Consider the following 72,089-nt stretch of genomic DNA (forward strand, 5'->3'; position numbering starts at 1 on the left):
ATGTGTTTAAAAACTCCATCAGCGCTGCTGTGTCTTATCCACTCATACCAGCACAACACACACTAACACACCACCACCATGTCACTGTCACTGCAGTGCTGAGAATGAAACACCACCCAAATGATACCTACTCTGTGGTGGTGGTCCTGACCATTGAAGAACAGCATGAAAGCAGGCTAAAACGTATGTAGAGAAACAGATGGACTACAGTCAGTAATTGTAGAACTACAAAGTGCTTCTATATGGTGAAGCTAAGTGGAGCCGATAAAATGGACAGTGAGTGTAGAAACAAGGAGGTGGTTTTAATGTTATGGCTGATCGGTGTATATCTATATAAAAAGTCTGTGAATGTAAACTTTGAATGTATTGTTGCTGTTTTCAATTGAATACACATTTTTGTATTTGAAAGAGTGGTTAGAAATACTCCCTATTTATTTGATTTGCTCAGTGACAAAGTGTTCCCTTTCTAGTTCTTATAAAACCTTAATGATCTGAGCCAGTGTTATCTGCCTCTGTGGAACCAACTATGACAATATAAAATGCTTATTTATTAATTTATTACCAAAACAAATTGCCACTAAATAAATGACTACAATAAAAATACAACAAGGCCAAAATATTAAATGGAAAAGAAATGTCAGGTCAGAAGATGCTGCTAATTAGTAAAAAATAATTAAATTTTATTAGCAGACAAGGCTTTTATCAATTGGATTTTACAGTGTTTGTTTTAGAGCTAGCTGGGTACACCTGAACAGCTAAACCATACTCTTTCATTTTGACAAACTCTTTCTGCAGTAGTGTGCTCTTTAATGCAGCATAGCATACATATATAAATATTCTGAGAGATGTGGCTAGTATAATATTGATAAATTGAAAATGATTATATAAACTGAGAGATTATAAAAAAAAAAAAAATCACATGTTTGGGAACCTGTGTAAGGGGTATCATCACATTACATGACTTTACAGTAGGAAATAGATGTAGATGTATTTGATGTCTATTGTATAATTCTATCTTTCAGAGGTTGACAATGTAAGAACTCTTTGTAACCAAGATCTCTTTCACTCTTTTTTTTCTAACCCTCCTCTCTCATAAACTCATCCAGATGTTGCCTGACTTTACACCCACAGGATGGGTTAAGGTGGGGGGTTGGAATGAGACTGAAAGGAGTGAGGTGGCGTTAAGCAGCGTGGTTGGGGGGTTGTAGGCAGCATATTAAATTGTGTGGTGTGTGTGGTGGTGGTGGCCAAAAGGAGGGAGGGATGGTTTGTAGGTGGTTGGAGGGCATTTTGCTAAGCAGAAGGAGGTTATGAGTTTGAATGTAAGGAAGTTAAGTGGCGGGTGGATATTGGCTAGAGGTGGATATTCTCGGTTGTTTTACTTAGACCCTGATAAGTAAAGTGAGTTTGTATGGAAGGCAGAATCAGTGCTGTAAATTGGGAAATGAGATAGGTGAGACAGCAAACTGGATTGAAGAAGATGTGGGGAATAATTTGTGGTTGTGTAGGGAAGGCTTTGTGAATTTGTCTGCCCTGTTTTGGTAAAAGACACTAATCGTGTAATCATCTAACATGTCTGCAGCATAATTGTACCTCTGACACACACTAGTGCAATCCTTTCCTAGTTTTCTGTCTTTCTTTGGCCCTTTTTATACACTAAAACATGATTCATTTTGCTGTCTGAGAACATAAATAGAATGAGTGTTTTGTACCAAGAGACAGATTTTCTTCTCAATCTCATCATGACACATTGACAATCTCCACAGAATGTTTTCTCATGCGATCTTTTGGCATATACACAAAACCCTCAGAAAGAAACAAATCTAACATCCCATACAATTAAAAAGCTTATCAAAACAAGCAACATGCTTTTTTCAGAGCCAGTTCCTACATTTAAAAATATGTGCTCTGGTATAATGGCTTCATCTTTGAAATTATTATTTTATTTTTTTTATTTTTTTATTTTTTTAGAAATAATGGACGTTGTGTTCTCCAGGCCAAAAAGGAAAATGACCTTCCTGATTGTACTGATTGTTAGGAATGCAAAGTTAAATCGCAGTCTGTAATGAAAGGGGGATTGTTAAGTGCCAATCTTTTGTACATCTGTAAATGCACTATAAATGCTGAGGAGTACATATGAAATTTGGAGCAAGATATGTTGCCATCAAGGTGATGTATTTTGCAAGTACATCTAATTTATTTCAGAAAAAAACAAAGCTAAGCCATTTTCAGCCCATGTTACAACAGTATAGCTTCATAGTAAGATAGTACATGTGCTAAACTGGCCTGCCAGCATTTGGACCACCTAGTGTTCAAGCAAGTAGCATGTCAAATTTGCAACACTTACTTGTAAGTTACAAAATACCTGTAGAAGATGTGGCAGCACACACACTGGTGATCAGAAGCTTCATGGCTAAGCAACAGCACACAACCCCAAAATTTACAATGCTTACTGATGGCTGTGGAAGTTACTACTCTTTGGACTCTGGAGCAGTGGAGGAAAGTTTTTTATTTTTTAATTAATAAACCATGCTTTACCATGTTTAACAGATTTGTAATGCACTACACAGCCTAAAGTCGGTGGACACTCCGTTGAGTTGTTTCCCTTAAGTATATAAGATCAAATATATTAAACACATCATATTTTTCCAGCTTTGTGACACAGTTTGGGAAAGCTCTTTTTTGTTCTTGCCCCCTTGCATCTTCTGGTATATTATACCAGGCTTTATTTGACAGAGTTCTTTTTTAGATTTAGGATGTCTTTCTTTCTCTGTCTAGGTGATCCCATACTGTCTCTATAATATTCAGATCTGGACTCTGTGAAAGCCAGTACATGACTGTCAGTGTTTTATCAGATGTTTTTTTCTCCAGATATAATTTCACTTCATTAGCAGTGTGCTTGGGGATGCTGAAAAATAAAACCATTCCCAATATCGCAAACACCGCTGGCAGAAATGCAGCCCTAAACCAGGACAGACCTTAAACTATGTTTTAGTGAATACTGCAAGCACTCATTTCTCCTCGTCTTCCAACTCTTACTTTTACATATTGTCCATGACTGAACCCAAAGATTTAATACTTGGATTAATCACTCCATAATACTAATAAATAAATAATAAATAAATAAATAATAAAGTCAAAGAGTATTTAATCATGAAGGGTGGGTGTTTTGCCTAAATACTCTTTGACTTAAATTTGCTTAAATACTCTTTCATATTACCTTTTTGCTTAAAACTTATACATATTACAGAAATAAGAGCAGCTATTTTCCATACAGCACTTCATACAGTGAAACAGCTTTTTATCCCAATAACTTTATATTTGTCTGACAGTTAGTAACTTTTAAATGTTATCTATTTTTAATATGTTTTGTGCCAAGTTATGGTCTGTGGTTTAATTATTCTTATCGCCCTCTTAAAAAAATGATAATATGTTCATTTCAAACAATGCCTCTTGCTGCCAAAAGCACACCACTTCAGTTATAAGTTAATGAGAAAATCACATGGATATTTTTATGTTGCATGCATTTATTTATTTATTTATTTTTTTTATTTTTATTTTTATTTTTTTTTTTAATTTATTTATTTATTTCATCAACCACATAATCTAATCAGGGTCATAGCAAGTTCTACCTGTTAACACTGAGCACAAGGCAGGAATGCCATGGATAGGGCACCAATCCATCACAGGGCTTTGGCCATTCCCCAAACATAGCCAAGTTGTTTTTTTCTCCATTCTTGCTTGAGACTTCATCTGCTAAACTGTCCGTCCTGTGGTCATTGTTGTCTGCTTCTCCACTTCATGATGCATGATAAATTTTCAGTAGGAGACAGATATGGACAGCAGACTGGCCAGTCAAGCACACACACACACACACACACACACACACACACACACACACACACACACACACACACACACACACACTGTGTCTTGTTGTCTTGTTGAAATAACCATGAACTTCCCAGGAAATCATTTTGAAAGCAGCACATCTCTTTAAAATTGAAATATATTTATTTGCATCAATGGTACCTTCACACATCTGCAAGTCACCCATGCCTAATGCACCTCCATACCATGACAGTTGTTGGCTTTTACTGATAAGAATCTGGCTGGTCCTTTTTGTCTTTGTCACAGAGAACTCAATGTCCTTTTTTTCAGAAAACAATCTGAAACATGGACTTCAGAAATTAGTGATTCACAGACAATTATGAAGTTGATCAGTGAAAAACAATGGATATCTTGTCCTGGATGGATATCTAGTTAAAAAAAAAATTAAGAGAATTAACAAATCACAAATTCTTCTTTTTACTGCATTTTACACAATGTCCCAAGATTTCTGGAAATGGGGTTTGTGTATAATAACTTATTATTAATTATTATTTATACTATATTTTTTTTCAGAAATTCATTTAAGGTGTTGAGTAAGGTGTTTAAGGTGTTGGGTGTTAAGTATTCTATAACATTTTATTTTTAATTGTAATGGTGTTTAATGGTATACATTTTAGAATGGGCTTTTCAACATTTAGCCTATTCAACTAAATTTGTCTACTTTTACAAAACACAAATTCACAAACTTTATAACATTAAGTAAATTTTTTATTTATTATTTATAAAATGTGCTCTGACATGGTTAAGTTTGCAACTATTCTCAAAGAATGCCCCCTAAGAGGCAGCAACTGGGTACAAGTGATGGTAGTAACCGAATTCTTAGACGCACGCACACACATGCAGCCTTGACTGATTAACAGGTTCTGTATGTCAGAGAGAATCATGTCCTGCTGCCTCTCCAGGGTTTTAGGAGCGGTAACCTGAAACCCCTGCCATGAAAAATCAAACTTGAGTTGGGCACGGATGCTGCAATAGCCTCAGGTTTTTTATGAGTTTATTTTAGGTCATAGCAATGCTAGGTTTGGTTATAGACTGGTCCGCATATTTTTACAGTTTTACCTACTTGTGATGTCGAGGGAGTTATGAGAGCTCTTTGCCCCCTTTGCACAATAATTGTCATAATGAATATAATAAAAATGCACTTAGGTCTGCAGTGAAACATCTGATGGGTTTGGATGGGTTTGTGGGCTGTTAGTGTCACTCTGCACTTTGGCACCGATTTGGTTTATTTATTTTTGAGGTCATGTCTGTGCATTGATTTAATATATAAACAGTGATTCCAATAGGCCAACTAGGGTATTGTAAATCACATCCGTGAATGCATTTATGAGGACATTAGTCTAATTATTCATTTAGTTTTTTTGCAATTTTTTTTCACAAAATAATAAGTCATAGAATATTGTAAGTGTATTGGTTTAATTTAAAATGTTGTGTGTGTTTACTTGAGTTCGAAATCTGTAAATGCAGCCTTCAAATTACTTTGTTATCAAAGACAAATTGAACAACTTACATATAGTCTGCTTAAAGCAAATTTGACATGTTATTAATAAAACTACTTAAGAAAAAAAAAACCTTTTTGTTTAAGTTTGTTCTTTATCTAAAGGTTGCACATAAATGTTCCTTCAAGCTGTAATTACAAATTGTTACTCACCTGGTGAGTATGGGGGTTTCATTGGTAGATTGTTTCATTTTTTTTTTTTTTTTTTTTTTTTTTTTTTTTTTTTTTTTCAAAATTTAGCTGTCAGGTATCAAGTCATAGATACGGACTAACAACGATGTGTTTCTTTCTAAAAATATTAAAAAAAACTGTTACTGGTACTTTGGTTTTCTCCCAAAAGTGCATATTTTATTTATTTATTTATTTTTATTTTCCCCCCAATTTTCTCCCCTAATCTAGTCGTGTCCAATTACCCTGAATGCATCCTCTACATTCGACCCTTCACCGCCGACCGAGGACGCCTCTCAACTGACATACACCCCCTCCGGCACGTATAGTCAGTACAGACCTGCACATGTTGAGTTCATACACCAACGGGCACCGTGCACAGAGGGCCACACCCCCATCAGCATTATTCCCCAGCCCTGTGCAGGCGCCACCAGTCAGCCAGCAGGGGCCGCAGTTGCACCAGTTATGAGGACCCACGATCCGACTCCTTACCCTCTAACACTGAACAACAGCCAATCGTTGTTCATGCTGCTGCCCAGCCTAGTCAGAAAGGGAGAGCTGAGATTCGATGCGATGTATTTGAAACCCCAACTCTGGTGCGCTAGCGTACTTTACCGCTGCACCACCTGAGCGGCCAAAAGTGCATAGTTGATACTAAATTGCCCTTAGATGTGAATGAATAAGTGAACAGGGAAGTGTAGTCATTTTATATCATATGATGCAACACAATAAAAAAAAAGTTGGTAAAGGGGGGCAACCATTTTAACAACGTTCTGGTAATACTTAGAAAAACTCAAAAAGTCACCAACTGTTGCTGTAAAAAAAACTTCAGCTGGTCCAGAGTCCAGGATCTCCATTGTTGAATATTGTGTTTATATTATAATGTGCATTATAAGGCATGACATGTTTTAATAAGAAACAGGTCTGGTATGCTGGCAGGCCGGTTTATATTTAAGTGGTTTCTCCATATTCACCACAAAATGTCACTTTAAATGACTACTGCAGTCTCAGAATTATTCAACCCCTTTTAAGCCCCGCCACCACCAAGTTGCCACTGTTGGGTCCCTGAGCAAGGCCCTTAACCCTTAATTGCTCATCGTGTTCAGCTCATTGTGTAAGTCGCTTTGGATAAAAGCGTCTGCTAAATGCTGAAAATGTAAATGTAAATGTAAATGTATGTCAAGCGTCTTTAGTACTTAACGAGCCTGTTCTTTATGCACAAAGACCTGTAGTTCCCTGTGTTTGCGTGCTGCAAACGCTTTCTTTAAATCCCACCAAAGTTTTGTATGAGGTTCAAGTCAGCCGACTGTAACGTCTACTTTAGAATCTTTCAGGACTTCATCTGAAACCAAGTTTTTGTAGACTTTAAGGTATGCTTGGGATCATTGTCCTGTTGGAAAATCCAATGACGCCCAAACTTAAGCTTCCTCATTTTTTTCTACAATTTCCTGACACTTGATTAAATCCACATTGCAATCCACACACTGCAGGTCTCCAGCTCCAGAGTATCACTGAGCCACCACCATGCTTCACTGTCGACAGGGTGTTCTTTTCAGTGTATGCTACATTCCTCTATCTCAAAACATACTGCTGATCCACAGGCCTGAAAAGTTCCAGTTTTGTTTCATTGCTCCACTTAACAGAATCCCAAAACCTCTGTGGCATATTTATATGGTTTTGAGCATTTTGGAGCTGACCTTTCTTGTGCTTTTGGGTCAGTAGAGGTTTACGTCTTGGAGTTCGAGCATGAAGACCTTCGTTTATTATGTTCCTTACTGTGCAACCTAAAACCTCATTGCCTGCTGCCACCAAATATTGCTGCAAGTCTTTTGCAGTCACTCGAGCATTTTTTATTTTGACCTTCTTTCTTTGTAATCTGGTGGCAGACTGTGATAGCTTCCTCTTTCTGCCATGTCCAGGTTGTGCAGCCATCGTTCCTTTAACTTGAAACTTGCAAACTATGCTTCCAACTGTATATCTAGGTATATTCAGTGCCTTTGCAATCTTTTTTAAAATCCCTTTCCATTTTTGTGCAAGGCAATTATCTATTCTTTTAATTAATCAAGCCTAATCAAGTTGCATCAGGTGTGCTTGAGACAACATACTCTTCTGATGTATTCTATTCAGGGTTGAATAATTCTGTGTCCACAGTAGTCGTTAAAAGTGTCATTTTGTGTTGAAATTTTCTGCCATGTCCAGGTAATGCAGCCAGTGTTCCTTTAACTTTAAACTTTAAAAAGTTATGCTTATAACCAAAGCTCAAGATACATTCAGTGTCTATCTTTTCTAATCCATTTCCTTGTTTGAGCAATGCAATTATCTCTTCTTTTAACCAATAAATCATTTGATAAGTTGCATCATATCCCTTAGCATCAAGGGTGCCTTAACATATGTGCAAGTTATCCATGCCATGGACACCCCATACCAAGACAGGTGATGGCTTTTAAACTTTGCAGTGTATAGTCTAGACAGGTCAGCTGCATTTTTTTGATGTTTTCTGCTTTGAGTAGGTGTATTTCTGATTACATACTTATATGTTTTTGCTTTGCAACTTTACACATGGAGATTACTCAAAATTCTAAAAATCTAGGAAATTATTATTCATGTTGTGGTCTTGAAGTTGATAAACTTTGTGCAGTATTTGTGCAGCAATTTTTTAATACCCAATCATTATCCTGATCATCACCTTTTATACTATTCACCTATGGAGAATTCCACAAACTACCTACCTCTTACATTGAATTTGTGTCAACTTTTTTGTTTGGAATGTGTTGCAGACATCAATAAAGTAATTGGGTGATGATAACTTGCTTTTTGGTCCATATGACTTTAGGTGTGGCAGAATAAGCCTCATCCCCTCAGAGAGTTTTCGCGTTACTGAGGAAGTTTGACATGAACTAGAGCGCATGCGCCCGGACGCAAGGTAAGTTTTTCCTTTTTTTCCAGCGCGCATCAGTAGCGGAGTTTTGCTCGTCGGGGAGCAGAAACAGAGAGCGGAATGAAAGAGTATGTGAGAGAAAGAGAGAGAGAGAGAGAGAGTAAGCGGGTGAGTGAGAGAGAGAGAGAAACAGGGTGCAGGTGACAGAGTTGAAGAGCAGCGCCGGTTTCCGTTCACTTCATTTCGCTGCACTTGGTTGATGAGAACGCCTTGCGGCTCTGCTCGGGAAATATACATTTATCGGGGAACACAAAGCTCGTCAGGTTTTACTGCTTCGGTTTTGGTTTAAAAAAAACTTGAGTTTTTTCTGGACTTAACTGATTTTTAAAATTTTCTTTAATACAACACAATCACGCTGTGTTGCTGCAAAAGCAAAAAGAGTTTGGCTGGTGGAGCGAAATGGAGATTTTAGTAGGCGCGCTGCGTTTGCATTTACTCACACGGTGGATATTCTAGCAGAAAAAAACAGACACTGCCTTGTTGGGATTAACTTTAACCTCAAGCTGAAGCCAATAACGACCACCAGAGAAAAGTTATACGGGAACTTTTGTGTTGGAGAATTTTTGATAGAAGCCACTCAGCAAACAAACTTCTTGGAAGCAGAAGTTGATGGCAGACGCTTTTCTCCAGTGCATCAGTGATTGCTTATAAACTTATGCCTGGTTTAGTGTTTCTACAAACTTGTGCCCACGCCTCTGTAAAAGCAGACGCTAATTGTTTGGATTGTTTTTTCACACTGTAGATAATCTTTCCCACCTTAGCCTTCATTCCCAAGTACTTCCAAACTCACCAGCAGCAGCACTTCAGACTTGCAAGCTCCTGCTACTCCAGCACAGTGTGGATTGCAACTGTATTTAGCTCATACACTGAACTTGAGGAAGTCGGATAAGATTAACCTGGACTTGTTTTGGGATTTAGTTTTCATAACCAGCAATTACAAAAGGCTTCTGCGGCACCACGCTGTTTTTGTAAGTAAAATCTGCATTGTTTATTTCTAGCTATGTCTAATACATGATGTTTCGTGGTCAAACATTTGGGACAGTGAAAACACACGTTCATTCGGTAACGTCAGCATGACTGTTTAGTAGCCTAGTTAAAAATGCATTAAAGAGTCCTGTTTAATATTTACTATAAGCGTTTCATTCTAAAGCAGATGTAAATTTGTCATGTTTTTGTAACTGGCTCCCTCTAGCGACCGACAGATGAAGGCATTTTTTCACAACACTTAAATCTGAACAGCATTAAATTGAATTTGCGTTAAATGTGGGCAATTTTCATGATCTTATTTGGGGATGCGCATCGTGATACACAGACCCCGCCAACTGAAATTTATGCACCCCATTTATTTAGTCACTATGGTAATAGTTTTAAAAATTAACTGGTAGGTGTGCGGCGAAATAGTTGAAAAAATGAATCTGTAAAGACCTGCTGGTAGTTTTGAGTGCTTGAGTCGATTGCAACTGGACTACTTTTAGGTTAAAAGAAGTCCAGTTGCCTTCGACTCCAGACTACCATGACCTGAATAAATGAGAACCTACACAGACATACGACCTGCTGGTACGTTTGTCTTATTTCATCTTTAAATTTTTTAGATGTTAATTTGGTTAGTAATACTATTTTTAAGCTGCAATATGTTAGCTTTTATGTATGTGAATTCTACACTCGAACATACAAACACATTTATACACATACATGTAATAAATTAAGACTTTGTATAACTTATTGTAATGTTATTAGCATGTCAACTGATCTAAGCACGAAAACCATTACATGTAGAAGTAATGCCTTAATGTTAGGGGCATCGGTCTGTGATATTTAAGTAAAAAGATCAATAACAAATCTGAATGCATAGTTCTTTATATTGTTTCTTGACAATATAGTGATATAATAAATACATTCTTGCTATTTAGTTGTCAGTAATAATAATTATTAATTTTTGGTCCTGGATATTTATTAATCTATAGACATTATTTGCCAAGCATCCTCGTAGCCTGTGCCAGCCAACCGCAAAGTGTGTGGCCGATTTACACAAGCGCACAACGCGAATCAGTCCACAATATAAATTATTCCTAAAACTATTTCTAATACTTACATTTACAGTTTTAAACTGAAGTATACATTTGCTGAAAATCGATTTATCCTGTGTAGACGCGATGTCAAGGAAGTGAACCAACTCGCCCTCACCTATCCTCACCTATAGCACTATTTCTATGAAAAACGAGACAACGAGACTTTAAAATACGCATTTAAATTGTTGCCACTTAATATAAAAATGTGTAGTGTAGTAACTTTAGATCAGCGTTTAAAAAGCACTTAGTCAACAGCATTTCGGGCACCAATTTATACAGTCATATCCAAACCCTTACTTTTCTAAAACAAATAAGCGGTTCTGGCGCATGTTTTTAATGTCACTGTTTTTACTGTAAATAATAAAAAATACGTTATAATAAATACATAAAATTATGTCTTACATAATTCTTTGTTTTTCTGTTTACTGTCCGCTTTCTGTCCAGCTTTTTGTTTGTCTTATTCAATACAGCAAACTATCACCAATGAATCATGATCATCAACTCTTGGACATTCGCAAATATTAACTACAGTACGGTCACAAAATAGTTCATAATAGAATAATTAACTAGGCCTAATTGAAAAAAAAACTGTGCCCTTTATTTACGATTTTTTATTTGTAGAAAACACTTGAAGAAACAACTTGCAATTGATACATGTATGTAATTAATGTAAAACTTGATTATAATCAATAATAGGCTTGTGAAACCTGACCGTGAACTATGACCTTACGTACCTCGATCTCTGATAATTGAGAGAAAAAAAAGTTGTTTTTTTTCTCAGCAAAACTAGTTCTTAAGTTAAATTAAGACGTAAAATTTTGTCATTGCTCATACTATTAAATTTTTATTATTGTTAAATTCGTTGTAAATTATTGTAGTTGTAAATTATTTACACACCTGGGCAAGAGGCGCAGATATTTTTACGTTATTTATATATCAAAACATTTTTACCAAATTTTCAACGTTCCCTCGCTATTTCGCTCTTTTTAGTTCTTTTTAATGCTCATTAAGCTTCTAACTATCCTATGAACAGAGTAAAACGCTTAAAATAAAACCACATGTTGCGCATAGTGACTGCGAGCTTGGCGCACGGTTTAATGATCATTGGCGGGGCTCCGTTCCTTCTAAATTCTGCTAAATTTAAACCATGACAAATTACTCTCTGTCCAAATGCTCCCAAATCTGAATTGTACTGAAGCCGGTATCATGTAGGCCTTTTGTTCGGTTTAAGGTGCTTTGGGAGGAAAATGATAACCATTATTACTTAATACATAATTACTTTTTCGGCCTGTACCTGTACTGGTAAATTTCAGTCAGTGCGCGGATTAAAATACAAGGAAATGGCAACAGCGCAAATAAATGCAGTTTCATCCAGATTAGATAAACATGTAAACGGTCCTGGTTATTTCTTACAGCGGCGGATAAAAGCTCTTATACAGGCATGTTAGTTTATTTGTTTGTAGCGTGCATTAGGGCGCATCTTCCTAAACGTTTACTTTAGGGGATTCATAAGCAGGTAAGACGTTAAATGTGACAGATGTGACATAAGTATGTACTAATTTAAAATAACATTTCTCCATTGTTATGGTTGGTTACCGTATTCCAGAGATATGTTTAAAAGTTATAAAGATTTAATTAAGTCTAGTCAAATTATTTAGTTGTTCCAAAAACAAAAATCAGTAGACACAGCGTGTAATTTGTATGTAATTATTTTAATATACATATACTTAATATTAAACGTGATAATGTATTTGTATGAAACACAAGGTGATTGACGAAACCTTAAGAAGGTTCGACATTTGTCTTAAAACTAAACTCGTCCATGTGTTGTATGCACTGGATAATAACAATGAACACACAAGAACTTCCTTCACCTAATAAAAAAACATTTTACTATTGGTGATAAGGTGAATGTGCCACAACACACAGTGCATTGAAATACTTTTGAAATTATTTTAATGCAGAATTAATAGACCTAATTAAAATAGTTTGCCCTTATTTTTATTCACTAACCATCCATCGTTCTTTAGGTATTTCTTTTATTATGTCTTACAAAAATATTCATAAGGTATGGATTCTGGTGTGTTTACCCTTTCCATCAACAAATAAGAGTTACTGTTTAGATACAAAATGTATTAATTTTATGCACAAAAGTTAATTGTTCTTGAAGTGCAAAACAGTCAAATATGAATAATTAAAGAGTTCCATTACATAGTGTAAATAATGCTTCTTATCAATGTGTTACTGCTGCAGTGCTTTCAGTAGTTTTTTTTTTTATTATTCATAACCTAAACTTCATGTTAATATCTTAATATTAAATGTATTAGTTGTCAGTGAATTAGTGATTAGTTGGTAATTAGTTTTATATTAAAAGTTTTGACAATTGCAAATAATATACAAATCACTGAACAAGTACAAACCTTCCCCTTAATAATGTTAATTTTGAATGGAATGTTTAATGCGAAGACACTGCAGAGGCTTTTAAAAAAAGACTACAAAATATTGTTTTACATTTGCATTTTATTAGGAAAAAAATATAGTTTTGTTTAAAATCTTACAGAAATCTAGCACTTACCCCCATACTGAAAATATTTGTGTAATCCCATCCTGATGAGGAACAAAAATAAGTATAAAATACAAACTATGTAGAAACGTTGGTTTTAAATATTTAAACTTAAACAATTATTTACTTAACTTTTGTTAAATGTTTCTTAATTCTAAAAAATTACATCTTTGTTTAATGATCTTTGGAAATGTAGAGAAATGCAGGCCACAACTCTTATGCGTCATGGGACGCAAGCACAAATTAAAAACCTGTGATATTGATCATTGTATAGGCCTTGTATTGGCTAACGTTGTAGCAGTAGAGGTAGTATTTGTTTCTAAATAAAGGGAAACATTTCCTCATATGCAAACAAACACACTTAGAACTTTACATCCAAATGCTGAGCTCAACCTGAATTAAAAGCTAATAAATCGTTATTTCTAGGTCTCCTAAAAGCAAGCACATGTACAGGTTAGCTTCAAATGTTCCGGATCTCTAAATTCTAGACACCTCAATTAAATAAATGTTGGGCTTTTTGTGCGTAATAGAGAACTGACCATAAAATAGCTGTTATGTTACCACCAGCTGAACAGTGTTTTTTGAACTCGGTATATGTTAAACCTCAAAAAGAATTTTCTCAAACAATTTAGAAGAGGAAATAAACCCAGCCATTCTGGGTCTAGGTTTCTAGGTTGCAAAAACCAGTAAATCACAGAAAGCTTGTGTTTGTACAAAATATCAGATATCTTTCACATTCTTTGTTCTCTAGATGGCTTGGCCATTTCGGTTGTTGGTAATTTAGAACAAGTACGAATGAAGTAGATGGAAGATGTTTAAATTTGCTTTCTGATTTGTCTTGGATGGTGGTGTGCACCCTATAAAGTAGAGCCTAAAAGGTATTGTTTTTTTCAGGCCTGCATGTCTATCAGTTAGTTTTATGTGATATGTGAGCTTCAGGTATTCGCAAACTGCAGAATTTTAAACACAAGTGGACACATCAGCTTTCACATGCATATAAACTACAAGGATGCCAACTAAAGCACTCAGCGCGGGTCTTGTGACGCGCTCACAAGAAGTTACTGTTGTGTTATTATCTGAATCTAAACTGTGTAGGCCTGTATGTATCATGAAGAAATAATCAAAAAAAATTTTCTCCTCAGATCTGCTTTGTAAGAATGTTCTTCAGAAATAGACCATCTTTCTCCATGGACACACGACATGGAGTAGTGGTTATTACTTTCCTGGCCTTCTTCATGCAAGTTGTGGTGGAAGCAACATCTTGGTGGTATGTGTCTCTTCTGACAGTATGTACACCATGTAAAACAAACATAGCACAGCGTGTGTTGGACTTCAAGGATGTTAGCATGGATAATAGATCAACTAAATGAGGACTCAGTCATCCTTTTTATTTTGCCACATATTCTTTCTTATTGGTCATTTTCTTGAGTGCTTCAATATAGCTGAAGTCCGTGTGGTTCTGTCTCTTGTGCCCCACCACATTTAGACTATAAAAAGAAAATACAACATGCTGACCTTAGCACATACGCTTTTGGTCGCCTTTGGTCGGATCTGATTTTTCCCCCCTTCTTTATTTTCTTTTCCCCTGCGTTGCCAAACCAAAATGATGAATATTATATAAAACATAAAATGCTGAGGTTTTTCAATGAATTTTCAAATATGTGCACGCACGAACTGCGTAGGTTGTATTTGCGTGTTTCTATGGACTTGTTCTTTCTATTTCCATTAATAGAAAAGGCAAAATGGGTCCACTTTGGACCAAATATCAAGCAAACCAAAGGGGTGGGGGGGATCTATTTTTGCTGATTACTTAGTTTGTTTTGTGCGCTATGGTTTTGAATATTGCACTTTTGAGACTTTTTGGCTAATGGAAAAACAAATTGCTGCAAACCGTTCCAATGGTTTCAAAGCTCAGTATTCAGGAACTATTTATTTTAATTCCCTAATACAGGTTTACCCCTTTTGGTTTTTGGTTTGACTATGTTTGAGTCTCAGTAATTCTAACCGTCAGTTCCACGATGATGCCTAAATCTGGTTTCATTGTGGATTTGAATGGAGCAAGTTAGTTGCACTCCATACATAAAAAGGAGGCAATAAATTCTGCCTCATAATGTCTTTATTTATTTAAAATACTGGAGGAAAATGAAGAGCATGTACTTGAAATAGGCCTCCCTGCCCAAGATGAAAACTCTGATTTCACTGTGATTTCTGCATGTTTACCTATGCTACATAAGATACTTGCCACTGTATCTCTTCAAAATAACCCTTCTAATTAAATTGGACATTGCTTAAAAGTGCACACAAACATGAACTCTTAATTTCTAGTATCGTTATAAGAAATCTTGTAAAATTATCAAGGCACTGGAGAGCGAATGGCACAGGTAATATCTAAACCTGATCCTAATGTTCAGTTACACTTTTTTAACTACACACAGGGCCACTTTTTAAAATCCAAAATGACTATTGCTATCCAAGCCAAGGCTATATGAGTCTCTGTAATGTGGATGACACTGTTGATTAAGTTCAAATCTAACTTATAGCTGACAGCAGTGCACTTTGAAAGAGAATAACTTTGCTGTTCTCTGAGTGCCCACACGTGCTAATGATTTACTTTGTTCACAACGAAAATTGTTGGGGTCACTTCACTTCCCCCTTGTATAATTTCCACAGTAGATCATATTTCCTGGTGGACTAATTGAATGTGTGTGTGTGTGTGTGTCTGTGTGTGTGTGTGTGTGATACAGGTCTCTGGCTATGAATCCACTGCTGATTCCTGAAGCTTACATCATAGGTGCACAGCCGCTCTGCAGTCAACTGGCAGGTTTGTCCAAAGGACAAAAAAAGTTGTGCCAGCTCTACCAGGATCACATGCAGTACATTGGTGAGGGAGCCAAGACGGGCATCCGTGAGTGTCAGTATCAGTTCCGCCACCGCCGCTGGAACTGCAGCACCGTGGATAATTCCTCAGTGTTTGGCCGTGTGGTGCAGATTGGTAAGTGTTATTCCAAATCATACATATATAAAACAAGCTGCCTTAGTGAACAGTTTATCTGCACCCAGGTCTGATTATTCTCTATTTAATCTATATTTCATGAAAAATGCTATTTTACCTGCAGTCTGAATGTGGTTTGAGAAAGACAACTGTCTATATAATATCCATTAAACACTCTACTGTATCTGGGATGTATCATGTATCATAGGACATCCTGACAAGTTAATAAAGCTAAAGAGACATGGTCTAGGCTGTGCATCAGTCCAAATGCCTTAACCACATTTTTGGCATGTGCTTTTATAACAGACATATTAGGTGCTTCATCATGAACTTGTTAATTCCAAACTAGAGGTTTGGAATGGGCACAGGTGCTGCAGTGCATGAACAGCAAGCTCTTTCAGCTATACAGAATGTAATCAATGACTAAACATGCCAGGTCAAGTCAAAGCAAATAAATGAGACTACTCTATTTTATTCAGCCTGTCATTATGATTGGCAGATGCTGGTAGTGAATCATGCCTAATTACCTTTTACAAAGTGTAAATTTGTTGTTTTCATTTGTTCATTTTGTTTTCATATATACTTGCACATCATATTGTTATTTCCCTTTTTTGGAAAGAGTTAATGTCCAAAGCAGGTACATGGTAGGCCATTTTTAGTGGCTGTGATTAATTTTAGTCTAGAAATTATTTCATATTTATGTCCACCTTTATTGTGATCTATGATCTGTGCAACTTTGAAAAACAAACTGATCAGGGAGGCTGGTAAAGAGGACAGAGCTGCAGATTTACTGTAGTAAAGAAGGTACTGGTTGTGTACTATATGTGACAACAATGTTCCATATTTTTTATATGTCTGGGCTGTGTGATAGGGTGACAAGACAAAAAATATCCAAACCCAGCTACATTTAGCAAAAACAATCATGTCTGCCAAAAAGCATGTGTTATGGTCTGATGAGACCAAAATTGATCTTTTTGGCCATAATTTTAAAAGGTGAAAAAAAACAACCTATGAAATATGCTTTGGGGCTGTTTTCTTCAAACAGAACTGGGACTTTTTATTTATTGTCCTGAGAAGTTGTATTTTGTTGAATCTGACCTCCTCTGCATGTTTGTCTTCTGTGTTCTGTCAATTATCAGCTCATGTATGTTCCATCAAGCTTTCATATTCAGTATGGTAACCATAAGAAAAATGGCAGAAAATAATCTTGCTTTACTTTTTGCACATATGAAACTGTAATTCATCTCTGTTTCCATCAGTTGGTGAATAAGGTTTTCTTTTACTGCTGTGATATTTTAAGTTGAGCTCCATGTGCACACAGGAGTGAGTGTATGCTTTTAAGTGTCTGTGTATGCTCAGATCATTACATCCATTGCTATCTTTTAACAATTGTGCAAATCACAGCCAGGTTTATGTTAAATGTTGGGCTGAGAGTAGTTCATTTTTGTACATATGTTGAGTACAGCAAACAGTCAGATTGTTATGGCCAGACAAATGGGTTGAAGCATCTTCGAAACATCAAGGGGTGTGTACAGGCACCTGTAGTAAGTTCTGACCGACGATTGTCCGATGGGTTGTTGAGTGCCCAAGACTCATTGATGCCAAAGGACACAAAGGCTATATCATCTGGTACGGATCAGCTGAAGATCTCCTGTGGCTTAAATTCTACTACTGGTGATGAGGTGAATGTGTCACAACACACATTGCATTGAAACCCGTGTGTGGGGCTGTACAGTCACAGGCCAGTCAAAGTGTGCATACTAAATTCTGTCCATTGTTGAAAGACCCTACTGGCTTTATTGGCACACAGGCATCAGAACTGGACATAAGAGCAATGAAAGAGTAGTTGCAGAATACTGTTTTTCCCCAAGATAACGTGGATGGTTGCAAGATGCAGTGTATAAGGATCTGTTTAATGGCTGTTTAATGTTTAAAGTTTAATGGCTGAAACAAAAATAAGTGGTACTTATTAGCTTATATATTATATAAAGTGGTTAATTAGCTACAACAGCAATGAGACTAATAAGAATTAGAGGTTATCCTGCAACTCGTTTCAGGTGACTTCTGGCTTTTTACTTACTTCATCAGTCAGAAAGCGTTCTAAAATCTTGCATGATATCTGTGTCCTGGGACGATTTGTGGTTCCATAAACTTTTCACTTGCGATTTATAGAACCAGTTGTGCTGACAGAAATTTTTATGGCTCTAACTATTTTTCCATTCTAGTTTTATTTATTGATTTTGGCATGTAAAACCTAACAAAGCTTTCTCACCTTTATCATTAAACATAATTTATCAATCAGTAGCAATTATGGTAAAGGGCAAAAGTATATATTTTTTATTTGTAGCACTAATATCTAAACATATCTATTTACATATAATGTAGATACATTTTATACACATTATGTGAAAGTACCACTACTGAGATCTGATTTAGCTGGCAGGGAATCTACACAGGTATGACTGGCTGTGGGGGCACATATGCAATGGATTGGTGCCATGTCTTAGGTACTCCTGCCTTGCACTTAGTGTTTCCCTGGTTGAGGAAAATTAAATGAAAAATGAATATACATGTAATTCAGACTTTTTTTCATACGATACCAGATTAGAAAAAAAGTTGTATGGACATTGCTGATTCTTACACTTACTATGACTTTTATTTAGTTGCAGACAGTATGAATTCAATATATTTCTTTATTTCTATATTTCTTTTTCGCTGAACTTCATTTCTTTTGTTTATATAGATCCATTTCTGCATGTCAGGCCTGTAACACATTCCAAAAAGTTGGGACAGGGGAATTTAGGGCTAGTAGTGAGGTTAAAAAATGTGTGAGAAAATAATGTAAAAACAGTGTTTCTCAAAGAAAGATTAAAGAAAGTTAGGAAGGGATTTGCATATTTCTCCTTCCACAGTGCATAATATCATTAAACGCTTTAGGGAATCTGGAGGAATTTCAGTATGTAAAATCAAGGGTGTAAACCTAAGCTGAACACCCATGATGACTGTTCTTCATGCAGTGCCGTCTGAGGGATCAGATATCAATCAATAGCTGATATAATCACATGAGCAAGGGATTACTTAGGCAAATCTATGTCAAGAACTACAATGGAGTCACATTCACTAATGGCCAATCACCATAAAACACATCCTGAATGAATGCCAAAAGTACAACTGTGAAAGACAAAGAGTACATATGCCCAATACATTAAAAGAAACTCTCACCCAAGATAATGTTTGTCAAGAAAGCCTCAACCGATGTTCCAGTTTATTTTAAAGCTGTTCCAAGGGGCTTCCTGTAGCTCGCAGCAGTTTATTTAAGCCAACTTATGCTTTATGTATTTAGAGACCTTGTTTGTGCACAGGGACACAGTCATGCTGGAACAGGAAAGGGCCTTCCTTTCTGCAGATAATTTATCACACCTGTTTGCAATTGTTGTATCTTAAACACATGAATTCAATAATTAGAAGGGGTGTCCCAAAAGATTTATCCATATACACTGATCAACATTTAAACCACCTCCTTTTTCCACACTCACTGTCCAATTTATCAGCTCCACTTTCCATATAGGAGCACTTTGTAGTTCTACAATTACTGTAGTCCACCAATGTTTAACCTGCTTTCACCCTGTTCTTCAATATTCAGGACCCCTACAGGACCACCACAAAGCAGGTATTGTTTGGGTTATGGATCATTCTCAGCACTGCAGTGAAAATGACATGGTGGTGGTGTGTTAGTGTGTGTTGTGCTGGTAAGAGTGGATCAGACACAGCAGCACTGCTGTAGTTTTTAAATATTGTGTCCACTCACTGTCTATTACAACCCCTGGCAAAAATTATGGAATCACCACTCTTGGAAGATGTTCTTTCAATTGTTTAATTTTGTAGAAAAAAAATAAATCACAGACATGCCACAAAACTATCATTTCTCAAACTGTCAACCCTCTGGCATTAAGAAACAATAAAAAAAGAAACAAATATAATAGTTGTGGTCAGTCACAATTGCTTTTTTTTAGATCAAGTAGAGGAAAAAATTATGGAATCACTCAAATCTGAGGAAAAAATTATGGAATCATTAGAAAACACTGCACCATTGTTACTTTGTTGCACCACCTCTGGCTTTTATAATGGTTTAAACTCTCTGAGGCATGGAGTTAACTAATGACAAACAGTATTCTTCATCAATCTGCCTTCAACTGTCTCTTGCTGTTGCCAGATCAGCTTTGCAGGTTGGAACCTTGTCATTGACCATTTTCTTCAATTTCCACCAGAGATTTTCAAATGGATTGAGATCCGGACTATTTGCAGGCCATGCCATTGACATTATATGTTTTCTTGAAGGAACGTTTTCACGTCCTTTGCCCTATGGCAAGATGCATTATCATCTTGAAAAATGAAGTCATCATCACCAAACATCCTTTCAACTGATGGAATAAGAAAAGCGTCCAAAATTTCAATGTGGACTTTGGCATTTATTGAAGACCATCTCCCCTGTGCCTTTACCCGACATGCAGGCCCATATCATCAACAACTGTGGAAATTAACATGTTTTCTTTAGGCAGTTATCTTCATAAATTTCATTGGACAGACACCAAACAAAAGTTCCAGCATCATCACCTTGCCCAATGCAGATTCGCGATTCATCACTGAAGATCACTTTTATCCAGTCACCCACAGTCCACGATTGCTTTTCTTTAGCCTACTTTAACCTTGTTCTTTTCTTTTTAGGTGTTAATGATGGCTTTTGTTTGGCTTTTCTGTATGTAAATCCCATTTCTTTTAGGTGATTTCTTACAGTTCAGTCACAGACATTGACTCCACTTTCCGGCCACTTGTTTCTCATTTGTTTTGTTGTGCATTTTCTGTTTTCAAGACATATTGCTTTAAGTTTTCTATCTTGATGCTTTGATGTCTTACTTGGTCTACCAGTGCTTCCCTTCTACAACCTTCCCATTTTGTTTGTACTTGGTCCAGATTTTAAACACAGCTTACTGGGAACAACCAACATCTTTTGCGACATTCCACAATGATTTATCTTCTTGAAGGAGTTTTATAATCCTCTCATTTGTTTCAACTGACATATCTTGTGTTGGAACCATGATTCATGACAATCTGCTTTGTGCAACAGCTCTCCGAGGTGTAAGCACTCTTTTTAAACTGAAGAATAATTAGCAAATCTAATCTGCTGCAGATGTTTTGTTTTTAAACTGCAAATTACAGAGTGATTCCATAATTTTTTCCTCAGATTTGAGTGATTCCATATTTTTTTCCTCTACTTGATCTAAAAAAAAAGCAATTGTGACTGACCACAACTATTATATTTGTTTCTTTTTTTTATTGTTTCTTAATGCCAGAAGGTTGACATTTTGAAAAATGATAGTTTTGTGGCATGTCTGTGATTTATTTTTTTTCTACAAAATTAAACAATTGACAGAACATCTTCCAAGAGTGGTGATTCCATAATTTTTGCCAGGGGTTGTAGACACTCCTACCTAGTTGGTTTACCTTGTCAATGTAAAGTCAGAGACAATCACTCATCTATTGCTGCTGTTTGAGTTGGTCATCTTCTAGACCTTTATTAGTGGTCACAAGACACTGCCCACGAGGCGCTGTTGGCTGGATATTTTTGGTTGGTGGACTATTCTCAGTGCAGTAGTGACAGTGAGGTGTTTAAAAACTCCATCAGCGCTGCTGTGTCTTATCCACTCATACCAGCACAACACACATTAACACACCACCACCATGTCGGTGTCACTGCAGTGCTGAGAATGATCCACCACCCAAATAATAGCTACTCTGTGATGGTCCTGGGAGAGTCCTGACCACTAAAGAACAGCATGAAAGGGGGTTAACAAAGCATGCAGAGAAACAGATGGACTAAAGTAAGTAATTGTAGAACTACAAAGTGCTTGTATATGGTAAGTGGAGCTGAAAAAATGGACCGTGAGTGTAGAAATAAGGAGGTGGTTTTAATGTTTTTGCTGATCAGTGTAGAATATATATAAAGTGCTTCTATAGTGCTGTAAATGGGTTATTACCAAAAGTAATGTTTTTTTTTTGTTTATTATAAAACACAAATTGAGTGTTTTATGTTTTTCATATTTGTTATAATAATAGCAAAGCACATAATAGAACTAGTTGTGCCAATATTCATTAATTCTGTTCGTGAAACTCTTTACTGTGAGGACCAAGACACACTGTTCACACCATTTAGCTCAGCCTGTTCTGGACTAAACATTGGGTCAATAAGGAGACGGAAAATGGTTTGGATGGAAGGAGAGAAGGCGTCCTGAGAATAACATCTATCAACAGTTCAGCAATCTCCTACAGTCTTTCTAAAATGCAGGGAAAAAAACCTTTTCTTTGCTTGGCTAACCTTTCCCAAAAATCATTTCCATCTGGATTATGTTCAAATGTTTATTCCATAAAGTGCCTTTTATCTCACTTGCATTTATTTCATCACCTGGATTGTGGACAGTGTGTTTGCTTTGTTCAGCTGAGGTACAGGAAGCTTTCTAAATCCTTAGTGTTACATTTCAAATCTCTTTCTATGAAGAAAAAAAACTAAGAAATCCCCATTTATTAAGCTAAATTTTTCTTTCATTGTAACTGGTGGTTCCTTAAATGTCTCTGTACCAGCAGGGGGCATTGTTTTATTTCTGGATCACCCTTGTGCCTTTAGGGACATGATTACTTCTATAGACAAGAGGAAGGATTTATCTATCCAAATGTCCCCTCATTTAATTTACTGCCATTTGGAGCCTCTTGTAAACATGGATTTGCCAGAATAGTTTGCTACAGTTGTGTATGTGAGTAAGTGTATTCCGCATGGGTAATGCCCTGATTTTGGATTCCTTTTTTTTTTCTTTTAGACTTATTTTGATAATTGATTTGTACACGTCTCTGTATGTTGCATTTACACAGAATATCCCAGGAACTCACTAGATAAGTGTGGTATATTATTACCTGAACAACAATTAGTAATGATCTGTGTTTGGGTGGCACAGCAGTCTAAACGCTAGTCCTTCACTGTGTATATCACAGAGATGTTCACAGGTCACAAAATACGAGTCAGTCAAGTCACAAGTCTTTAGGCTAGAGTCCGAGTCAAGTCATGAGTTAATATAATATACACAAAACATATATTGGAAATGTAGCATAGAAATAAACAAATAATATGTAAGTTCAGATAAAAAACAACAGGTTAGCAACTGTATTTTGCTGTTTTACTTTCCTAGTCATTGTGCAAATGAATGTAATTTCCATAACGAGAAGGTACCAGTTAAAAGCTTACACTGATACGTTTTGTTTTCATTGCAAAGATTAAAAAAGTATTAATGCTGCAAACAATAGTGTGCAAATGCACTTTGTTAATTCATTATTAGATGTTGTCATTGGTTAGAAATTATGAAATAATCATTCATGATTAATCAACACTGGAATAGGGGAAAAAACCTACAAAACCAAAGTATACACCCTAAACATACCTGTCAGAACAATTGGTTGAATAATCTGCAAGTAAAGGTAATAAAAGACATGCTCTAAGACTAATGCCTATTTCACACTACACGATTTTTGCCCTGATTCTCGCTCGCCGACTGGTCGGTGCTAGATTTGCCGGCTCGGGAGAAACTCTGTGTTCGCTCGGCGATCAAAACTCAGCTTTCAATCGCTACTGAAGTTATATATCTAGCTTGCTAAATATCTGGATATGAGTCGGCCGACTGGCAATGAGTGCGATTCCAAACAGCCAATGAGAACACAAGATACGAGGAGTTGTAAAAAGGTGGGACGGGGCACACACAAGTTTTACAGTATCTCCGACCTTATCGTTCTCTACAAAACATAACACCAATGTTGCATTGCAAAAAATATTTATTAACCTTTAACTCACTATAGAACAGACAATTCTTTCTGGCCATGTATCCCAATCCACTCATTCATTTATTTTTTCTCCTTGATATTATTCTGCACATCAGCGCACAAACTTTGATTGCTCACTTCTTGTTGACGTGTATTTTTGGACATGGTATCATTAAACCCCTCGTCATGTCTCACGTTTGTTTTCGTGACGACGTAGTTTGGGAGACCAGAGAAGCTTGCGCGCGATTCCAGTTGGTGTAGTGTGAAACCCCCTATTGCCGATCAGTCGTGTTGAAAAACAAGATCAGTTGACTTGAAAGACTCCCGATTACAAGAGATCCAGTCATGTAGTGTGAACTGTACAGCGACCTGACAACTTCGAAAGTCATGTAGTGTGAACTTGGCATAAGAATAAAAATACATACTCTGAATGATGTGGCAAGAGAAAAAACAACAGTTAATGCATTGCATTGCTTTTATCTTCATTTCTAGAAGTTTTGCATGTATGATCCCAAGAATGGCATACCTACACAAATATGGGAGTTAAAGCACCATGATATGGGACTGCTTCTTTGCAAATGCTACAAGGGTGTGACACATCATAAAATTATTCTAAATGTTGCCCTTTTTAAAATTTGTATTGACAGAATCTATTCGAATGATGTTTAGATTCAGCAGTTATCAGCAAAAATTAGGGACAGTTATCACAAACATTGACCCAATTTATGCGTAGTTTAAGTACTACTGATCTTTAATCTTTATATTTCCTCTGCTATACATAATTTAGTTTTTTGTGTATGCAGGAAGTCGTGAGGCAGCATTTACATATGCGATCAGTGCGGCAGGTGTCGTGAACGCAGTGAGCCGAGCATGCAGAGAGGGGGAGTTGTCAAGCTGCGGGTGTAGCAGGGCGGCTCGGCCCAAGGATCTTCCCAGGGATTGGCTCTGGGGAGGATGTGGAGACAACCTGAACTATGGGTACCGCTTCAGCAAAGAATTTGTGGATGCACGTGAGCGAGAGAAGACCCATGAAAAGAGCTCCATGGAGAGCGCACGGCTCTTGATGAACCTACATAACAATGAAGCGGGACGGAGGGTAAGCATTTCTTTAAGTTCTTACGTCAGGAAAACCATGCTAATGATGCTGGTGAAGTTTAAAAACATTTCGAAAGGTAAATCAGTAATGTAACGATCATTGACTTGATTGCATTCATTTAGCACTCAGTGGTGCAGCAGTCACTTGCGGTAGCCCACTAATGCTGGAATCCAGGGTTAAAGTCCCTGGCGGTGCTGGAGTTGCATCTAAATACAAACATAATTGCCTATGTCTAGGGAGTGGGGGCGGAAGCCAAGGCCCTGGAATGGATTGGTGTTGTCAGGGTTGTGTTACTACATTGCCCCCAGTGATTCCAGGGGAAACCAGACCCACCGTAATCCTGACTGGAATAAAGTGGTGGTAAAACATAAAAATTAAATAAAAATGCAACTTTAATTTTATTCGTTAGTCATAATAAAGTCATCAGTCATCTTTATTCTTGTTAGAGGCATGATGGGTCAAAAGTGTTTCTTTGTATGATCTTTGTATGTAAACCACTCTCATCCCATACCTCCACAATATCAGTTCAACAGTCAAATTCTGGCTTGTTAAATACCTAAACCTCCTAAATAGTACACCCCAACTCTTACCATCCAAAAAGGTTAAATATATGCCCCATTTGTGTCTATACACCTTATCTGCCACCTAACCCATCTCTGTAGACCATTCTTGGAAAGAAGTACTCTCAGCCCTTCACCCTCAAAAATTATTTGCCTGCAATTATACTGGTCTGTGCCCAATTTTCCAAGTATTTATTCCCAGCAGATATTATTGAAGAATCTTCTAAAATATAAATTCAATTTGAGTCTTCAGAAGGGGCAGTTGTAGCCTAGCCATTACTTAGAGCACTGGACTAGTAATTGAACGGTTGCTGATTTAAGCCCCACCACTGTCAGGTTGCCACTGTTGGGCCCTTGACCAAGGCTCCTTACCCTCAATTGCTTAGATAATATACTGTCACAGTACTGTAAGTCGCTTTGGATAAAAACTTCAGCTAAATGCAGAAAATGTAACTGCAAAAAATATATTTATAGATACCAGCCCAAAATTCTCAGATCTTGTAATAGCCCCACAAAGCATGAAACACTCCCTATTCTCAGATTCACACCCCAAACAATCTGCAGGAGCCCACATCAGTACAAACTATTATGTGTTCAATGAAAATTCCTAGTGCTTCATAGCTGGAACACCAAACATATACAGTACACCAAACAAGTTTTAATTCATTGTGCCAATTATGGAAAGCACCTGACTGGAAATGGTTTTAATTTTCAGTATGATAACGATTCCAAGCACATGCTAATGCAGTAAAATTACAGTATGGGAGTACCTGGACAGAGAAAACATAAAAGAGAGCCTAAAATGAGAAGAAAAAGAAGTGTTGTATAATAAACTGAACGATTCATCAGAAAACTTCATTTTCCCCAAAAGAGTTCAAGATGTTTCATGGGAAAATCACACTAAATACCTGCCTGTAGAAGCCATTTTTTCAGATTTGTAAATTTTTTGTACATATTTACTGTATTTTCTGTATCCAAAAAAAGTTACAAATATAGTCATTAAAATTTTGCTAAAACAACAAAGCTAGCGGTGATCTACGACTTTTTCACAGTACTGTGTGTATTTACAAACCTTATTTCCAGATAGGAACATTTTCATAAAATGCAATAAAAAGAATCTGTGATGTGTTCATTCTCTTGAAAAACTATTTAACTGAAAAAGTAAAAATAAAAGATGTCCAATATTTTTAATTATCAACATTTTATTTTGTAAAAATAAACACATTTAGAATTTGCTGCCTGCAACACACTTCCAAAAAACTGGGACAAAGGTGTGTTTACCCCTGTGTTTTATTATCTTGTCCATCAATCAGACTTTTTAATAGTTTGGGAACTGAGAACACTAATTGTAGCAGTTTTGCAAGGTGGATTTTTTTGTCTATTCCTGCTTGACTTAAGCTGCTCAACTGTCCATGGTCACCGTCGTCTGACTCTCTTCATGCTGCACCGTACATTTTCAACAGGATTCAGATCTGTATCTATAAAGCCATACTGTTGTAGCTTGTACAGAATAAGGCCTTGCATTGTCTTGCTGAAATAATCAAAAGATGTCAAATAGCAGCATGTCTCTCTAATATACCAATATATGCTTATACCATCACATATACAATGCACCCCCATACACCCCTTACCCCTGAGTTGTTGACTTTTGCACCTTTTACTGATAAAGGTCTGAATGTTCTTTTTTTATGCACAGAGAATTTCACATTTGTTTTTCCCAAAAGCAAGCTGAACTGTGGACTCCCCTGACCACAGCACATGATTCCACTGTCTTTTGGACCATCAGAGATAAGTGTGTGTCCAGAGAACTAGACATTTCTGCATAGCAGTGATGGACTGTGATAAGTGACTGGTTTTCTGAAGTGCTCTTGTACTTCAGTTGCAAAGTCACCCATATGCAAGTCACCCCTGCACCCCCATACCATGACAGTTGTTGACTTTTTTTTTTAATGCTACACTGTATTTTAGTTCATATAAGATTGGTTTGGGACCAGAGGACTTGGTGGTATTTCTGTATAGAATTTATGTCTGGGTTTTTGTTTGTGGACTATGTAAAGTGACAAAAGTTTTCTGAAGTACTCCTGAGCCCATGTGGCTGTAGTTATCACAGTAGCATAACGGTTTGTCACGCAGTGTCATCTAAGGGCATGAAGGTCACACACATTCAATAGTGGTTTCTGTTCTTGTTCTACATGAACTAAGATTTTTTCAGATTTCCTGGACTTTTTACAATGTTATTTAAGGTAGATGATGACCAATTTGCATTGAGATGTTCTTTTTGAACTAATTGAAATTCTCTCATGAAGTTTGGCACAAAGTGATGAGCCATGACCCATCATTGCTTATACAGACAGATCCTTTGGTGGATCCCCCTTTTATACCCAATCATGATTTTCTCACCTGTTACCAATTCACCAGCATAGTGTAATGTTTGCAAACCCTGTAACTTAAATATACTATCAACTTTTAAATCTTATTTTTCCTGTCTCGGAGTGTGTTGCAGTTATTAAATTCTAATTTGTTTATATTTACGTACTACAATGAAGTTGATCAGTGAAAACACTGAAATATTATCTTTCTATTTTTTGTCAGTTAAATGAAGATTTGATTGAATTTTTTCTTTATTGCATTTTACCAAACGTTCCAACTTTTCTGGAAATGGGATTTGTATGTAGAATGGTTTTGTCTAAGCCACAACAAGTCATCTAAATTATACCACAAAGTGTTGATAAAAAAATTCTAATGGATTGATCCTTATTTGTTGCATCCTTTCCAATGACCAAAAATCCAGCTGCAAAAAAACTTGTGAAAAAAGCATTCAAGTAAATAAATAAACAGGGCGGCATTGTGGCTAGGTTGGTAGCACTGTCGCCTCACAGCAAGAAGGTCCTGGGTTTGATCCCCAGGTGGGGCGGTCTGGGTCCTTTCTGTGTGGAGTTTGCATGTTCTTCCCGTGTCCGTGTGGGTTTCCTGCAAGTGAGGTGAATTGGAGATACTAAATTGTCCATGACTGTTTGATATAACCTTGTGAACTGATAAACCTTGTGCAATGAGTAACTACTGTTCCTGTCATGAATGTAGCCAAAGTGTAAAACATGATGTTAAAATTCTAATAAACAAACAATAAATAAGTAAACCATAGTTTCTATTACTCTTGTGCCCTTTAGTGGGCTATCAAAAATGTCATTTCATGTTCTCAGTTTTGTTGTTCGTGTTTATTAGCTTTTATATGGTGGGGAGTCTCATGACTGTTCGGACACAAATCATTATTCTAGTTGTTATGTAAAAAATAACAGCCAAATTCTAATGGCCAATGTGATTGTAATTAAACCTCTCTGAAGTAAGTAGTGGCTTTTGCTAAGTACTATGGTTCTTTTAATTTCTATAAGGTAAAATTAGATTAACATTAAGGCATTTTACAAAATAGACATCTAGCAATAATGTATTTACAGTGTTTTCCATCAGCATGCTTTATGGAAGTAAATGTGAAACTATGTGAATAATAAAATAGCAGGTCAGTCTGATCTGACTCCTATCAGTTCCCACCTGGCTAACAGCTTGCTGGGTCTGCTCCTTTTAAAGCCAGTTCCTTTGATCTCTCTGTTTCTGAAGCACTGACCAGATCTGATCATGATGTCTTTTTTTTTTTTATTTCTTCACCAAATTAGTTTTCACTGCATCAAAAGAACATCTGTAGCCTACTGAGGCAAGTGCACATTAAAATGATAAATCACATCCCTTAAGTCAGTTCTGACTGAATGAATCAATCAGTATGGGTAATTAGATCATTTTGGTCCAAGGAAATCAAATGAAATAATAGCAGATAGAAATGTTCATGCCATTGTGCAGTTTCGTATTTCTTATTTGCAGTTTACAAAATGAACAATAAAACACCAGCTTTTATTGTAAATAAATAAACACTCATTCAAAAAACACATTCATTAGAAAAAAAACAATTATGCTTGGAAGAGTTTAAGGTAAAAGAGGGGAGAAAGGCCAGCAACAACATAGATAGATACAACCCCAAATCAGAAAAAGTTGGGACAGCATGGAAAATGCAAATAATAAAAAAAAACACAGTTTCTTGCATTTACTTTGACTTTTATTTAATTGTGCTTTTTTATTACAATTTGCATGTACCTCTGTATTGTAGTGCTTGACAAAGGTTTGCCAAATAAATCCCTTGCCCATGTGGTTATATCAGCTCTTGTTGAGTGGTGGTTCTTGATGCAGTGCCGTCTGAGCGATCGAAGATCACGGGCGTTCAGCTTAAGCTAGAGGCTTTGGCCTTTACGCACTATAATTCCTCCCGATTCCTTGAATCGTTTAATGATATTATGCACTGTAGAGGGAGAAATATGCAAATCCCTTCCAATCTTTCTTTAAGGTACATTGTTTTTAAACATTACGGTAATTTTTACACATTTGTTGACAAACTGAAGATCCTCTGGTCATCTTTGCTCATCAGAGACTCGGCCTTTCCTGGATGCTGCTTTTGTACCAAACTATGATTACAATTACCTGTTGACATCACCTGTTTGGAATTGCATCATTATTTAGTTTTTTCACCTCTAGCCCTAAATTGCCCCCGTCCCAACTTTTTTGGAATGTGTTGCAGGCCTAAATATAGGAATGGAGGTATATTAACAAACTAAATGAAGTTGAGCAGACAAAACATGAAATATCTTGGGTTCAAACTGTCTGTAATCAAATAAAAGTCAAAGTACATTTTTATTTTATTTACATTTTCCATACTGTCCCAACTTTTTCTGATTTGGGGTTGTACAATTAAAGGAACAATGAACAAGCCATTAATAAGCCTGAATACCCAAAGGCGGAATACTACTTTGTATTTGAATAGTTTTTGTAATGCATATATTATTATATATTAATATATTTAATAACTGGTAAAATTTTCTACAGCTGCTGATGAGACGATTTGAGAAAATAACATTTCTCTTTAGATGACACCATTGCATCTCCTTGTGGACTTTTTGTGCTTTGAGTCACTGTTACGCTTCATTAAACTTTTATATTAAGTTTCTAATAACTGAAGCATTAAAATTTTTTAGCAAATTCTATCTATTTTTTGTCAGTTAAATGAAGATTCGATTGATTTTTTTCTTCATTGCATTTCACCAAACGTTCCAACTTTTCTGGAAATTGTGTTTGTATGTAAAATTGTTTTGTCTAAGCCAGAACAAGTCATCTAAATTATACCACAAATTCTTGATCAACCAATTCTGGATGGATCCTTATTTGTTGCATCCTTTCCTGTTACGAAAAAAAGGTGCAAAAACCTTTGAAAAAAGCATCCAAATAAATAAATAAACCATAGTTATACTACTCATGTGGCCTTTAGTGGGCTATCAAAAGTCTGATATCCTTTCTTGTTCTCAGTTTTGTTATCTGTTTTCATTAGCTTTTATATGGTGTGGAGTCCCATGACTGTTATGACACAGGTCATTATCCTAGTTGTTATGTAAAAATGCAGACAATGTGTTTGAAAACAATGCTCATCAAAGAATGATTGGAAGGGATTTGCATACAGTGTATCACAAAAGTGAGTACACCCCTCACATTTCTGCAAATATTTCATTATATCTTTTCATGGGACAACACTATAGACATGAAACTTGGATATAACTTAGAGTAGTCAGTGTACAGCTTGTATAGCAGTATAGATTTACTGTCTTCTGAAAATAACTCGACACACAGCCATTAATGTCTAAATAGCTGGCAACATAAGTGAGTACACCCCACAGTGAACATGTCCAAATTGTGCCCAAATGTGTCGTCGTCCCTCCCTGGTGTCATGTATCAACTCGGTCTGCATGGTCGTCATCCCAGAAGGAAGCTGACGCACAAGAAAGCCCGCAAACAGTTTGCTGAAGACAAGCAGTCCAAGAACATGGATTACTGGAATGCCCTGTGGTCTGACAAGACCAAGATAAACTTGTTTGGCTCAGATGGTGTCCAGCATGTGTGGCGGCGCCCTGGTGAGAAGTACCAAGACAACTGTATCTTGCCTACAGTCAAGCATGGTGGTGGTAGCATCATGGTCTTGGGCTGCATGAGTGTTGCTGGCACTGGGGAGCTGCAGTTCATTGAGGGAAACATGAATTCCAACATGTACTGTGACATTCTGAAACAGAGCATGATCCCCTCCATTCGAAAACTGGGCCTCATGGCAGTTTTCCAACAGGATAACGACCCCAAACACAACCTTCAAGATGACAACTGCCTTGCTGAGGAAGCTGAAGGTAAAGGTGATGGACTAAACCCAATTGAGCACCTGTGGCGCATCCTCAAGTGGAAGGTGGAGGAGTTCAAGGTGTCTAACATCCACCAGCTCCGTGATGTCATCATGGAGGAGTGGAAGAGGATTCCAGTAGCAACCTGTGCAGCTCTGGTGAATTCCATGCCCAGGAGGGTTAAGGCAGTGCTGGATAATAATGGTGGTCACACAAAATATTGACACTTTGGGCACAATTTGGACATGTTCACTGTGGGGTGTACTCACTTATGTTGCCAGCCATTTAGACATTAATGGCTGTGTGTTGAGTTATTTTCAGAAGACAGTAAATCTACACTGCTATACAAGTTGTACACTGACTACTCTAAGTTATATCCAAGTTTTATTTCTATAGTGTTGTCCCATGAAAAGATATAATAAAATATTTGCAGAAATGTGAGGGGTGTACTCACTTTTGTGATACACTGTATTTCTTGGTTTGATTTGCATATGTTTACATAACAACATTAAACCCTTTAAAGAATTTGAAGGAATTGCAGTGCGTAAAAGGCAGACCTGCCAACATGTACGCATTTTGCATAACGGGCATGCATTTTGACCTCCTAGTACGCTTGTACAATTCCATGTTCTAAAGTACGCATATCGTTTGATCTTGCATTTCGCCAGTTTCAGTCAAGTTGTCACCAGGTTGTCACTAAATTTGATTCCGCCGCTGAGCCACAGAGATCTGCGCGTGAGCGGAGTGCTTTCGGCCAATCAGAGCGCTTCAATTTCACCCAACCACCCCGCCTCGCCTGGCTTCGCGCTTCTGTCAGAGACCGTATTAATGATGAGACCCGCCACTGACTGCAGTATGAATGGGACTTCTCGCAACGCGCAGGAAATAGCATTCATTCATGTCTTATTTCATGAGTGATTAATAATTGATTCCTACATGTAATACATTAATGAATTCATTATGAATATGCACAAGTTCATTTTGTCTAATGTAAGTGGTGGACAAGGTACACAAACCATGCAGTTGAGTTAAAGTAGAGATATCCAAGGTAACATATTACATATTACAGTAAATGTAGTAGTAAAAGTAAAAATACTCTTTACCTCCACTAAAGTACTAAACTAAATTTACCTTCAAATGTACTTAAGTATGAAAGTAAAAGTATAATGATTTATTGTGGTTCTAATGTTTTATGATCATTTCTGTAACAAGACTCTTGATTAATCAACTCATTTTAGGTGAAAAGACTCGTGTCATTAATTAAGCTTAACTGACTAAGCTAAATTCAGTTATACCTATTAATTAAGATAAACATGTAACATTTAGTGCTGAGCAAATGCTAAACAATAACAGTATTAAGTATATTAATGACATTAAATTCATAATTTTTTTAAAACAAAGCAACATACAGCTAAAAATGCTTGATAAGTAGTGGAAATGAATGGGGCACTATGGGATGTTTGGAACTATACAGAGCTCCACAACCCGGAAGCTGCGCAGAAAAAATGTCCCGCCCCCTTTCCAACGGTTCTCTATGGGAGTGTCGCCACGTTTTTTGTGCATTATTGAGAAAGACGCTACAAACTGTTCGTGAGGTTTTTATCAGATTTTATCAACGATGTAAAATATGTTGTTCAAATGGTAATCCCCTTTCGCCCGTTGAGCCGATAACATTGAAAAGGTAAAATTAAGACGTTGAGTTAGACCAATATTAACCCGACAGTGTTGTTAACCACTCAAGGTTACTAGGTTCATCTATTCAATATGAGTTTGTTACACAGAGACTTTCAGTGTCACACTACTTAAAAAAGCCAACTCTGCAACCATTAACAAGTTAACAAATGCAACTGTCTAAACATTATGCATGATAAATTTGAATGTTCTTTTGTTGTTTGTACATAGAAAACTGATTTTATTTATTTATTTACAAAGAATGTCTTCAGTTTACTTTAATTTCTGACAAAATTCTCAGGTGGAAGGAGTTTCCATGGGCTATACCTCTTGTACAATAGTTTGCTTTCAATGCAATGTCGGGTGTGTGGTGTGATTGCAATAACTGTCCAAAAGTAATGGTTTACAAGTATATGCTTATGGAGTAACTAAGGAAAGCAAAGCATTGGGCTACATTTCAATGTTGCTTACACACAGCCCATGTGAAGCAACAAGCAGATAGCAAAAACAGTTTAAAGAAGTTAATGTGTTCTACAGTTAATCTGTATTGTTATTGTAATGACCGCAACACCGTTGTCAAGCTGTTCTGATAATAAAACTTGAGTGAAAGTATTACGCTTGCTTCCGCAATCTAATTGGTAGGCAGGCAGTGGTGGAGTGCACATTGGTGGTGGACTCATGTACTCATAAAATTCTTTCAAGGTTGGCAGGTCTGTAAAGGGCAAAAGCACATGCCTAAACTGAACACCTGTGATCTCTGATTCCTCACTGCATTAAAAACATCATTCATCAGCGTCTGATATAACCACCCTTGCAAATATACCTTTGCAAGGGATTACTTTAGTAAACCTTTGTCTAGCACTACAATACGTTGTATGTTGCATTTACAAATGGCACTTAAAACTTTACTGTGCAAAAAAAGAACCCTTTGTTAACCATGTCCATAAGCAGTGTTGAGTTCTTTGGTTCTCTGAGGCATCTGGGATGGACACAAACGAATTCATCGTGGTAAATGCTTTACCATCTTAACTTTTTTTGAATGTTTACATTGCAGAAATGGATGTACCATAAATAAAATTAAGCTAACCAGACATAACTTGACATATATTGGGTTCATACTGTCTGCAGTGAAATAAAATTCGAAGTAAATGTAAGTCACTGCATTTTTTTTCCACATTTTCCATACTGTCCCAGTATATTTAAGAGCAGTGTGTCTTTTGAATATGGTGGGTAAGCAGTACAACCCAGAACTCAAATTTGATTAAATGAAGCACTAGAAACCTATTTTTCCTTCATTAAAATGCACTTGTGTTATTTGTTTAGCAGAAATGTTTGTATATTTGTATGTCCTGGTAGAATATCAGACCATTTACAGTGGGGCCAAAAAGTATTTAGTCAGTCACTGATTGTGCAAGTTCTCCTACTTAGAAAGATGAGAGAGGTCTGTAATTTTCATCATAGGTACACTTCAACTATGAGAGACAAAATGAGAAAAAAAAAATCCAGAAAATCACATATAAGTATAATATAAGGTAATTATAAGTAAGCATATAAGGAAAATAAGTATTTGGTCAATAACAAAAGTTCAACTCAATACTTTGTAACATAACCTTTGTTGGCAATGACAGAGGTCAAACGTTTCCTGTAAGTCTTCACCAGGTTTGCACACACTGTAGCTGGTATTTTGGCCCATTCCTCCATGCAGATCTCCTCTAGAGCAGTGATGTTTTGGGGCTGTCGCTGGGCAACATGGACTCCACAAATTTTCTATGGGGTTGAGGTCTGGAGACTGGCTAGGCCACTCCAGGACCTTGAAATGCTTTTTACGGAGCCACTCCTTCGTTGCCCAAGCGGTGTGTTTGGGATCATTGTCATGCTGGAAGACCCAGCCACGTTCCATCTTCAATGCTCTCACTGATGGAAGGAGGTTTTGGCTTAAAATCTCACGATACATGGCCCCGTTCATTCTTCCTTTAACACGGATCAGTCGTCCTGTCCCCTTTGCAGAAAAACAGCCCCAAAGCATGATGTTTCCACCCCCATGCTTCACAGTAGGTATGGTGTGCAACTCAGCATTGTTCAGAGTTGAGTTTTTACCAAAAAGTTCCATTTTGGTTTCATCTGACCACATGATATTCTCCCAATCCTCTTCTGGATCATCCATATGCTCTCTGGCAAACTTCAGACGGGCCTGGACATGTACTGGCTTAAGCAGGGGGACACGCTTGGCACTGCAGGATTTGAGTCCCTCTTGGCGTAGTGTGTTTACTGATGGTAGCCTTTGTTACTTTGGTCCCAGCTCTCTGCAGGTCATTCATCAGGTCCCTCCGTGTAGTTCTGGGATTTTTGCTCACCGTTCTCATGATAATTTTGACCCCATGGGATCGAGGGAGATTATCAATGGTCTTGTATGTCTTCCATTTTCTTACAATTGCTCCCACAGTTGATTTATTCACACCAACCTGCTTGCCTATTGTAGATTCACTCTTCCAAGCCTGGTGCAGGTCTACAGTTTTCTTCCTGGTGTCATTCGACAGCTCTTTGGTCTTGGCCATGGTTGACTGTTTGAGGCTGTGGACAGGTGTCTTCTATACAGATAACGATGTCAAACAGGTGCCATTAATACAGGTAACAAGTGGAGGACAGAAGAGCTTCTTAAAGAAGAAGTTACAGGTCTGTGAGAGCCAGAAATCTTGCTTGTTTGTTATTGACCAAATACTTATTTTCCACCATAATTTACAAATAAATTCTTTAAAAATCCTACAATGTGATTTCCTGGATTTTTTTTTCTCATTTTGTCTCTTAGTTGAAGTGTACCTATGATGAAAATTACAGACCTCTCTCATCTTTCTAAGTAGGAGAACTTGCACAATCAGTGGCTGACTAAATACTTTTTGACCCCACTGTACAATAAATTGTTAATTTAAAGTAATCAACACAACAATCTAGATGATTCCCATGAGTTTACTTCCAACAGCGTTAACCAAATTAGTTGAGGGTAATACAGACAATAAATTACAATTAAAATGTTAATTTATTAACTTACCATGTCATACACACTTACCCTGTCACTTTCTTTAACAGATGGTGTCAGACCTGGCCCACGTATCATGCAAGTGCCATGGCGTTTCAGGTTCATGCAGCCTAAAGACATGCTGGCTACAACTAGCTGATTTCCGCAAGGTGGGCGACGCACTGAAGGAGAAGTATGACAGTGCTGCTGCTATGAAGCTAAATGCCCGGGGCAAGCTGGTACAGGTACACTCCAAGTTCAACCCACCCACCAGCAACGATCTGGTATACGTGGAGCCGAGTCCAGACTACTGTATGCAGAACCGCAGCACAGGCTCACTGGGTACACATGGACGCCTGTGCAACAAGACCTCTGAGGGCATGGATGGCTGCGCGCTCATGTGCTGTGGCCGTGGCTACGACCAGTTTAAGGCCACACTTGTTGAACGCTGCCACTGCAAATTTCACTGGTGCTGCTACGTCAAGTGCAAGCGCTGCTCACGGGTCGTAGATCAGTTTGTGTGCAAATAGTCATTCCATTTTCATTGAGAAGCAGAATCGACACTTTCCGGTTTTAGAATGTTAAAGTAAAAGAAGCTGAGTGACCCTTTTGAAATGTCGTGAAATGGAAAGGAAAGTTAAAAAAAACCTATATAAATTATATTTATAGAGTCAAAACAATTATACTGTTACAAAAGACACAGACTTCTTTTTTTAATTAAAGAGATAGGTACCATAGGTTTAAAGAAACTAAATGTATTTATTTTCTGTGATTTTCTTTTCCTCTCCATTTATTGTGGCTTTTAAGTTGAATAATGTTGCAGTGAGTGCAATGTCATGACCTGGACAACAGCAATAATCAGAAAAAGGGTAAATCTGTTTGTTTTAAACCCTAAAAGTGGTTCAAGTGCCACATTGATCACACAGAGTGGACTAAGTAAATTGGTGCTTCTGTTTTCTTTCAGTCTTAACTACTGCCTGCTGCTCAAAGGCTGGGTACACTAAGATCACCAAAAGTGAATTTATCATGGACATTTTGCTGCATGAATAAGCTGATTGATGTGCCCTAAAAAGGAATGGTTACGCAGTAAAATATTCTCATATTCAAAAATCCAACTAACTCTTTAGGTAAAAGAGGGTTTTTATAGTTGATATATTAGAGGCTCTTATGTACTTCTGCTACATCCTTGCACTGTTTAGGTTTAACAAGGGCATAACCCAGTTCACAGACAAAGGCAAAAGTTTACATTTTTCAAGAGGGGAGCACAAGCATCTGTTTAGCGTAAAGAATAAGTGTTTTACAGAATAATGAATAATGTGGAGTCTTTTTCTTGGCAATTAACTAACACGACTGAGGTACATGTTTATATTCCTAACAGCTTTATTTGGTGTCTTTTAACCAAAATAGGGAAAGTGTATGTGAGGTGAGTGTGAGGTGAGTGTGAGGTGAGTGTGAGGTGAGTGTGCGTGCGTGCGTGTGTGTGTGTGTGTGCGTGTGTGTGTGTGTGTGTGTGTGTGTGTGTGTGTGTGTGTGTGTGTGTGTTTGCACTTTCTCTCTTAAGCCACTAGATTGGTGTAATTAATGGGAAAAGCAGTGCCACTCTGTGGAAGGTTATATGATGCAAAAATGTTAAGCTGCTTAAAAAGAAGAAAAAATACAACTGACATGAAAACAATAATGAATGCATTGAGGCTTTGAGTAGCTTGCATGTGTGCTTAATACACTGTAACACAGAAGATTTTAAGCAGGATTGAAAGTTTGTGTGTATGGACACCAAATCCACAATGCAACCCCTTTCATTGTTTTGGAGCATTGCTGGTGGAACACTATTAGCACAAGCATCAGTGCAGATTAGAAAACCCAAAAGGGAAGCATGTAGCAACAGGAAAGATGGCATGTTAGGTGGTAAAACAAGGCATTACTGTTTGTTTAGGATGCAAAAGTAGTCTAGCCTGTCTTGACTAGCAGCTAAATTAACAGTTATGAACAATGCCAATGTTAGTGGAAAGCAAATTAAACAAAACATCTGTAATTCTTCCCCCTCCTTAAGCTGGTATCTGTGATTGCTTTCAACTATTGCCTGGATGTAGCTAAGCAAATAATCTTTATTTGTTTACACACGCTCTGAACTTTAAGAAAGCTGTACATTGGGCAGACTAAAGCATAAGAGGTATAGAGGCAGCCATTTAAACCTGGCTTGTACATTTTATCCTTTTCACTTAATTCACAAATCAGGTGTAGTAATAAGCCTGGCTAACCATTAAAGTATTGGAGCAATTAGCTACTAATGTTCAGAAAATCAGAAGCAGATTTGAGATCCAGATTTAGGAACCACTGAACCATAGGAAAAAGCTGGGAGTAAACCATGTACCTACCGAGTTGATTGTTGGTAGGCTAGTTTTTCGATCCCATGATGTGTTTAGCTTCTTATCATATTTATTATCCAAATGTGATCTTTCCCATTTAAGGTCATGTACGCTAAACCAAGCACACTTACAGTTGGCAAGCTAAATTCCATTATTTATCAGCAATGTTTGTGCCAACCTTTATGTTTATTTTCACTGTTTAGGTATTCACCATTACTTTAAATGTAGCCTGAGGTATTAAGTGACTAGGCTGAGAAAAGATTTCATGAATGCTTGATTTGTGTGCACACATTTTTCAGTGGTATGCACAGTAAAGCAGAAAGAGCTTCTGGCAGCTGAGCATTTTTTCAGTACCCAGTGGGCCACATTCAGTTTCGGATGGAAAGCACTTTAAGTAGACAAGTGCAGTAGTTAAGCCTTGCCAGCCAACTGGGTGTCCACATGGTTTTGAGTATAAAAAATATGCAACAAGCTCTATGCATAGTCCTTGCTATTTCATATTGGTGAGAAAAATGACACTGGGTATTAGCTGCACTATATTGGGCAAAATGGTTTGAAAGTTATATACACTTTGTGTTGTTCAGTGCTTCACACTTTTTTTTTAAATGGCACATCAAAGTTGGCACCTCATTTTAACCTGTCCACCAGATTTTTTTTTCAAAGTCAACAATTGTCATTTAATTAATTGCCATAAACCTTCATTTAACTACTATACAGTTACCACTAGTTATTCATTATTTCAATTTATCATTACTACTATACATTATAAATTCAACCAGTATATTTATTAGCTGACAAAAATTGAGGCTTTTTGTGACTGATGTTTTATATATGTATTTTTCTTTTAAATCAAACTGTTAATATGCTTTAATAAATTTTATATCTTACCATGTCAAGAATCTGAAACAAACGCTTAATCATTGAATCTGCTTTCTTTGTTTGTGTACCTTGCCATGTATTGTACTATGCAACTGTAAGACAGAGTGTGTATATGAACTTTGAGATAGAGTGATAGTTGTTCAGTTTGTACAGAAATTAAGGTAAGTTTTGTCTGTATTTTTATATTCTCTTATCCTGACCTAACAAGCATACAGTATATCCAGAGAAACTGATTCTTCAACCTAAGAAACAAATCCAAGCAATAAATAAATGTGGAATCATTTACGATCATATTATTTGCTGTTATAATAAAATTAATAACGTGTGCAGTTATTAATGAATGTGTATTTTAGGAAGTAGGGTAACATATTATTCAACAAGGTATAAGTATTAGTAAAGGAATCATCTGAAGTTATAAGGAAGTTATATGGAAGATTTTAGTTGTACAGTGGTACCTTGTAACTCAACGTCCCCTAAACTCAAAATCTTTGAAACTCAACGCCCTTTGTCAGGAAATTTGTACCTTTAAATCAACGTTTCCCTTAAACTCAATGTGTTCAGTTTTTTACAATTTCTTTATTTATTTAATTTCAAATTAACAATGAACAGCCATTGCGGTAATATGTCGTCAAAGTGTGCATATGAGATGAAACTGCATTTGTGTGGCATATTCGTCAGATTCACTCTGAAAGCTCCACATGTATCTGTGTTTATCTGGATTTTCTTCACTGTTTCACTTTTAAACTTGTGTTACAGCTCGGGGTTCTGAAAAAAATTGTAAGAATCAGCTTTTTATTTCAGTGTTTTTATATTATAAATGTGTTATCTTTGGTGTATAACTGTCAAAAACAACCCCATTATTTTTACAGTAGCCTAAAATATATGCAAGTCCACTGGATCATGGAACGCATTAACAGGTTTCTCAAACACCCTTATGGGGAAAAAAAATACCTTAAAACTCAACGCCTTTTAAACTCAACGCCACTCCCAGAACCAATTGACGTTGAATTTCAAGGTAGCACTTTATTTTAAAAAATCCTTTGATGAATCTAATATTAAAATGGCATCTTTTACGTCTGTGTGTTGGGCAAATTAGCTCTGTTTGACGGTCATATTTTGTGTAACTGGCCGGAAACAGGGCTTAGTAAATCACAGTTTAGTTCTAACTTGATTCTGATTCAGTTTTATACCAGATTTATTTCTTTATTTTCTGTCAGTGATTAATTTGAGCATCTTTTTTGTATTATGTGATTGTCAAGCTTTGTATACCTTGAAGGTATGTGATTAGGCAGTTGTTTAAGGTCATTAAGTTCATAAATGCAGTTTTCATTAAGAACAGTTTTCATGTAAAACACAAACAGTTGCTTCCCACAACTTTTCATAGTTGATGCCCATGTATGGCCCAAGATAAATATTTTCCCCACATTTTTAAAGTTTTAATTTAGTTCATGAAATTAATAACTGCTTACAAATACGAAAAATGAAATGGAAATTAAATGAAAAGGCGTTATTGTCATTATATGGTAAATATGAAATAGCAGTTGCTAATCCCAAGTGCAGACATAACAGACAAAGGAGACAGACGTAGTGCAGACAGACAATTTGACAGACATACAAAACAAACTATATTATAACATTTACTTATATTAAACTATTTAACTATATTGCTCTTTATCATGATATTGCACATTCCAAAATTGCACATTCCAAAATTGCACAGTCATGAGGAATTTCCCAGTGTAAATGTTTGATCTGGGATATTGTAGTTGAAAATTGCACAGTGGTGCATGAGAACATTTCGCAGGAGTATTGCACAGTGTGAGTTAATCATAAGAATATTGCTTTGGTGTATATTATTTAATGTTCTAATGGCCCAGAGAAAATGCTGTTTGTGAGTCTTGTGGTGCAGGCTTTCAGTGACCTAAGGCACCTACCTGAGGGCATCCAGTCGAACAAATGATGTGCAGGGTGGGAGGAGTCTCTGATGATTGATGTGCTTTGGTTAAGACAACTGAACAACCAGCGTACCATGCTGTGATGTAGTACGTGAATACGCTTTCAATAGCGGACCTATAGAAGATCAACAGCAGCTTCTTGGCTAGTTTATTCTTTCTTAGGATTCTGAGGACCAGGAAAGCTCCTGGAGATGAATACTCCAAGGAATTTAAAGGATGTCACCCACTCGACACAGACACCGTTTATAAGGAGAGGGGCATGGCTCATTTTGGACTTACGTTAGTCCGCAATGATCTCCTTTGTTTTTGTTGTGTTTAACAGATTGCTGGCAGTACACCACGCTGTCAGTTTCAGGACCTCTTCTCTATAGGCCGTCTCATTCTCTCCTGTAATGAGTCCAATGATAGTGGTATTGTCCGCAAACTTAATAATGGAGGGATGGGACGAAGTACAATCATGGGTGTACAGGGTGAAGAGAAGTGGTAAAGCTTTACTTGGTTTGAGAGTATGCTTTGACCCTGACTAGGATAAACTGGTTGTGAATGATACATTTTCTGTATGTTAAACACATTCAAGTTTACACAATATAATATGAATGTACACAGCAAGCTAATTAACATATCTTGCATAATGTGATGCAAACACTTAACCAAAGCCCTGTAGCAAGTGGCAGCTGGGCACTTGAATGAATTTCATAAATATTTTCTGCATTGTGGAAGTAAAGAAAGAAAAAGTGTAGTTAAATTGCTTTTGGGGAAAAAGGCTTCATCAGTAACACTGCAGTAGTCTAAGATAACTATAACCTTTTTTGTTTAGAAAAGTTTTGTTAATCTCCTACCTCTGTTCACGGGCGGCACGGTGGCTAAGTGGGTAGCACTGTCACCTCACAGCAAGAAGGTCCTGGGTTCGATCCCCAGGTGGGGCGGTCTGGGTCCTTTCTGTGTGGAGTTTGCATGCTCTCCCCGTGTCTGCGTGGGTTTACTTTGGGTGCCTCCCACAGTCCAAAGACATGCAAGTGAGGTGAATTGGAGACACTAAATTGTCCATGTCTGTGTTCGATATACAGTAGTGTTCAAAATAATAGCAGTCCAACACCATTAACCTGATAAATCACTGTTTTTAGTAGAAATGCTATTTCTACATAGCAAAAAATTGACTTGAAAGTGTAGTAGAGTAATGAAAACAAAACAAACCCAACAATTAGGACATGCATCCCACTCATTCTGAGTAATCGAAGCATTGATTGAAAGGGGGTTGTTCAAAACAATAGCACTGAGGAGTTCAATTGGTGGTCATTCATTCTGCAGAAGAACGGGTGTCAGTTTTGGCCCTTATTTAATGTAGGAGGGTGGCAAATGTTGCACAGGTTGGTCATAGCACATTTCCTTTTGAAATACTGGGGAAAATGAGTTGTTCCAGACATTGTTCTGATGAACAGCGTACTTTGATTAAAAAGTTGATTGTAGAGAGAAAAAACATTCAGAGAAGTGCAGCAAATTATAGCCTGCTCAGCTAAAATGATCTCAAATGCCTTGAAGTGACAACCAAAACCTGAAAGATACGGAAGGAAGCGTGGAACTACTGTTCAATTGGATCGAAGATTAGCCAAAATAGCAAATACTCAGTCAATGATCACCTCCAGAAAGATCAAGGAACATCTAAATTTACCAGTGAGTACAGAAGATGATTAAATGAAGCCAATTTACCAGCAAGAACTCCTTGCAAAGTCCCGTTGTTAAGAAAAAGACGTTTCCTGAATGGGTTAACATTTGCCAAGGAACACATTGACTGGTCCAAAGAGAAATGGCTGAACATTTTGTGGACTGGTAAAAGCAAAATTGTTCTATTTGGGTCTAGTGGCCGTAGACAGTATGTCAGACGACCCCCAAGCACTGAATTCAAGCCAAAGTTCACTGTGAAGACAGTAAAGCACGGTGGTACAAAATGATGATATGGGGATGTTTTTCATACCATGGTGTTACGCCTATTTATCGCATACGAGGGATCATGGATCAGTTTAAATATATCAGAATACTTGAGCAGATCATGTTGCCCTATGTTGAAGAAGAAATGTCCTTAAAATGGGTGTTTCAACATGACAATGACCCAAAACATCTTGGTTACAGACAAACAAGATTGAGGTAATAGAGTGGCCAGCCCAATCCCCTGACTTCAATCTCATAGAGAACTTGTGGGCTGAAATCTAAAACGTGTATTTTTGAGTCAAAACCCAAAATTGCAGAAGAACTGTGGAATGTAGTCTGATCATCCTGGACTGGAATATCTGTTCAGAGGTGCCAGAAGTTGGTCGACTCCATGCAACACAGATCTTGGAAACAATTGTTCTGCCACTAAATATTAGTTCAGTAATTTAAAGTAAAGTGAAACCTCAAAAATTTTTTCATGTTATAGATACATTTTTTGAGTTTTTAAAGAAAAATGCTGGCACTGCTATTATTTTGAACAGCCTAATATTCATTTTTCTTAATTTTCTGTAAAGGATTGACACAAACTGACAAAATTTTGTTAATGTTTTGATTTACAATTGAAAGTGTAGTATTTTCAGTGCATTTGCATTTATGGAAATAAAAGTTATTATAATGATTTTGTGCTTTATTCACTTTTTTAAAATCACTGCTATTTTTTTGAACACCACTGTAACCTTGTGAACTGATAAACCCTGTGTAATGGGTAACTACCGTTCCTGTCATGAATGTAACCAAAGTGTAAAACATGACGTAAAAATCCTAATAAACAAACAAACAAACAAACCTCTGTTCACACAGTTGGGCATGGTTGACTTACTGATTGTGTGGCCTTCTCACAGCCAGCATCACTTCCATTCCTTTTGGGATAAAGGGTGATAAAGTGGAGAAATTGCAGGGCTCCGAATAACAGTGCTTTCCAGACATCAAGGGAACCCTGATCTCAAGGCCCACCATGTTTTATCTTATCTGAAAATATCTGCAGGCATGGTATATGATGCTTGCATGCCCGCATTTGATGTCTAACAGTTTATCTGTAACCACATTAAAGAGCCCCCTTTCTTTCGGTACTGCTTTTAGAGGTTTATAATACTGAGTGAGCTTGCATTTTAGGTGAAAGTCATTTGCCAGGTGCAATTATCAAAACATACTTCTGTTAGTATAACATATTTCTGTTAGTTTACTTGCCCTACTATTGCCAAGACTTTATTGTAGCAAGTCTGACCCTTCTCATGTAGTATTTAACCAACACTGCAGTAAAGTTTTTAATATTTTGGTATTATTTTACTTGAAAAACACAATCTACATTGGATTCAGAGAATAGTCTGACCCCATGTCTTTTTGCACACTCTGTTGTGGATTTTGAATGGAAATATTTGCCAGTTTTACTTAGCAATCTACACTTAATAATCTATTATGACAAAGTGGTCTATAAGGGCACACAATTTGCACTGTGTCATCTGGGCATAAACAAAGCCAAGTTCAAGGAACTGTCTGTGGATCTCTGAGATGCTATTGTGGCTAAAAAAAGGATAAATCATGGCATGGAGATACTTTCTACTCCGAGTGTTCTCAGTACTACAGTGGCCTCAATAATTTTGATATAAAGGAGGCTAGCACAACCCTGAACCATCCTAGAGTTGGTTGTCTGGCCAAACCATGCATCTGAGCAACAATGACCTTTGTCAGGGAGGTAGGAAGAAACCCAGTGTGTTTTGAACCTAACTTAGCTTCAAACTTCTAGCTAGAAGTTTCAGCTTAAGAATGATTCAGACCAATCTCAGAGCAACTATATACAGTGTATCACAAAAGTGAGTACACCCCTCACATTTCTGCAAATATTTTATTATATCTTTTCATGGGACAACACTATAGAAATAAAACTTGGATATAACTTAGAATAGTCAGTGTACAACTTGTATAGCAGTGTAGATTTACTGTCTTCTGAAAATAACTCAACACACAGCCATTAATGTCTAAATGGCTGGCAACATAAGTGAGTACACCCCACAGTGAACATGTCCAAATTGTGCCCAAAGTGTCAATATTTTGTGTGACCACCATTATTATCCAGCACTGCCTTAACCCTCCTGGGCATGGAATTCACCAGAGCTGCACAGGTTGCTACTGGAATCCTCTTCCACTCCTCCATGATGACATCACGGAGCTGGTGGATGTTAGACACCTTGAACTCCTCCACCTTCCAGTTGAGGATGCGCCACAGGTGCTCAATTGGGTTTAGTCCATCACCTTTACCTTCAGCTTCCTCAGCAAGGCAGTTGTCATCTTGGAGGTTGTGTTTGGGGTCGTTATCCTGTTGGAAAACTGCCACGAGGCCCAGTTTTCGAATGGAGGGGATCATGCTCTGTTTCAGAATGTCACAGTACATGTTGGAATTCATGTTTCCCTCAATGAACTGCAGCTCCCCAGTGCCAGCAACACTCATGCAGCCCAAGACCATGATGCTACCACCACCATGCTTGACTGTAGGCAAGATACAGTTGTCTTGGTACTTCTCACCAGGGCGCCGCCACACATGCTGGACACCATCTGAGCCAAACAAGTTTATCTTGGTCTCGTCAGACCACAGGGCATTCCAGTAATCCATGTTCTTGGACTGCTTGTCTTCAGCAAACTGTTTGCGGGCTTTCTTGTGCGTCAGCTTCCTTCTGGGATGACTACCATGCAGACCGAGTTGATGCAGTGTGCGGCGTATGGTCTGAGCACTGACAGGCTGACCTCCCACGTCTTCAACCTCTGCAGCAATGCTGGCAGCACTCATGTGTCTATTTTTTAAAGCCAACCTCTGGATATGATGCCGAACACGTGGACTCAACTGCTTTGGTCGACCCTGGCGAAGCCTGTTCCGAGTGGAACCTGTCCTGGAAAACCGCTGTATGACCTTGGCCACCATGCTGTAGCTCAGTTTCAGGGTGTTAGCAATCTTCTCATAGCCAAGGCCATCTTTGTGGAGAGCAACAATTCTATTTCTCACATCCTCAGAGAGTTCTTTGCCATGAGGTGCCATGTTGAATATCCAGTGGCCAGTATGAGAGAATTGTACCCAAAACACCAAATTTAACAGCCCTGCTCCTCATTCACACCTGGGACCTTGACACATGACACCAGGGAGGGACAACGACACATTTGGGAACAATTTGGACATGTTCACTGTGGGGTGTACTCACTTATGTTGCCAGCTATTTAGACATTAATGGCTGTGTGTTGAGTTATTTTCAGAAGACAGTAAATCTACACTGCTATACAAGCTGTACACTGACTACTCTAAGTTATATCCAAGTTTCATGTCTATAGTGTTGTCCCATGAAAAGATATAATGAAATATTTGCAGAAATGTGAGGGATGTACTCACTTTTGTGATACACTGTATATATATACACAGTGCCATCAGAAAGTATTCACACCCCTTCACTTTTTCCACATTTTGTTACGTTACAGACATATTCGAAATCCGATTTGAGTAGTTTTCTTTTAAAAAATTTACACAAAATAGCCCATAATGACAGTGAAAACATGTTTTCAGACATTTTTGTAAATCTTTTAAAAATGTAAACATTTAAACATAATAGGTACATAAGTATTCACACCCTTTGCTATGGCGCTCAAAATTGAGCTCAGGTGCATCCAGTTTACACTGATCATCCTAGAGATGCTTCTACAACTTGATTGGAGACCACCTGTGGTAAATTCAGTTGATTGAACATAATTTGGAATGGTACACACTTGTCTATAAAGGGTCTCACAGTTGACAGTGCATATCAGAGCAGAAACCAAGCAATGAAGTCAAAGGAATTGTCTTTAGACCTCCGAGACCAGATTGTGTCAAGGCACAAATCTGGGGAAGGATACAAAAAAATTTCGGCAGCTTTGAAGGTCTCGAAAAGCACATGGCAGCCCGCTTGGAGTTTGCCAAAAAGCACCTTAAGGATTCTCAGACCAGAGGAATCAAAATTCTCTTGTCTGATGAAACCAAAATAGAACTTTTTGGCCTGAACTACAAGCATCATGTCTGGAGAAAAACAGGCACTGCTCATCACCTGGCTAACACCATCCCTACTGTCAAGCATGGTGGTGGCAGCATCATGCTGTGGGGATGTTTTTCTGCGGCAGGAACTGGGCGACTAGTCCACATAGAGGGTAAGATGACAGCAGCCAAATATAGAGAGATTCTTCAAGAAAACCTGCGCCAGAGTGCTCTGGAACTCAGACTAGGGTGACGATTCATCTTCCAACACGACAATGACCCAAAGCACACAGCCAAGATAACAAAGGAGTGGCTTCAGGAGCAGTCTGTGAATGTCCTTGAGTGGCCCAGCCGGGTCTTGAATCCAATTGAACATCTCTGGAAAGATTTAAAAATGGCTGTCTACAGACGCTGCCCATCCAACCTGACTGAGCTTGAGAGGATCTGCAGAGAAGAATGGGAGGAAATGCCCAAAAACAGATGTGCCAAGCTTGTACAGAAATACCCAAGAAGACTTGAGGCTGTGAGTGCTGCCAAAGGTGCTTCAACAAAATATTAGGCCATGGGTGTGAATACTTATGTACCTATTATGTGTAAATGTTTACATTTTTATTAAATGTACAAAAATGTCTAAAAACATGTTTTCACTTTGTCATTATGGGCTATTTCATGTAGATTTTTTAAAAGAAAACTCAAATCGGTTTTCAAATATGTCTGTAACGTAACAAAATGTGGAAAAAGTGAAGGGGTGTGAATACTTTCTGATGGCACTGTATATGATAGATACATCGATCAGCCATAACATTAAAACCACCTCCTTGTTTCTACACTCACTGTCCATTTTATCAGCTCCACTTACCATATACAACCCCTGGCAAAAATTATGGAATCACCACTCTTGGAAGATGTTCTTTCAATTGTTTAATTTTGTAGAAAAAAAATAAATCACAGACATGCCACAAAACTATAATTTCTCAAACTGTCAACCCTCTGGCATTAAGAAACAATAAAAAAAGAAACAAATATAATAGTTGTGGTCAGTCACAATTGCTTTTTTTTTAGATCAAGTAGAGGAAAAAAATATGGAATCACTCAAATCTGAGGAAAAAATTATGGAATCATTAGAAAACACTGCACCATTATTACTTTGTTGCACCACCTCTGGCTTTTATAATGGTTTAAACTCTCTGAGGCATGGAGTTAACTAATGACAAACAGTATTCTTCATCAATCTGCCTTCAACTGTCTCTTGCTGTTGCCAGATCAGCTTTGCAGGTTGGAACCTTGTCATTGACCATTTTCTTCAATTTCCACCAGAGATTTTCAAATGGATTACGATCCGGACTATTTGCAGGCCATGCCATTGACATTATATGTTTTCTTGAAGGAAAGTTTTCACGTCCTTTGCCCTATGGCAAGATGCATTATCATCTTGAAAAATGAAGTCATCATCACCAAACATCCTTTCAACTGATGGAATAAGAAAAGCGTCCAAAATTTCAATGTGGACTTTGGCATTTATTGAAGACCATCTCCCCTGTGCCTTTACCCGACATGCAGGCCCATATCATCAACAACTGTGGAAATTAACATGTTTTCTTTAGGCAGTTATCTTCATAAATTTCATTGGACAGACACCAAACAAAAGTTCCAGCATCATCACCTTGCCCAATGCAGATTCGCGATTCATCACTGAAGATCACTTATATCCAGTCACCCACAGTCCACGATTGCTTTTCTTTAGCCTACTTTAACCTTGTTCTTTTCTTTTTAGGTGTTAATGATGGCTTTTGTTTGGCTTTTCTGTATGTAAATCCCATTTCTTTTAGGTGATTTCTTACAGTTCAGTCACAGACATTGACTCCACTTTCCGGCCACTTGTTTCTAATTTGTTTTGTTGTGCATTTTCTGTTTTCAAGACATATTGCTTTAAGTTTTCTATCTTGATGCTTTGATGTCTTACTTGGTCTACCAGTGCTTCCCTTTCACAACCTTCCCATTTTGTTTGTACTTGGTCCAGATTTTAAACACAGCTTACTGGGAACAACCAACATCTTTTGCGACATTCCACAATGATTTATCTTCTTGAAGGAATTTTATAATCCTCTCATTTGTTTCAACTGACATATCTTGTGTTGGAACCATGATTCATGACAATCTGCTTTGTGCAACAGCTCTCCGAGGTGTAAGCACTCTTTTTAAACTGAAGAATAATTAGCAAATCTAATCTGCTGCAGCTGTTTTGTTTTTAAACTGCAAATTACAGAGTGATTCCATAATTTTTTCCTCAGATTTGAGTGATTCCATATTTTTTTCCTCTACTTGATCTAAAAAAAGCAATTGTGACTGACCACAACTATTATATTTGTTTCTTTTTTTTATTGTTTCTTAATGCCAGAAGGTTGACATTTTGAAAAATGATAGTTTTGTGGCATGTCTGTGATTTATTTTTTTTCTACAAAATTAAACAATTGACAGAACATCTTCCAAGAGTGGTGATTCCATAATTTTTGCCAGGGGTTGTAGAAGCTCTTTATAGTTCTACAATTATTGACTGTAGTCCATCTGTTTCTCTGCATGCTTTGTTAGCCTCCTTTCATGCTGTTCTTCAATGGTCAGGACCACCACAGAGTAGATATTATTTGGGTGGTGGATTATTCTCAGCACTGCAGTAACAATTAAATGGTGGTGGTGTGTTAGTGTGTGTTGTGCTGGTATGAGTGGATAGGACACAGCAATGCTGATGGAGTTTTTAAACACCTCACTGTTTCTGCTAAACTAAGAATAGTCCACCAACCAAAAGTGTCCAGCAAACAGCGCCCCATGGGCAGCTTCCTGTGACCACTGATGAAGGTCTAGAAGATGACCAACTCAAACAGCAGCAATAGAAGAGTGATCGTCTCTGACTTTACATCTACAAGGTGGACCAGCTAGGTAGGAATGTCTAATAGAGTGGACAGTGAGTGGACACAGTATTTAAAATCTCCAGCAGCGCTGCTCTGTCTGATCCACTCATACCAGCTCAACACACACTAACACACCACCACGTCAGTGTCACTGCAGTGCTGAGAATGATGCACCACCAAAATAATAACTGCTTTGTGGTGGTCCTGGGAGAGTCCTGACCATTGAAGAACAGCATGAAAGAGGACTAACAAAGCATGCAGAGAAACAGATGGACTACAGTCAGTAATTGTAGAACTACAAAGTGCTTCTATATGGTAAGTGGAGCTGATAAAATGGACAGTGAGTGTAGAAAAAAGGAGGTGGTTTTAATGTTATGGTTGATTGGTGTATATGTTACTATTTAAAAATCTCAAGTATGCAAACAAAGTAACACATAATTTGTACATTTAAATTGTCCTGTATAAAAAAAGGATACAAATTATACATTAGTGAATAATGCTGTTAAACAAATAATTGCTGCTGTGATGGACTCACGACCTGTTGTAATATTTATTTGTTCCTTGTTGTACCTCTGCTTTGTGTAATTTAATTTAATCTACATTTATGCTATTATATAACTTCATGTGCTGTCTTTTTGAAGGATTTAAAATAAAAATAATCCAGACGATACAAATTGTCCATATGACAGTAGGAAGCTACTTTGGACTGGACTGCAAATGACCTAAACCTCTAAAGAAGTTTTGCTGCCACTGTAGCTAATTCAGATTTAATCAAACATTGGGTACATTTAAAGCAAGGTACTTTTATTGGATTAAACAATAATATGGTCTAAACTGATTATGTAAGAATGGCTGTATTCTGTTTTGATCTGTCTGAATTCACAGTGAAGAATGCAGGGTGCAGATCATGGTTTAATGTTTATATAAGATACCAATTTACTAAGGAAAACAGACAGAGAGGAAGCAGGTTTTAACAAGAACTGTTGGCTAAACAGTAAAACATCATCAAAAAATAACTGATACCTATCTTTTGGCTGCAAAGAAAATATACTCACATGCACACAAAGGTGATAATTTAACACTTGATGCTATTTTTTATTAAAAAAATTTTTTATTAAAAGGTATAGCTATAAAAATTTATTTTATTGACCAGCGGTATGCTACTGTGTTCTTGCTGACTTATGTTGAGAGGTAGAGGCCTGTGGTTTTAAAATAGTATGTCCAACAAGCTTATGGTCAGGTGTCCACATACTTCTGCCATTTGGGGGGGGGGTATGTTTCAAAGGTTATGTGGAACAAAATATGTGATTTTAGTCCCTTAAAACATTTAAAGAGTGTTATTAAGATGTGACAGACCAAGTCTGGGTGTGTATACACCGATTAGCCATAACATTAAAACCACCTCCTTGTTTCTACACTCACTGTCCATTTTATCAGCTCCACTTACCATATAGAAGCACTTTGTAGTTCTACAATTAATGACTGTAGTCCAATAGGTATTTCTCTGCATGCTTTGTTAGCCCCCTTTCATGCTGTTCTTCAATGGTCAGGACCCCCACATGACCACTACAGAGCAGGTATTATGAGTAGGTATTATTTGGGTGGTGGGTCATTCTCAGCACTGTAGTGACACTGACATGGTGGTGGTGTGTTAGTGTGTCTTGTGCTGGTATGAGTGGATCAGACACAGCAGTGCTGATGGAGTTTTTAAACAACTCCCTGTCACTACTGGACTAAGAATAGTCCACCAACCAATAATATATCCAGCCAACAGCACCCCGTGGGCAGCGTCCTGTGACCACTGATGAAGGTCTAGAAGATGACCAACTCAAACAGCAGCAATAGATGAGTGACCGTCTCTGACTTTACATCTACAAGGTGGACCAACCAGGTTGTAGAGTAGACAGTGAGTGGACACGGTATTTAAAAACTCCAGCAGCGCTGCTCTGTCTAATCTACACATACCAGCACAACACACACTAACACACCACCACCAGCAGGCTAAAAAGGTATGTAGAGATATAGATGGACTACAGTCAGTAATTGTAGAACTACAAAGTGCTTCTATATGGTAAGTGGAGCTGATAAAATGGACAGTGAGTGTAGAAACAAGGAGGTGGTTTTAATGTTATGGCTGATCGGTGTATAAGGGCCCATAATTTACAATGTATTATCGGAATGAAAATTAAGCCATTAGGCCGTGGATCTTTGCAATTGAATTTTTGCATGAAATAGATCAGGGATGTAAAGCAGTATTAAATACTATGTTTGTTTTCAGGATTGCAGTTGCCTGAATAAGTTTGAAATGAAAGATGCTTGGCACATCACCAAACTTCTAAATGTTACCTAATTATTTTCCCCTTTCCCAATTTCAACTATTTTAAAATATTTGTTACACTTAAATGTTTTAGATGCATTCAACTACCTTTTGAGTTTACTACTTAGTTTAATATTAGACATAGCTAGCTCAAGTAAATACAAACGTTTTTTTTTAAATGCTGAGTTCATTTGGGCAGAGGTAGCTTAGTGGTTAAGATACTGAAAAAGTGATCAGACGGTTGATGGTTCAAGCCCGACTTCTGCCGAGTTGCCAATCTTAGGTCCCTAAGCAAGGCCCTTAACTGTATCTGATATAATTCTAAGTTGTATAAAAAAAAACATCAGCTAAATGCTTTTAAAGTCAGAGAATCTGCAGGTTTAGACATTCACAAACCAACCTGTCCTGCACCATCAACCATTATATGTTGATGTTTGCTATAAAAGTAAGCTATTGACCCATGTCTGTGCAACTGTCTGCACTTAGCTGGTTTCACATGCAAGTCATACTTATATGAATAAGTAATAGTACAGATGTTTTTAACTGTTTAACTGTTTTTAAGTTATATTGCTATAAATAAAAATAATGATCTATTTTAATGTTGCATACTTTGGTAATTTATAAACAGAATGCATGGGATACATTTTATCCTGGTAATTTTTATTGCCAGTTCAGTTCATGCACAACACAGAGTTTATTCTAAAACTGCTCAGCATGATCCTGTTGTGTTAAGTTACCTATATCAAAGCACTGGTATAGGCCAGAAGAATCAGCCTGGAATATTTGATGCTTGATTCATGTGCTTCTCATTTGTTCTGCTCTGTGCCCTCCTTGCATCCGATCAACATTCCTGTGCAGCTTCTTCGAGTTAATTACATGAGGAGTTGTGTTTTTCTAAAACAAAGCAGCTGCCTAATGTGAGCCAGTAATTGAGTCCATGTCTTACACACCCAAACAGACACACATGTGCATATGCTCACAAAAATATTCTGGGTTGATACAACAGATTTTTTGCTAGGTAGACCAGTGCTAGCTAATAAGTTCAGTGCTGATCCTATCATCAGTGCATGGAGTTAGGCCCTGGGGCAAGAGAGACTGCAAAGCTCAGTGTGAGCATAGCTTAACAAAGGGTGCACAAAGCAAACTGAATCAAAATTTAGGTGGTCCTGTTTAATAATGGAACAGCTGCAAAAATGTGGCAAAACATTGGCATTACACTTTCACAAAGTTATCACTTTACACCCCTTAGGATAAATTCAACAGACGGTCATAAAAGCAACAATCAAGTGGCTTACAGGTCCATTACTGGCCGGGATATTTCTAAATAAACAGATAGCTTTGAAGAACAGTGCATCTGTTAAAATGTTTTGTTTCAGCCAGACTCTCTACTGGTAAATGCAGAGCTATTGCTACAGGGGCATGGCATTTCTTATCTTACCTAATTTTGCATGAACAAATAAAATTTATAAGTTGTCTTAATTAGCTGCAGTGGTGTAGTTGTAGTCTAAGAATGTTGGGCTGGAGTTGGGTGGCTCTCTTTTTGTGCTGGGCAGCTGAACCCACAAAGGCTGCAGTTAAAAAAGTACTGGCTGTTTGCAGGTACCATTCCAAGGTGAGGCCCCGATGGGAGGTGAGTAGGCAGAACCTTCTGTTGTGGCTGTTTGTCCTGCTGGATAGATGGAGGTCTTGCTGTATGGGGCTTTGTGGGCTATTGTGATCAGTCTTGGCTGTGGACTTGAAAAAATTGTTGGGTTTATTTGGAGCTACACTGATTAATTTATGGTGTCGTAATTCAGGGGTTTTTAACCTGTGGTGCGTACAGTGGGGCCAAAAAGTATTTAGTCAGTCACTGATTGTGCAAGTTCTCCTACTTAGAAAGATGAGAGAGGTCTGTAATTTTCATCATAGGTACACTTCAACTATGAGAGACAAAATGAGAAAAAAATAAATCCAGGAAATCACATTGTAGGATTTTTAAAAAATTTATTTGTAAATTATGGTGGAAGATAAGTATTTGGTCAATAACAAAAGTTCAACTCAATACTTTGTAACATAACCTTTGTTGGCAATGACAGAGGTCAAACGTTTCCTGTAAGTCTTCACCAGGTTTGCACACACTGTAGCTGGTATTTTGGCCCATTCCTCCATGCAGATCTCCTCTAGAGCAGTGATGTTTTGGGGCTGTCGCTGGGCAACACGAACTCTACAAATTTTCTATGGGGTTGAGGTCTGGAGACTGGCTAGGCCACTCCAGGACCTTGAAATGCTTTTTACGGAGCCACTCCTTTGTTGCCCGAGCGGTGTGTTTGGGATCATTGTCATGCTGGAAGACCCAGCCACAATCCATCTTCAATGCTCTCACTGATGGAAGGAGGTTTTGGCTTAAATTCTCACGATACATGGCCCCGTTCATTCTTCCCTTAACACGGATCAGTCGTCCTGTCCCCTTTGCAGAAAAACAGCCCCAAAGCATGATGTTTCCACCCCCATGCTTCACAGTAGGTATGGTGTTCTTGGGTTTTTCTTTTTACTCCAAACACGACGAGTTGAGTTTTTACCAAAAAGTTCCATTTTGGTTTCATCTGACCACATGATATTCTTCCAATCCTCTTCTGGATCATCCATATGCTCTCTGGCAAATTTCAGACGGGCCTGGACATGTACTGGCTTAAGCAGGGGGACACGCCTGGCACTGCAGGATTTGAGTCCCTCTCGGCGTAGTGTGTATACTGATGGTAGCCTTTGTTACTTTGGTCCCAGCTCTCTGCAGGTCATTCATCAGTTCCCTCTGTGTAGTTCTGGGATTTTTGCTCACCGTTCTCATGATTATTTTGACCCCACGGGATGAGATCTTGACCCCAAGGGAGATTATCAATGGTCTTGTATGTCTTCCATTTTCTTACAATTGTTCCCACAGTTCATTTATTCACACCAACCTGCTTGCCTATTGTAGATTTACTCTTCCCAGCCTGGTGCAGGTCTACAATTTTCTTCCTGGTGTCCTTTGACAGCTCTTTGGTCTTGGCCATGGTTGAGTTTGGAGTCTGACTGTTTGAGGCTGTGGACAGGTGTCTTTTATACAGATAACGAGGTCAAACAGGTGCCATTAATACAGGTAACGAGTGGAGGACAGAAGAGCTTCTTAAAGAATAAGTTACAGGTCTGTGAGAGCCAGAAATCTTGCTTGTTTGTTATTGACCAAATACTTATTTTCCACCATAATTTACGAATAAATTCTTTAAAAATCCTACAATGTGATTTCCTGGATTTTTTTTTCTCATTTTGTCTCTCATAGTTGAAGTGTACCTATGATGAAAATTACAGACCTCTCTCATCTTTCTAAGTAGGAGAACTTGCAAAATCAGTGGCTGACTAAATACTTTTTGACCCCACTGTACCTGTCCAGGGGGGCACGAGTACCTGTCCAGGGGGTCGTGACATTACGAGATTTTTCAATTCTAAAACAAAAGCAATTCATTTTTCACCCATATTTAAGACATATTTCATTAGTTTTGACCACGCACACATGCACGTTTAATGTTATCCAGTTCAGTCTGAAAAAAGGACCAGTGGCTAGCAAAACTTGAAAATAGGGCTAACAGTGAAGATAAATTGTTGACAAAAGCAATGACTGCTGTTATACGACTTGGGTGTGTGTGTGTGTCTTTAAGAGAGGTGTATAGTGGTAGATGCTGTGTTCACAATATCGCTATAAGTGATTCAAGAGTCGATTCATATGTCCTTAGTTTCTTTCCTCTCTCTGTTTTACTGTTATTAATGAATGTTGCGATTTTAAATAAACACCAGTTTACTACTATGGAACATTTTGTGTGACTCACTTTCCTTACAGGTGGGAGGCTAAAATAAACTAATACCACAGAGTGGTAGCCAAGTCAGACTCGTTCTGTTTGTGGAGCTAAAAATGAGCTCGTCTGAGTTTTCTGTCAGTGAAAGCAGGAGTATCCTGAACTGGCGAACTTAGCAATTGATGTACTTTTGCCTCTACTTGGCTCTGTGAAGTAACGTTCTCTGCTCTCATCTACATCAAAAGCAAGTTTATAAAACGGATAGTTCCGGTCCTAAAATCTGATTGGCTGAGCCGCGTTCGAAGCCGTTGTAAAATCCCCGATAAACGCACACCTATGACCACCTCACATCATTCCATATTAATACGCCACTGAAAAGAAAAAATGAATGTTATGTGCGCCCTCATGTTGCCTAGCAACACTGTTAACGAACTACCTGGGGTCGCGGAAGAAGTGTTTTTGTAAATAAAAACATTTATAAATTGAACATTGTTGTATTTTATTATATTTTATGTTGACCGCCGTTTTATAAAAGCAATAAGCCACTGGAGACCGTGCGTTACTGCTATGATTTTATCACGGGGAAAGACGCAGTAACACACGGCCTCTCGTGGCTTATTGCTTTATTCACTTACTATTTACGACTAGCTGTAACTGAAATTTAACCACAGATTTCTATAATGTGCTCGCAGAATATGTTCAGCTGTTGCATTGTATAATATAGGGCTTTCAATATTTCAATTAGCAAAATTGCATCGTATGTATGATGCGCACAATGTTAATGATATTACTTTAGCTTGTCAAGAGCTTTTGCAATGGTTTCTGCGCGAGGGTTGATTTGCAGGGGTTTGGGTTGGGGGGGCCTCAAGTTCAAGGTCGACAGATGTCTTGGATGACTTGGTAAAGATCTACGTCTAAACCCAAGTCTAAACAGTGAATGGGCAAGCTGTGATGGTGAGAAGAAAAAACTTCCTTAGTTGCATGAGGAAGAAACCTTGAAAGAAACCAGGCCTAAAAGGAGAACCTATTCTGTATTGGTCTGTGTTGGTTTTGCCTATGAATAGCATGCCTTTGCAATAGAAAGACTGCTGAGTCTTTAGACATGGATGCTGTTACTGACACGTAAAGATCGTTAGATGGAGTATTTTGGGCTCGACCAATTTGTCATTTATTTCCATATTGATATTCAAGGATTATTTTAATTAAAACACTTTTAACATTTTCTTTCAGCGCTGTGTTCATTATTAGTGTGATTGCCTAAAGGCAAGCACACTATTGTTATCCGTTAGTCATATTATTATTATTCTGCCCATTTTTTGTCCGGCTTTCTTCGTCCGCAGTTTTCGAGATATCGACCCCGTTCCAGCGCCAAATCGTCCGGCCCATACGGGAATGGACTGCTTGTATACAGGTTTTCGATCCGCCCGTCCGTTCGCCCGCCACGCCCGTTTTTGTAGCGTTTTTTGGTCCCATAGACTTCCATTCATTTTCGAAAAAATGTTGAGATATTGACGCCGTTCCAACTCTAAATCGTCCGGCCCATTATTGACATCACTTCTTAAAGAAAGCTTTAGGATCCGCCCGCCCGTTCGCCCGCCACGCCCGTTTTTTACCGGTTTTGGCCAATCTTTCTGGCTTTTTTTTCTACAATTTTCGAGATATCGATACCGTTCCAACTCTAAATCGTCCGGCCCGTAAATTACAACAATGCTTGTTCACAGCTTTTGGATCCACCCGCCCATTCGCCCGCCACGCCCGTTTTTTTGTCCCAATAATTTCAATTCATTTCTTGGAAATTTCGAGATATCAACGCCGTTCCAACTGTAAATCATCCAGCCAGTTAATGACACCCCAAGTGATACAGCATAGGCATACGCAGCCCCGCCCGCCTGCCACGCCCGTTTTTTTATATTTCGAGATATCAAAACCGTTCCAACTCTAAATTGTTTAGCCCACTGATGACACCCCGACTTGGATACAGCATAGTGATACGCAGCCCCGCCCACCTGCCACGCCCGTTTTTTATATATTTAAAGATATCAATGCCGTTCCAACTCTAAATCGTCCGGCCCGTCGATGACACCGGGACATGGATGCAATTTTTGGATACGCAGCCCCGCCCACCTGCCACGTCCGTTTTTTATATATTTAAAGATATCAACGGCGTTCCAACTCTTAATCGTTTGGCCCACTGATGACACCGGGACATGGATGTAATTTTTGGATGGGCACACCCGGCCGCCCGCCCGCCACGCCCATTTATTACATTTCCAGATATCGACGCCATTCCAACTCTGAATGGTCCGGCCCGTCGATGATGCTCCCAACTTAGATACAGCGTTTGGATACGCGCGCACGCCCGCCGACCGCCACACGGCAATCACACTCGCATTTTCTCCGGAAATGCACTCTCTAGTTATTATTATTATTGTTATTATTATTCATTTTTCAGAGTAACCCTGTTTCCAACAGCATAAATGATTATGGTCTACTATATGTGACAACAGAATAGTTCAAGCAAATCTTTGTGACATCTGCTTAGAGAAAAAAGAATTACAGACTTGAAAGGCAGGAAGTAATACGGCCGAACGTGGTGTTGGAGGCAATTTGGATGTTGTAGTTGTATGGGTTGTGGCTGGATTAGTAGAGTTTGTTTATTTACGTTAGTGCATTTTGATCACTGTGTTGTGGAGTGTCCTTGTCCCAGTTAGTGGGGTTGAGGCATGGATGGTGTGTGTAATTTTCTTGTAGGACAAAAAGATTGAGTATTTGGACACCCAAAGTAAGATGCCAGTTTAGGGTTGTGGCCGTACTTTGTACTAAGTATACATACACGGAGTATATAAAGTATATTTGCAAAAACAGAGAGTATTATGAGTGCAGATAAGTATCTGGTGGGTAATGTGGTTGGAAGGCTGAATGGACAAGCCTGTTGGTAGTGCTGGAGGTGTGATGCGCTGATGGAAATCTATGATTTTAAAAATGCTGCTCAGGTAATAGAAGACATTTCGTGTAAAATAATAATGGAGGTGCTAACATCTGAACCAGATGTGGGAAGAGGGTACTGAAATATTGTTTAATGTTTGCATTTGGTAGATTTGGAAAGGTTGAATTAAGACGTAGAGGTAAAGGGTGGTGTTACTTAAAGTAATGAGGTTTAGTATTAGTAATACCAGTACTAGGGTATTAGTATTTGGAGATTGGAATATAATTGGGAATTTGGATAAGAATAGGCTGGTGTTTATGAAGGTCTGCATGCGACTGTAAAGTGATAGGGTGCAGTTTAGAGATTTGAAGTGCCCCTGATTAATGGTTTAGCTGCTAGTGCGACCAGCTATGTGGGATATATTTCAAGCATGAGACTGAAAGGTTATGATAACAGTATGCAGTTTTTGGGGTAAGGTTGAGATTACAGTAGTTAATGAGGGGGTGGTTGGGATGGTTGGTGAGCTTGGCAGATGAGGCAGGAATGTTTGTTGTGGAACATTTTTTTTTTTTTTTTTTTTTTTTTTTTTTTTAGTTTTGTAGGTGTCACAATGGATGTCAGCTAAAACTTAATCCCAGCAAGACAGAGGTGTTGCTTATTCCTGGAGATCAGTCTCCAACCCAGGACCTAGTCATTTCTCTGGATGACTCCCAGATCAAACCATCTGATAAGGTAAGAAGTCTTGGTGCTGTCCTGGATAACCAGCTGACCTTCTCTCCTTATATAGCCAACATGACAAGATCGTGCCGGTTCCTCCTGTACAACATCAGCAAGATTCGGCCATTTCTCTCCAGGTAAGCTACCCAGATTCTGGTGCGATCACTTGTAATCTCACGGTTGGACTACTGCAACTCCCTTCTGGCAGGAGCGCCCATGTCCACTATTAAACCCTTGCAGCTCATTCAAAATGCAGCTGCCCGTCTGGTTTTTAACCAGCCCAAACACTGCCACATCACCCCACTGCTGCGTTCTCTTCACTGGCTTCCTGTAGCTGCACGCATTCAGTTTAAAACACTAACGCTCGCCTACAAAGCCAAAAATGGACCAGCCCCAAGCTACCTTCGTGGTCTAATCAAACCCCGCTCTGTACCACGCAACCTCCGAGCCACCAGTCTCGCTCGACTTGAGCCTCCATCCAGGACTAAAGGAAGACAAGCATCAAGGCTCTTCTCTGTTCTAGCGCCCAAGTGGTGGAATGAACTTCCTCTGTCTGTCCGAACATCTGAGTCTCTTGCTGTCTTTAAAAAGCGATTAAAAACCCACCTTTTTATGAAGCACTTAAGCTGACTTGTACTTATTTACTAACATCTTGTTCCATCCTTTTCCATTTCCAAAAAAAAACAAAAAAAAACAAAACACTTTGGTTCTAACAGGTTTTAGCAGATTTGTGTTCTTCGACTGTTGTTTACCTAAACTTGAGAAATGAAATGTACACTTTGGAAGCACTTCTGTAAGTAGCTCTGGATAAGAGTGTCTGCTAAATGCTGAAAATGTAAATGTGTTGGGCGTGGTCGCAGTATAGACATGCATGAAGATGTTTGCATTATGATGCAAAGCATCTAGCATGATTGAAGCTATTGCATATTGTATAGTTACCTAGATGGTAGATGGCTATACATTCCTGGGTTAAAGAAGGGTTGTACTGTGTGGTGTGAAGAGTCTGGGTGTTTGATTTTAGAGATTTGGTGCTGCTAGAGCAAACTACCTCAGACTCACTAGCCAACTTATTATTATTTTATTTTTAATTGGGTATGGTCTGTGCCTTCTATAAAATTAGAATAGAAGGATGCAAACGGCAGAATAAGTATGAGTTTGCCATCATAATGTAAGTTAAACCTGGAAGTGAATTTACTTACTCCCAAAACTGAGTCTGGTCTAAATCAAAATGACAGCACTTTACCACAGCCTTTCTATGTGAAACCCACTCTGTGCTGGTATATGTACACGTTCATTTTGTTTTGTTCTTCCAGTAAGCCAATCCTATGAAGCATTGCCACCATTTAGGGAAAAAAAGAAATCACTTCAGGGGAAAAAGTCAAAATGACTGTAAGAGCTTAGACAAACCATTATCAGTTGCCCATGTAAATATTGTAAGTATTTACACTGTTAAATCACTGGTTAAAGAAATATGGCATGCAGTATGACAATAAACAGTCATCTAGCCTTTTGATAAAAAATACTTTATGGATATACATTAATAGTTTTTCATTGCAGAATAGCTAAAAGTGATTCTCAACAAATCTAGGTGCCTAATTTTCAAAAGGTAGCTAAGACTTGAAAGAACCACATACTCCCCAAAATGTATTTTAGATCTGTTCAAGGTTAAAAAGTATTTACCTTACAAGAGTATAGCATTTAAAAACCATTACAGAGTAAAAGTAGTAGTAGGTAGTCACAGCGGTCAAATGACTCGTGTTTGGCAATTTTGGGTATATGCAGGTCAGCCCAGTTAAAGCTACAAAGAAAAAACTTGAATTTAATAACAATAACATGAATAATAAGTGTTCACATCATTTACTAATTATTTATATTATCATACAGCAGCAATGCAATAACTTCAACAATTTGCATTATTGTCCTTCATTGTATAGAACAAGGAGCAGATTTGAAACTTGATAGTACAGGCTCTCAGAGGAAACAGGAATCTCTTCATTGTGCTTTAACGACTGCTGCCGGTTTAATGAGTTCACCTCTCTTTAATCACTGCTAAATGTTTGGTTTATCTCTCACTGGACTAAGTAGCTGACGCAGTTGCTACCTACATACCTTTTTGGTTGCTAACAGTATTAAGCCACAGTTAGGTTCTGTCTTGGTTAAGTGTACTGCAATTGGGTTCAATCCTTTAACATCATAGGAATGGGGTAACACTTGGTGCCTCTGTCACAAGGTGACACATTTTTATGTATATATACAGTCATGTGAAAAAGTTAGGACACCCCATGAAAACCTTTGTCTTTTTGAACATATTTTAACATATGAACATTTGAGCTTCATTTGAACAACACTGAGAGATGGAGCTTATATAACTAAACAAATAAAACTGAAAAATTACTTTTAAACACTAGTTGTAAAATGTAATTAACAAAAATGGAAATTTATTGTGAGGAAAAAGTTAGGACACCCTATGCCCTAATAGCTGGTTTTTCCCCCTTTGGCTGAAATAACCTCAATTAGATGTTTCCTATAACCATCTACCAGTCTTTGACATCGACTGGGAGAAAGTTTTTCCCACTCTTCCATGCAGAATTGCTTCAGAATTGTGAGGTTTAAGGGGTTTCTTGCATGCACAGCCCGTTTCAAATCACCCCACAGCATCTTAATAGGATTAAGATCCGGGCTTTGATTTGGCCAACTCTCCATTTGTTTCTTTTGAGCCATTCCTTGGTGGATTTACTTGAATGTTTTGGGTTGTTGTCATGTTGCATGGTCCACCTCCATTTCAGCTTTAGTTTTTGAACAGATGGTCTTACATTTCCCTCAAGCACCCTCTGATAAAGGGAATAATTCATCATGGATTTTTATAATGGAGAGCTTGCCAGGCCCTGCTGCTGCAAAGCAGCCCCAAACCATGACATTTCCACCTCCATGCTTTACAGTTGGTATAAGTTCTTGTGCTCAAATGCTGTGTTTGGTTTGCGCCAAACATGTCTACTGTTATTGTGCCCAAATAATTCAGCTTTGGATTCATCTGTCCAAAGCACATTGTTCCAGAAAATCTAACTTGTGCAGTCTCTTTCTGATGGTAGATGCATGTACCTTGACATCAACTGTGGCAAGAGCTACCTGTAGGTCCCGCAATGACATTGTAGGATTATTGGAGATTTCTTTATGCATCTTGCGGTCTGTTCTTGGGCTGAACTTGCTAGGACGGCCTGACCTGGCCATGTTGGCAGTTGTTTTACATTTGCATTTACATTTACATTTTCTGCATTTAGCAGATGCTCTTATCCAGAGCGACTTACAGAAGTGCTTCCATAGTAAACATTTCATTTCTCAAGTTTTAGTAAACAACAGTCGAAGAACACAAATCTGCTGAAACCTGTTAGAACCAAAGTTTTAAATGTTCTCCACTTGTAAATTATTTTCTGGACAGTGGAATGGCTGATTTCTAATTGTTTTGAGATCTTTTTAAATCCCTTCCCAGGCTCATATGCATCTACAACCTTCTTTCTCAAGGCCTCAGAGAGCTCTTTAGAGTTCACCATGGTGATAACACTCACCTCAACAATCAAGAGCAAACCAAACTAATGTCTAAGGTTTAAATAAAACTCAAATGTCCTCTAACGATGGTCTAATCATTGCAGCTGATGTGGTGCACCAGATTCTAATTTTATACATTTTAAGTAGTAATAAATGTGGGGGTGTCCTAACTTTTTCCTCAAAATATATTTCCATTTTTCTTCATTACATTTTACAACTTGTGTTAAAAAGTAATTTTTAATTTTTTTTTGTTTAGTTATATAAGCTCCATCTCTCAATACTGTTTAAATGAAGCTCAGATGTTCATATGAATAAATATGTTCAAAAAGACAAAGGTTTTCATGGGGTGTCCTAACTTTTTCACATGGCTGGTGGCTGCTATGTTGTTAGCTAATTACATTGTCACTCGTTAACTCACTCACAGGCAGGTAAGTTTAACCAGAGGATCAGAAAAAATATTGGGTCATATATTTTTTGGCTATGAAGTTATGATGTTGTGGCCTTTTAAAAGTATTGTAAATGTTAAAAAAATATATTTTTTCACCTGTATTTGGGGTGCCCAGATGCCCCTATGGATGGCTGAACAATACCTACTCTGCTTATGCCACAGGCTGGCTCTGGTCATAACCATTGCAACCCTGAACAGGATAAAGCTGTAAGTGAAAATAAATGTGTGTGGGTTAAAGGTGGAATGGACTTACATGTGTTAACTGAGTATTATGGAATACAAAAAGTTTTAAATGATTGTTTTCTGGCTTTTATGTGAGGGAGAATTCACATGCATGTGCTGAATGTCTCTGCAGTCATGTTTTACCACATTCCAATAAACTGTTTTAAGAACATGACTAATTGATTTTCCCTCTGAAAAACAGACCGTATAATGTCTTTACAGATTTTTTGCAGCATTAAATGTGATTTATTGAGGCATGCTACAATAAAAAGAATAGAAATAACACTGGATAGAATGGCACTAAAATGAAAAAAAAAAATTAATTAAAATTAACTGAAAATTTACTAGTATAGGTAAATGCAGTATTTGGTTTTTATATGTAAGAAGTAATAATTATTTTGCATAATTTCTTTAGCTTAGCTTAGTTTTCATTCTGGTGTCTGAGTCTGGTGTTTTAAAAGAACATTAAAACTATTAGTAATTATTGCATTTTGTAGGGTTTTTAACTACCTACTACACTTATGTAAAGACACTGAAAGGCTGAAGGACTATTATTTATTTAAATTTTATTTTATTTAACAATGCCCTTTTTATAGAAAACTTTGCACTGGCAGAGGCAATATATTGTACAGAACATATAGGGTACTGTATTTCCTTATAACAGGAGCTTGTCAGTGTAGTCTCGTGAAATTAAACAGTATCCAACTGACTGACAGTGCTAGCAATCATACATGAAGTGTGGTTCCTGTTGAGAGTGGTAGAAACAGGGTTTTTGTTGATTGTTTTTGTTAAGACATGTAGGAACAGGTTTAGAGCTTCTACGTCTTGTAATTGTAAACGTGTAAATAATATTGCAGGTGGTATGCTTTTTTTTCTATTTTATTTATGCATTTTTTCCCATTTTCTCACAATTTAGCGTAGTCAGTTTGACTTCCGCTGCTGGGGGATCCCTGATTGCAGTCGAGGAGGGTATGTTGCTGCTCACATCTCCTCCGACCCGCGTGCAGCCCTTAGCGGAACCCTATTCATTCTGCACAGGCGCCTCTCTATCTGCCAATCAGGGTTTGAAGACCACAGCGTTTGAAGGCCCCACCCATGTAGTCCTGTCATCCCGCCCTAGCACAGAAACGTGTCTGCTGCAGGCACTGCCAATTATGCCTGCTTGATGGCGCCCAGCTGACCGGTGGCAACGCCAAGTTTTGAACCAAGGAATTCAGAATTTCGGTGCTGGTGTACTAGTGGAATATCCCACTGCGCCACCTGAGCGCCGTGCAGGTGGTATTCTTAATATTATACTTGGGCACAGTTCTTCTCATGTCTTTGTAGTGGATGATTAACCACAGAATTTTATTTTTATTTAAACTAGGGGAAGAAGTCAATGGGGGCATGTTGTTTTTAAACTTAAAAAGAACAGGGATTAAAAAGTCATTTTATTTAGGGGCATGTCTACAGGTAGTTATAAATTGCCCACCCAGAGGAATCATCTGCTCATTCAACAATAACTCTCTGTTATAGGCAGGGATGGACTGGCTATCAGGAGTATTGGGACATTTCTTGGTGGGCCGGTCTGTGTGTGGGCCTCTGAGAGAGCGAAAAAACAGAATCTGATTTAAGTATTTTAATAGTGAAGTGTGTATTGGCCAATGCTCAATGCATGGTCATCAGCCAGTCACAGAAATGCTGCCTGCCCCAGGATAATTCATATACACAACAACTGGGAAAGATAAAGAAAAAAAAAAAAGAAAAAAAGAAAAAAAAACATTAGTTTAGTTATGAGTGCAAAACAGAGAAATAATAAAAAAAAGGCTAAAAGGTGTGTGATAAAAAATATACTACAACACACTGAGAAATGCATTTAACTGCACAACTTGTTTGAGGAACAGCATGTCTTCTTTCGCTTCTGTAGCAGAAGTAGAGACAAGCACATAGCTCAAGTCTGACGTGTCCTGCAGCTGTTTCTGGACCACCATACCCATATTAAGCTTCAGATGTCTGAGATTTATACAACCTTGGTGACCTGTTGGTGCCCTTTTCTGGTTTGGACGGACCACAGAAATCTGGCCTACATCCAACAAGCCAAACAGCTTAATTTCCACCAGGCCAGAAGGACCCCACCTGCCCTATCCAGACAGTGGGAGTTGCTGTACCTCACCCCTTAAGCAAACCTTTAATCTGGCAATCTTGTATCTTTGATACTCTCCGATGGGGGCTCAAAGAGGAGCCTGATACCAGTTATGTTCCACCAGGTAAACGATTTGTCTTAACATTGGTCCAGGGATGAATCCTGCTGTGGAGGCGCTTTTTCCCCATGCAGAACATACAGGGGCCAATAGTATAGAGTTCCCAAACAGATTATTTTGATGGCCTTTGATGGAAAGGAATGTCCAGGATTTTCTATATATATATTTTGTTTATGCATTTTCTCCCTTTTTTAGCGCCTCCAATTTTACCCGATTGTGTCATGCTTCCTCTCCACCAATGCCGATCCCCGCTCTGATTGAGGAGAACGAAGCTAACCCATGCCCTCTCTGACTCGTGTACGGAGAGACACACCCTGACAGTGCTCTTTTCTCATCTCTGTGCAGGCGCTATCAATCAGCCAGCAGAGGTCATAATTGCATTAGTTATGAGAGAGTCCCTATCCGGCTTAATATCCCACCCCATCTGAACAACAGGCAAATCGTTGTTCATGTGGCCACTCAGCCTAGCCGGCAGGCAGAGCTGAGATTTGATACGACAGGTGGCTGTGGCCCTGCCAAATAATTCAAATGCTCACCCAAAGATGACGACCTAACGTAAGGTGACTAAAGAAAAAAAAAGTTATAAATTAGGTTGTATAAATTATTTGGAGACTCAGTATCTGCCGTAATTGGATCCTGAAAGTCCTGAAAGAAGATGTATTTATTCACTGTATAATCTATCTTATATTTCTGCCTATGTAGAAAGCTACAATACACACTATATGTGACCTATCCCAGCTAGGGCCCAGTGTAGCACCATTCTATTAAAGTTAAACAATTATTCGTGGTCCTGAAAACATAAATAAATAAATACATTTCCTGATAGTGTGAGCTATTTTAATTTTAAAGATATTAATTGTTTAATTCACTGAATATATATCAACTTTATAGCTTGATGTTCCTCTCTAGACCAACCATATGTGTATTTGACTCGATCAGAATTGCTCAGATTTGGTCTAATCTTGTTAAGCTGTTGTTAAACTTTTTCAAAACAGACCAAATGTGCTCTCTGTGTCTGTATGGGTTTCCTCTGGTGTTTTACAACAACCTGGGCTACAGATATGATTAAGCTAAAGTGACAGCTAAAGTTGAGGTTATCAGCAGGGCTAGAGCTACAGTTATGGTAAAGCAGGACCACAACTAATCTTGGGTTAGGGGGAAATAATAAGGCTACAGTATGGTTATAGCTGTATTGAGATATGGTAACTTCAAGTCTTACAGCTAAACTAAACTAAAATTTAGTTATCTGTCCCCTAGCACTTATCAACCGGATTAGCCACTTATGAAAGCTATTAACAAACATTGTGGCTCTGGTTGGATCTTTCATTACTTTACTTAATTTTATTTAATTAAAAAGCATAACAATTTACATATTCTTTACAGGTAATGAGGTTTGTTTGTTTATTAGGATTTTAACGTCATGTTTCACAATTTGGTTACATTTATGACAGGAACAGTAGTCATTACACAAGACTCATCAGTTCACAAGGTTATATCAAACACAGTCATGGACAAGTTAGTGTCTTCAATTTACTTCACTTGCACGTCTTTGGACTGTGGGAGGAAACCGGAGCACCCAAAGGAAACCCACGCGGACACAGGGAGAACATGCAAACTCCACACAGAAAGGACCTGGACCGCCCCACCTGGGGATCGAACCCAGGACCTTCTGGTAATGAGGTAAAGACTTTTTAAAACACTGCCCTGCTAGAACACAAATTTTTGTCTAAAGTTCAAAAAGTTATGGTATTTTATATTCTTTTTTTCATCTACTTTCTGCCAGCAAAACAGCTCCAGAGCATTTACAGAGTTTAAATACTTTACATTTTAATACAATACATTTAAAAGTACACTTTAAAAAATACTTCTGGTGTTTCTGACCAAAAAAGTGGTTTGGCACTGACTCATAGAAAATTGATTACAGTGTCCAGTGAGAAGGCAACCATATTCCCTTTTTTAATTTTGCAGTTCTGCAATTTATTAGTGTTTATGATTAATCATTAATAATTTTGTACTTGGTTTGACAATATTAATATGTTTGAATCAAAACATCACATACTTTGGAAAATTCACCACAGACATTTGGAATAGAAAATAGGAAATATTTGTTGCACACTTAATTACATGAATTACTTTAAATCTCATAATGCGTAAACAATAAATACTTACACCCATTTAATCATATTGCTGTTTAAAATAGTCCAAGTTCTAATGCAGTTCTTTAATATGAATCATGTGCAGGGGAATGGTGCATGGAAAGTGGAAAATATAACCTTCCAGATGTGGACCATGCAGATGTACATAAATTAATCTCTGTCTCTCTCTCTCTCTCTCTCTCTCTCTCTCTCTCTCTCTCTCTCTCTCTCTCTTTCTTTCTCTTTCACACACACACACACACACACACACACTCACTTACTCACAACGTGTATTTATTTGTGTATGTGTGCCGTGTTTTTCTTTGTATTATTTATGCACCTTAAAAATGTGTATTTACAGTGACACAGGAGGAAAAACCCTTTTGGTTTATATTTATATAGCATTTTAGTAAAAAGATATTATTATAATAAAATTTTAATAATAACATTTATGATAATAATAGTAATAATAATGATGTGGTACTTGTTATTAACATAAATATTTTGTTAACACCATTTCAGTTGTTTTAGAATTTAAAAAAAAAAAAGGTTTTTACTGGTTCCAAGAATCCAGCTCATCCCTCAGATGCTGATCAAATTGCAATCTGGGTAATTTGGAGGCCAAGTAAACACTCTGTCATGCTCCTGAAATATTACTCAATTTTTTTTTTGCAGTGTGGTAGGGTGTATTATCCTGCTACAAAAGGCATCTGTCATTAGGGAATACCATTGCCATAATGGGATGTACATGGTCTGCAACAGTGTTTGTAGGTGGTACATGTTGAAGGAACATTCGTATGAATGCCAGGACCCAGGGTTTCTCATCAGAGAATTGCCCATTACACTACCTCAATCAGCTTGTCTTTTTTTCCATATGCATCTCTGTGCCATTTTTTACTTAAGTAAGTAATAAGCATGCACCTGGCTATTCACCAGATAGCAAATGTGATTTATTAGACCAGGTCACAAATACACATACTATGCCACCTTCTCATAGCCATAGCTTATCACTGTGTGAAAGATTCAAAGCTCAAACTAATCAGCAGTTTGACTCAATTGTAACAAATCTATCTTGTACTCCATGTGACTCCTGACCAGGATGAAGCTGTGGTAACACAGACAATATATGATTCTATGGATCGGAGCTGGGGGGTTTATTTTAATAGCATGTTTTTAAACTGAAATTTAGAGGGTTTGCCATGGGCTATTTTTGACACAAGCTGCCCATTATTGTTTGCGTCAAACTAATGACATGATGATAACACAGTAAATATGGTTGTTTCATAGAGTCTAAGACCTGCTGTGCCTTGGTGCCCCCACATTCATATATCTTCATTATTAACAGCTGTATAATTTTAAGTTGCCATATCTCAAAACAACTATAACCATAGCCTTATTATTCCCCCCTAACACAAGATTAGTTGTGGTCTTACTTTACCATAACTGTAGCTCTAGCTTTGCTGATAACTTCAACTTTAGCTGTTACTTTAGCTTAATCATTTCTGTAGCCCAAGTTGTTGTAAAACGAAATCAAGTCTCGATATACACATAACCTTTACACACAGATTAATGTAAACCTGTAAATCAAAGGTTTAAACTTTTTGTTGGATGTTACCATATTTCCAGCTATGATACTTGCTTAACATTGCTTGTACCCTAAGCTTTAACATTATCTCAGCTATATGTATTGATGATAGCAATTCTAACAGTGCACACAGCACTGCCGATGCTAACAACGCTATTAGTGCATTCAGCATAAACACAGAGTCCAGGAATCCAGGAAATCACATTGTAGGATTTTTAAAGAATTTATTTGTAAATTATGGTGGAAAATAAGTTTTTGGTCAATAACAAAAGTTCAACTCAATACTTTGTAACATAACCTTTGTTGGCAATGACAGAGGTCAAACGTTTCCTGTAAGTCTTCACCAGGTTTGCACACACTGTAGCTGGTATTTTGGCCCATTCCTCCATGCAGATCTCCTCTAGAGCAGTGATGTTTTGGGGCTGTCGCTGGGCAACACGGACTCCACAAATTTTCTATGAGGTTGAGGTCTGGAGACTGGCTAGGCCACTCCAGGACCTTGAAATGCTTTTTACAGAGCCACACCTTCGTTGCCCGAGCGGTGTGTTTGGGATCATTGTCATGCTGGAAGACCCAGCCACAATCCATCTTCAATGCTCTCACTGGTGGAAGGAGGTTTTGGCTTAAATTCTCACGATACATGGCCCCGTTCATTCTTCCCTTAACACGGATCAGTCGCCCTGTCCCCTTTGCAGACAAACAGCCCCAAAGCATGATGTTTTCACCCCCATGCTTCACAGTAGGTATGGTGTGAAACTCAGCATTCTTCTTCCTCCAAACATGACGAGTTGAGTTTTTACCAAAAAGTTCCATTTTGGTTTCATCTGACCACATGATATTCTCCCAATCCTCTTCTGGATCATCCATATGCTCTCTGGCAAACTTCAGACGGGCCTGGACATGTACTGGCTTAAGCAGGGGGACACGCCTGGCACTGCAGGATTTGAGTCCCTCTCGGCGTAGTGTGTTACTGATGGTCCCTTTGTTACTTTGGTCCCAGCTCTCTGCAGGTCATTTATCAGGTCCTTCCGTGTAGTTCTGGGATTTTTGCTCACCGTTCTCATGATCATTTTGACCCCACGGGATGAGATCTTGACCCCAAGGGAGATTATCAATGGTCTTGTATGTCTTCCATTTTCTTACAATTGTTCCCACAGTTCATTTATTCACACCAACCTGCTTGCCTATTGTAGATTCACTCTTCCCAGCCTGGTGCAGGTCTACAATTTTCTTCCTGGTGTCCTTCGACAGCTCTTTGGTCTTGGCCATGGTTGACTGTTTGAGGCTGTGGACAGGTGTCTTTTATACAGATAACGAGGTCAAACAGGTGCCATTAATACAGGTAACGAGTGGAGGACAGAAGAGCTTCTTAAAGAAGAAGTTACAGGTCTGTGAGAGCCAGAAATCTTGCTTGTTTGTTATTGACCAAATACTTATTTTCCACCATAATTTACAAATAAATTCTTTAAAAATCCTACAATGTGATTTCCTGGATTTTTT

The 72,089-nt window shown here is 38.0% G+C and overlaps 1 protein-coding gene across 2 annotated transcripts; it reads left to right on the forward strand.

The window, feature by feature from the left end:
• Positions 1 to 14,314: 14,314 nt before the first annotated feature.
• On the forward strand, positions 14,315 to 37,103 carry wnt5a (wingless-type MMTV integration site family, member 5a). Of its 2 annotated transcripts, XM_062998558.1 has the most exons (5): positions 14,315 to 14,394; positions 15,872 to 16,119; positions 24,783 to 25,075; positions 34,925 to 34,934; positions 36,655 to 37,103. In XM_062998558.1, exons 1-5 carry the CDS (start codon positions 14,315 to 14,317, stop codon positions 37,101 to 37,103), a joined length of 1,080 nt encoding a protein of 359 aa, XP_062854628.1. The 2 variants fall into 2 exon arrangements, with proteins under 2 accessions (XP_062854628.1, XP_062854627.1); XM_062998557.1 differs by lacking the exon at positions 34,925 to 34,934 and having other exon boundaries at positions 36,645 to 37,103.
• Positions 37,104 to 72,089: the final 34,986 nt, after the last annotated feature.

This window comes from Trichomycterus rosablanca, chromosome 7, assembly GCF_030014385.1.
Source record: "Trichomycterus rosablanca isolate fTriRos1 chromosome 7, fTriRos1.hap1, whole genome shotgun sequence".
Lineage (NCBI taxonomy): Eukaryota > Metazoa > Chordata > Actinopteri > Siluriformes > Trichomycteridae > Trichomycterus > Trichomycterus rosablanca.

Bases quoted from the DNA above. Each gene is read 5' to 3' on its own strand.
- wnt5a (XM_062998558.1), top strand. From the start codon at position 14,315: ATGGACACACGACATGGAGTAGTGGTTATTACTTTCCTGGCCTTCTTC. The intron at 14,395-15,871 runs GTATGTGTCTCT...TGTGTGATACAG, and splicing joins GTGGAAGCAACATCTTGGTG to GTCTCTGGCTATGAATCCAC. The intron at 16,120-24,782 runs GTAAGTGTTATT...TTGTGTATGCAG, and splicing joins TGGCCGTGTGGTGCAGATTG to GAAGTCGTGAGGCAGCATTT.